Raw genomic sequence first — 72089 nt, forward strand, 5'->3', positions numbered from 1 at the left:
AGTATGATTCAATGTCATACAAAAAAAATTGTAGTTCTGGTTGGCTGCAAAATGTGCACATTGTTAGTTATTTTACACTGTAAGTTATCTTAGCATCTTTCTATGGTTATATGCAAAACTGAACAAAACGTGGACTTGTATCTTAACACATTTCTAGTTTGAAAAACGAAAAATATGTAAATTTTCCGTACCAAGTAATGTTACCAAACAGTTCGAGTATAAAACCCTGTGATCATCGAAAACCCCGACAGATCCAAAATCCTATGACATGTTGCAGACAAAAACCAGGGACAAAAATCCTATAGCAATCTGCCTACCAACTTCCAGAAAGCAAATGCAAAAACCAGGGAGCATCAATGGAAAAATCAAGCGCAAGGCATAAGGCCAAAGGTGTTGACAAAAATATCATGTCGTGGTTCCCCCTCCACCAAATTAACTAAAATTTTACCAAAACCACTAGGAAGCAACACCAGAAAACAATGAAGGAAAATTTCACAAAACCTGAAATTATCCTGAATAGGCCGTGTTAAACTTATACCTGTGGTCCCTTCCCAGATAAGAAAACCAATATGCTCAAGATTGTTATGAAACCAGAAAAACACACTAAGAGATGTTCCATAATCATAGATAGTAAGCGGCGATCTTGGTTGTGTTGACCACCTCCTATCAAGGAGGCCGCAAACATAACTCCAATACAATAAGTTGTACAGTGTGTTGATATGCAAAGAGAAAAGCCAAGGAAAACATTGCAGATATTCCTCACTAGTTGCCGCATCTTTCTAAATACCTAAACCTAGTTCTTCATCTCAACTACACAGTGAACTAAAACTGCAAAACTGATCTACATGCACATATCATAAGCATAACGAAAATATCACAGTAGACCTACACACAAACAAAACTGAAAACCACAACTAAATCCTAGAAAATGAATATATCGTCACCGACTCACAGTAACTTGTCCTATTACTTAAGAGCATTAAAATCAACACAAAAAATAACAGAAATCATCACATAAAATGAACCCACCAATTTAGAACAAACCCTAATATTCCCTCCGTCACATGAAACTTGTCGAAGATTTGGCTAATTTGGATAAATCTTGATAGAGTGATACTAAATAGTGTGTAGATACATCTAAATTTTGAAAAATTCAAGACAACTTTCGTGAGACGGAGGGAGTACAGCAAGTGTACAACAATCAAAAAACTACCTATATATCTAGCGAGATACTTCTAAACACAAATCAATATCAGCCCCTGCAGCAAAAAGCTTCAGAAAAACAAAATGAACACATCAGGACTAACTGCCTAGAGACCACAAACTCGAGCACTACAGCAACCTGCGGATACGGAAATCAACCAACAACACGTGATGCGGCTCCAAAAACAACTACAGAATATAGTGCGGACTCGATGAGTGCATAGTACCCACCCAAAATCAAATATTGCAAACAACATACGCATCAAAACATCTGCATACGAATCGTGGACATCAATTGATACGGCTCCAAAGCATCGACGAAATCTTGCGCATACTCGTTGAATACATACCACCCACCACAAATCGACAACAGACAAGACATAGGAAAAGGGAGGGGAGATAGAAGATACCCATCTTGCCGACGGCGCAAAAGCCGTCCACGCTCGCGAAACGCAGGCCTCTTCCCCGTTGGACAGAGCAGGACGTGAGCCGCAACTTTCCCCATCGGCGCTAGCGGCCGCTTCGGCGTCAATGCCCAAGCCGGCGACGGCCAATCATGACACGGCGTCCCCACAACAACTGCTCCATCTACCGCCGGTCGAGCAGGACGCGGCCACCTCACATCAGCCCTCCCCTCAGCCGACGGCCGAGCACGATGCGCCGTCGCCGCGGATTTCTCCGCCATGCTTTCGCGGCGGAGCAGGACACGAGAGAAAAATAAATGAGACGGAGCGGTCGGAAAGAATAGAAAATCTATACCTAATAATAAAGGGAGAAGTTTTTCCGTGGTTTGGTCCGTCGCTTTGCGCTTTCGTCCGTCTCACTTTACGTCTTCCTACCTCGACAGAGATGTCCGGATGGATGTACTCATAAGCCAAACGTGGCAATTGAGTCCAGCTCGAACCCGCTATACTTTACTGAAAAAACTTACCATCCTAGATTCAGGCCACTCGCGGCAGCAGAGTCCGGCTCGAAGTCGATCGTTATACTGGCCTCATATAAGTAACCGCGACGTGATCAATCAAACACCCGGCCGGCGGCAAGGAAGATGAGATAGAAGAGGCCGGACGAGGAGGGACTAGAGAAAGAAGAGGATGAGGAGGCGACGCTGCTGGCGGCTATTCATGGCAAAGACGAGGAGGGATTGGAGCCAGCGACGGGTGCCTCTCTCCAGGACAGGATCCCGTTCGGTCGCCGCGACGCCTTAGCCGCACCATGCCGCACATATACAATGGAGAAGGTATGCACAAAAGGGCAACCTCTGTCGACCAGGCCATAAGCCCTTCTGTCGACCAGGCCATAAGAATCAAGTAGGAAGGAAAGTGGACGTTCGATCGAACTCTCTGAACTGGGAGGTGAGATCTGCTCCAAGAGTCCAAGACTACTCCTACAACAACTTTGCTTGCCCATGGCGTGCGCGTATAAAGGAGACCTGATCGAATCCCTCGATCGAAACGAAACCTAGCTCAATTGCAATCGCAAGTTCACGTGGTCTCCTGCCTCGATGGCGGCAATGGCCGCTCTGCCCGTCCCGGGGACGGCGAACCAGGTCGCCGCCGCCCGACTAAGTTCCGCCCCGCGCGCAGTCTCCCCACGTGTCGCCGGGCCGGGCCGCTGTTACCGATGCAATCCCCTGCATGCGCGACTGACGCCCCTCGATAGACCAGACCTTTCTGCGTCCCTCCGGTCGTGTATGGCATGTTGAATCCCCGTTGATTGACGATGTATTGGCCATGCCCTGATTGGTGGTGTGGGGTGGGGGGACGATGGTCGTGGGATTGGTCGACGCCGATGGATATGTGCGCGTTCCGCTCTCCTAGGGGCGAGGAGGTTGGGAGTGCGCCGGCGGTGGTAGGTGAACAGGGGCGGCGGAGGCATACGAAGGGAGCAGCTGCAGACCAAGGTCGGGGCGCATGCACCTTTGCGTTCCGTGTTACAGGACGAACAGAGAATAAAAGAAATCAGTCTTGGTTGCATGGATTGCAACGATTTTAGGTATTGAGAATGAAGGTGTTGTGGAACCTTCTGAGTTGAGCGTTGACTATAGCAGGCTACCACACAAACGTACAGTTGCCAGGATGAATCAGTGAAACTTGCAGAACATGTTTCTTCGGGTCTCATTTTAAGGGAAGTGGTCACCGTGCTAGATGTCTCTCACATCGAAGAGGAAGCTGACCAACTGCTTATATATTGAAATCTGTAAAGCTTCTCTGTATTTATGCATGTAATGCCCTTATATCGGTGTACTGTGGACTTGGAATTCTCATGCATGCCTAATCAATCTTTAAAACGGCACACTCACGAGATGTTTTATCATGGGCTGCACCGCTGCAGTCATGGCAGGCTATGTCAAGAATCTCCAATTTGAAGAAGCATTTGGTTAATTTAGAGGGTCATTTGATCAGCGTTGTATTGCTACTAGCATACAAAATGTATATATTTTTCCTCCTCGAAATAGGCTTTCGCCCCGCTATATTAATATAGCAACGAACTGATACAAGGTAGCGACCACCGCTGGGGCAAACAGCACATCAAAGCCCAAGAGAAAACAAAAGAAGAAGAAAAAAGAAAGAAAGGATGACAAAGCCGGATCGACGAAAACGCTGATGATCCGCAACCGCTGCACCCTCCGGAAGATTCCCACCACGAGCCTAGCCCTCCGAAGCGCCGCATACCAAAGCAGCACCTTCAAGAAGGGATGCGACGATGACGACGCTGCTGCCCGGACAAGCCTAAGGTTTCCCCCGGTATGCGGAAGGGCTGTGAGAAGGGGAAACCCCGATGCCCCTCAAGAGGGAATGGTGGCGCCCGCGAGCGTCACCGCGTCGGTGTCGGCCATCGACAAGGATTTCTCCCGTCCCCCAAAGACCCACGGCCCCGGACACTCCGTCATGCTCCGCCAACCTCGCCACCCACCAACTCACGCTACCACGGTCACGCAACCACCACCGCCGTCTCACCGTGACCCACTGACGAAGACCGACGAAACCGGTAGGAAACACCCCGAGCCGAGGGGGGCCTGGACAGCAGCCACGCGGGAGGACGCCACCTCCACCGCCAGCTGCGGTGACAGACCGGATGCAAGACAGGAGCAAACCAGGCCCCTTCGGCCCGGCCGAGCCCGACGGGCTCGTGAAGCTCCCGTGGCCGCACCGCAGTCCACGCGCCGCCGTCGTAGCCACACTCAGCAGGAGAGTCTCCACCAGCCGCCGGGAGCAGGACCTAGGATGCCGAGATCTGGCCCGCCCAAGCCTAGATGGGGCCCGTGCAGGCCCGGATCCGGGTCGAACCGCGCCGCCCGCGCCGCTGCTGACCTCCATGCCGCCCCGCCGCCAAGAGGCTGCGCCGACGCCGCCACGTCACCCGGCGCCGCCGCCTCCCGGCAGGAGCGCAGCAGCCGCCGGAACCTTGCCCACCGAGGTGCACCGTCGCCAGCTCCGGGAGATCCCGCGTCTCCCGCCTCGCGCGCGGGTAGGAACGAGTCCGCCGCCGCCGGCACCGCTCGGGACTTTGCCCGGCGGCCTACGCCGACGGCGGCGAAGGGGAGGAGAGAGGGAAACTGGGCCTGGCGGCGCTAGGTCGTGGGGATCGCCCGTCTCCGCCCGCGGGAGAGCGGAGCGGACGAAGCGTCGCTTCGATCTACAAAATGTATATATGCATAGTGGTTTTAAGACATGGATAAGGGACAATAGATTCATACTCTAGATCTTAAAGTTAGGATATTCGTAGTTGACTTCATGAGCGCATCATTAAGAAGTGCAAAGAGTTGGGATATTCTGAACGATTTTCTTCTAATTTTTGTGGTTTCTTGATATTAATTGACCAAACTTTAATTATTGAATAATTTATTTTCATTGTCAAGAATAAAATTATATACTCTCTTTCTATAAATAGATATCTTAGATTAGTTAAAATTTAGATGTATGTAAACACTACTCCTATTTTAGTATACAGATACATCTAAATTTAGACAAGCCTAAGACATCTATTTATGAACAGGTGTAGTACATCATATGTACCGTTGGTAACTAATTACGTGACTCTCTTATGATGTAACAAATCATGTTTCTTTCTAACTACTTTTGCTTTTCTGTGGCAAAAACATATATATTTATTTTCGTGTAGCAAGTGTAGCATATAATGATTTGTTAGAGTGTATTTGTTTCTCCCGGTGCAACGCACGGGCACTTCTGCTAGTTTAAAAAAAGAGGGACTCAACGGGAAAGCATGCGGGGAGCGACACAGAGATGCTCCAAGATTCGTGACTAAATCGTACGTTTAAAAAAGTGACTGTTTGCTAATTGCAAAACAGCTAGCTGTTTAATAGGAAAAGTGTATGTTTATGTTTGACTAAATTCAAATAGGTTCTTTGAATAAATGCATTTTTTTCTGGAAACATGGACAATGTAGTTTCTCGCATCATCGCCATTGCCGGGGGGAAGCGCACGCTCCTTGCCATCGTCATGAAGATCTCTAAAGGAGGAAGTCGCTCAGCTAGCTGCTTTGTTCTTTCTTCGACTTCCCATTGTTTCTGCAGCCCATGACACCGAATGCTGTCTATTTGATCTGAGCATCCATCTTCTCTTTATGTCTTTTTATTTTATTTTCACAGAAGCTCACATGACTACACAAGTAACTTGATAAACCATACGTATGCATTAACCATGACCAGTATGTGAAAGAAAAGCTGAGCATCATTTGTACCTATTTCACGGAGCTAGGAAGTAATTTCTGGAAGCTTTTTTTAGGCAAAAGTGGAAATATCTGATATAATTCAGCTGGCAGCTGATGCGATCTTTCTTATGTTTGGTTTTACATATGATTTCCTGCTTTTTAAAATTATTCTGTATTTTTTTTGTATTGCCATGAAATTGCAGCTATTTAGATACTATTACACTGAATGTTTATTTGAAAGTGCACATGCACACATGATTTGTTTTCTTCTTTCTTGGGGAATTTTTTCTTTTGCACATTCATTGAAAGTACAATATATTGGTTAACTGAAGCTATAGATACGTCCATACATGGTTTCTGCTCCATACTTAATGAAGTAATCAAAGGATGCAAAATTATCTCTTGCTGGTCTAGGAACACTTTCTCCATTAATTATTATCTGTATGTGATTGATGAATTAATAGGTTATGAAAAGAGCAAAATTATCATCATATATTTGTTTTTGTTACTTTGCAGTTTCTTCCTGGGTATCCAAAATAATAAATTTCTCTGTTGTTCAAAATCTGAATTCTCCATCTGTCTTTTTCAGTGCACCCAGTCCTGCCATGTTTCACTTTGTTTCACTTTTGAGAGTAGAGAACTATGATATGCTATTTTCACGTTAAGAATAGCTTTTGGGTATTACCAGAAAAGCATGCTCCTAGGTGCACCCAGTCCTGCCATGTTTCACCCAGTATTTTTTCTACTTTGTGTAAGCAATTTGATTTCAGGGAATAGAGTACTGTCTATTTCTTCATTGGTTTTCATAGCACATCATTACCATGCACCATAACATTACTTGGCATGTGCAAGAAGTACTTATATCTTTCTGGGTGTTACATCGCGTTATCCCTACCTCACTGTTGCATTTGGAGCTAAAAATCTTAGTTTGATTTTCTGTGTTGGGATATAACTATAAGGAAATAGCCTTCTGCGTAGATGCTTATATAGCACACACTAATTCTGCACCTTTTCATAACATAATAATTCATCATATATCGCAGAGAGATACTACCTCGTTCCAAAAAAAAAGCCTTTTTAGAAAGCTAAACTAGCTTTCTAAAAAGGTTTATATTTCGGAACGGAGTAATACTAATTAATCATAATACACTAAGTAATATCTGTTTGATCACTTTGGGTGCAATTATTTTGATTCTCCATTCCTTTTCCCCTTCTTTTGCTTTTGATTTGCCTGCCATTGTCTTCTGTGGCGCTATAAGAATTTTTTTATGTTCGTAGGCATACCCATCCAGTACCCTCGATTAATTGATGTGATTTTTTATACTTCTAGCACTTTATCATGACTTATTGCATGTTTTGTTATTTTTAATTAGACTACTATTGCACCTCTTATTTACATGTCCTGAGCCATTTTTATCCATTGAGCTGTAGATTGACTTTAGTAGTGTAGTTGCCCAATGTTGAATAATCATGTCAGTTTGTTGCAAAAAAATAGATATGGTCATTATTTATCTTTTTTATTTCTAGAATTAGTTTACGAAGATTGATTCTATCTAATATTGATATAATGATGATATGCAATAAAGAACCAGAATCACTACTTTAGGTCATAAGAGTTTTAAACTTTGCCGCATTTGCATATGTCTACTTTTTAATTCATTAGCACCGCCTTTGTTTTAAAATATATTATTGGAAGCTTAGCGTGTAATATTTTATTAGCATGGTAAATGGTTGATTATTGGTCTCACACTAGCTGAAACTTCATGACAGTACATCAGCCCTGACAGATCAGCTGCAAGACGAAGCGAAGATTAGACCAGTAGTTAGTTTACAAGAATCAATTTTGCGGCTTTGAGCACTGAACGCATTTGTAGTTTGCTAGCTCCCTCTCTACCTGAAACTAATATAATCCTAGCTTGTGCTGTTCTGAACCTGGTCAGTAGGTTGAACTAGAGAAAGTACTCTAACTGATGCCTTAAGACACTAATCTTTGATTCGAATCCTAGGTTATTTTGTCCACAATTTCAAATTATTATCTAAATATAAGTTGTAAAATATGTTCCAGGCTTTCAATAGAGTATCTAGCTGTGCGATTCGGTTGGACGGTTTGCTTGCAACAGTCAGTTCAGTGTAATGTCCAGAACAGATTTTTTTGCTGCATGCAGTGATCTTCTGTGCAACTTTAGGCCTTTTTGAACATTCGAATTAAATTATGGGATAACCATGAAAAGTGTGGAGGATATTTTTCTAATGTAATAACTTATATTTTCGTGTAGAATACTGGTCCTCATGAAAAGATTAAGTGACCTGTCCTGTGTTGGGACAAAATTGCAGAATTTATTGTCCAGATTTTGTCGATGTTGGATAAGAAATAGTTGTTTCAGTGTAAATTATCTCTATGCTTAAAAAAGAATCATGGCAGGATGCCCTATCATACTAATGCAATATTTATGTTATTTATTCAATTTCTCCTTTTTTTATTAGGTACATGTAGATAAGCAAGAGCCATGCATGGGATGTTGATATTCTTATCAAGCATTCCAATAATTCTTGGTTTGATAGATACTTTGCATTGATCCCTACTTTTGATCGCTTTTATTTGCCACGTCTCCAGTGTATTTTTCTCATGATCAATCATTCTTAGTTCAAGCAGCTCCAGAGACACAAAACGGCCGACGTGATCAGACACGTTACATCATTTTGACCCACTAAGCGAGGAGTTACTTGTGCTACTGAGCAAGTTACATGATCAACAACTAGATACTGCATTGTGGTTGAGGGTTTTTAATTGTGAAAAACTTCTTGTGTGGCTCCTTCTAGACCCTCAATAGGAGGTTTGTGGGCTGCCACTGCTGCCTCCTCCTCGGCACTCTAGGAGGAGCATGAGGTGTCACCAAACTGCGATAGACGGCGAGCACAAGCCACCAGCAAACTACACCAGAGGGTATATTGTTTTCACAGTTTTATTTAGCTTTGCCACAAGTTAGAACTGGATATATAAAAGTATTATAAGGTAAAATTTAAGTGTACAAAAGCAGCCTTTACTTCCACATATATATTGTCAGCTCCCGTGTGTGTACAGTTATTAAATCATCGATATTATACACTAATCATATTTTCCATGGGATCCTTCCATTTGACCACGGTATGAATGCTTAAAATGTTGTCAGCTTTGGGTACATGGAGATAGAAGCTTGTGATATGAGCTTAATATAACCATTCGACTCAAGGATTTGGTCCCTAAAACTGGCAATTTCAACATGGTTGTCAGTAACCACCTCTGTTTGATTATGAATATGGTTCACTATGTTTAGAAATAACTTTTAGATTCCTGATTAAGTAAATCATGTAGGTGTGGGTATTACATATCAGTCTTATATATCTGTTTTCCTTAATTTTCTTTGAATGACATATACTGGATGGAGTATATTTGGAGTCCAAAGAAACATTGAGTAGTTGCCGTTGCGACTGCTACTCTGATTCGTTTACCATTCATGTGAGGAGTCACCATCTTAATCGGGGAAGGGTTGCTTTCATTGTTTTATTTTGTGGTAATGCTTTCTTAATTCATCTAAAAAATCTTTCTTAGTTCCTCAACGCACGCCAAGGTGTGCCCCTAAATCTTATAGACCCCACTAGCATAGTAAAAAGCATAAGGCGAAGATCTTACGCTTTTTACAATATTTTGGTTGCACACTGCCACTTAGCTGGATCACCTTCATGCTTCATTGCTTATTTATTTGGATAGTCGGTAAGAATCTGCCCGTATTTAGATGGTTTGCTCACTTCATTTTTTTATATTTGTCATTAAGCTTCATGGTTCATTTTGTGCCATTGACTGCTATTTACCCATTGGCTTTGACTAACGGTGCCTTGGCCTGCTTTTTATTGCTGATATGTCCATAGTCGATGACTCGGGTATGCCCAATGAAGAATTTTGTAATTAGTGCATGATCCAGGGAGCGTTGGTTGTCATTTACAGTGTTGCTCCTACTGTACGGAGGCAAAGGGATCAACATACACCAGTTTATCCACATCATTTATATGTAAGTTCCAATTGAAAATCATCTCTGATTTTATTTTTAGTTTGTCCGCATTATTCAGATGTAAGTTGACTCATATTTAGTTTTATTTTAATCAAAAATAGTGATGTTTTGCTCTGTACCTTGGTTTATTTGATTAGATTTAAATAGTTGATTGAAATAAACGCATATGTACCGAAATAAGCAGATGTACTTTGTATTTGGAAACATAGGCAAAGAAACTCTCATGCTCAACGATTCTGCAAGGCCTCGGACAGATGGCTGCAGAGCATCAACAGTGTGGCTACAAGGCGGACGAGGCATCGCTGGTTTGGTGAAGAAGAGCTGACTTGGAATTGGAGAAGAAGGCAGTGGTGATCTCATTTTTTTAATCTTCACCCAAGGTTACAAGTCATCTACCCTTCTTTTCCCCACCACAATCAACTGAAGTAGGGGGTGATGTAAAGTAACTTCTGATCGTGCTGTAGTTTGTTTGGCTCAGATACATGCATGAGAAGGAAGACTCCTGCTGTTAGGCTCCATCCATGACGGGGAGCCTCTGTTTCTTGATTGCTCATTGTTTAAGCTGGTCGATTTGTTTATCTCTGACTTCCCTTCTTTCCTTTTGTATTTATCTCTCGGGTAGATCTTGTAGTCAATAAAGACCGCATCTTTGGCCTCTGTTTGATGTGTGCCTGAGCCATGATCTTCTTGCAGATGCTATTCCATCCATCGGTTGCTAGCTGAAACCTTGAGGTGGGTTTTCTAGATTCAGATTTGTTGCCTGGCCTTGCACTATGGTTGTTATATTCTATGTGGGTTGGATGGTTCTCTGTATGACAGATGCTTCCTTGCATGAAGATTCTCGATTGTTTATTTCTGGCGCACGCCATCTATCTCGATCTGATGGTAGCTATCTTCCTTTGATCTGCTTGTGTACATGCTATTACATGCGTTTGACTCACCTATTTTGTATTGAGCAGATGTTACATGCTCAATTAGTGGTACATACTGTGTACTGATGCTTGCAATGGTTTTTTTTAATGTTGTGTAGTGATTTTTGTTACTTTAATTTTTTGTGGTTTGTAAGCCTCCCGATTCTAATTGAAATAACCTCATATCAATACTGTCGGTGTTAGTTTCCTCGCTGATAATGTGGTACCTATTCAGTCAGAATTTTCCTGGAAGAGTAAAACTGGATGACTACAATTTTAGTGTCCGGCATGTGTTTTGTATTGTTTACCAGAGCCTATGTTAGTTAACTCAAATTAGAATTATGCCTTTTAAATTATGTGACACATCTTCTTCCTCTACACTAAGATAATTCATGTATTATAAGCAGAATAATGCAAAATCTAATTTTACTGGAGTCCTTTCTCTGGTTTCATGACTTCATGGCTTTCGAAACATGTGGTCCAACACCAAGAATCATTCCTCTTAATGTTTAATTTTGTGAAATGTTAGCTGCAGTAGTTTTACCGATAATGGAAGGGTCTGAGTACTTCCATTGGCAAAAAATGTGAAGTGAATCTCAAGATAGCTTTGCTCTTTGTATCATTGTCAATTTCTTTATTTCCTTTGGAAATGACAAAATGGTGTTTGTTTTTGCAGCTTGCAGAAATTCTTAGTAAGGGAAGATTGGTTAATAAATGAATTTGCCAGTCCATATTTGAACGGCGCTTGATTGTTTCTACCAATTTTTTTACTGGAATTGATTGCTGTATACCAAAGTCTTCTGCTTATAACTTCACGGTATGTTCTGCAGGTTTGCTAAGTTATGGAAAGTTATTTTTTATCTATTGAATTTAGATCCGTGAGACTTTTGTTGAAGCTGATAAGGTTATAATTAAAATTTCCGACTAATGGATCATCATTTGTAATTCCTTTTTAGAATGTGTTTACTATCAAGTGGTATCATGTAAATGTATTCAGAACAAAAAGGACTAGCTTCTTTGCGGGAGCATGTTTCAATTCTTCGCTTAACATTTTCACTGAAACCTTGGTTTTGATAAGAAAATCTTTCTATTTATGGTTTTGGTAGTTAAGTTGAAGTTCAATAAAGAATATGACCTGAGTTGGACAGAAAGTGTTGAGCAGGTACGTAATCATCCTGATAGAAATAATAAACTCACCTCTACTTCAGTTGTTACTTTCATCCTTCCTGTTTACTGCATACTCTGTTTTTAGAAGCAACTCAAGCCCACTTTTTTCTTACGGTGTTTTATGGTGTTGTGGAGTAGTGTTTCATAAGATATTTAATGGTTCAAGATTGTTTATGTTTTAACTCTACACTGAGATATATGCTTTTTTTGGCAGCCGCTGAGATATATGATTTAATTTCACTTGGGGAGGAGAAGAGAACAGAAAGAGGCAGATCTATGGGAAAATTCCGAAATACATGTATCTGGTGAGCCTTCAAGTTCACATGCAATTTAGAACATCCTACTTTAAGAAACATACAGATTAAAAGTATAAAATTATAGCTCTTGACGAATGATTCACATTCACTTACCCTCACCAGCATGTTTGTGTGTTACTTTTATAGAAACACAAAGCTGTTGGTACTTTTTTTTCCCCAAAAAGAGGTTGGACCCATGGCCTCTGGATCAAAGTTGTTGGTCCTAATGTCTTATTGTTTTAGTTCCCCTAATTTGTGACACAACTTGTAGACTAGGGTCACCTATCACACATAATCAATTTGTATTATTAAAAAACTGAGAACTGTTATGCTCCTTTCATTTTTGTCATTATCGTAGCATGTTAATTAGGAACCAGAAGAAACACATGAATTTGCTCATAGCACATTCTCTATTTTCCGATCTGTTATGTAATTTCGAGTTTGTGCTTTAGCATGTTCATTAGGAACCTGAAGAAACACATGAATTTGCTTATAGCATATTCTCTCTTTTCTGATCTTTTATGTAATTTTGAGTTTGTGCTTTTGCAAATTTGATCTCATGTATGTGAGGAAAGTTTTCTGGGCCAGACCTCCATACCGCTATCACCACTACTTTCATCTTTCCTTTTCTTCGTCATGTTGCTTGCATACCTCTGCTTCAGAAACAAGCCAGGAGCCATCATTTTTACCAGCTGTCTATTTGTTTCATACTAGGAAAAATGCATTAGATAAATTTAATGGTTTCAAGGGTGGCACAGGTGCACAACTATTGTTTCAGGTTCGGCTTTCCGATCATTGATTTCCCATCTATTACCTTCCTCTTCAGTGATATACAATCCCATATATCCCTTATATATACATCTCCTTCTGGTTCTTGCCAATCTCTACTCGCTTTTAGATTCCGGGGCTTTAGGATAGCAGTAATATAAAAATGTACCAATTTCATTTACATATGGTTTTCTAACCAGCAGCAATTGGTAAGAATTGAACCCAAGGACAAGTACTCTGAGGTAATGTAGAGTTCTGTTTCTCAACGAAGGAGCTATATCCAAGTACCAGTACTGTTAAGTCTTAGGAATTGAATACAAGGTCACCATCTAAGATGATCTGGTTAGTACACTTTTGCATGTAGGGGAGGATCCTTGCGCAAGGCCGTTTCTCTTTACCCCGCAGTTCTTTATTTAATTTTTATGATGTAAGTTAGGCGCTATAACAGGGAATATCATTTCTTGATATTAGACCAATGGACACAACAGAAATATGTTGACTTCTTCTTTTAGTGTTTAGGCATTTGTGCATTTACATTCGGTTGAATTATGTGCTATGTTATGTGCTATGGAATATACATTAGCTGGTGTTATTCTTTGCCAAATCCAGTGCCTTGTGTTTGTGCAGTATGGATACCCAGGTCAAGCTTGCAGTCATGGTCAAGGTGATGGGCGCACTGGATCCAGGGGTCAGGCGACCCAGGTCAGAGTCAAGTTCCTTGACAACCGGATCCGCCTCATCGACGTGAATTTCACGGGATCGTGCGCCTTTAGATGGAATGTTGTGTGCCTTTCATTGAGTTGCCTTATAAATATAGTTATTACATGTGCAATTTCATCCTCATTGACATTGAGGACATCGTCGGTAATCTTAATCAACTTTTATGATTTTTATCGTCTTTATTTATACAAAGTCTGCATCAGGATGATTTTTACGGGATCGTGCGCCAAGGCGCACATCTAAATCTAGTATAACGTGAATTGGCAGTCGGTACGGGTGGACGGTACGGGCACAGCCCACCCATACTAAGCAACTCTGCTATAGGATTGGGGCATATCTATGGCGCTGCACTCGGTACGGGCGCGTGGTATGGTCGTAGTCCCCCGTACGGGCGATCTCTATTCTTTCTGTGAAAATTCCGAAAATTTGCAACTTTTTCGAAGCTGGTACAGGCAACCGGTACGGGTGGGTGCCCCCGTACGGATGATCGCCATTCTCTCGGTACTCTTCGAAACGAATTTTCATATTTCCATCTTCTGGTCGCGAAGTGGTACAGGCGCGTCCCACCATACCGGTGGTGGAACACGCAAAAATTGATATTTCTTTTGCATGTTTGCACATGCCTTTACACACCAACATTACCTCGAAAAATACTAAGGAAAACAACAGTATATAAAACTGAAGAATACCCATATGTTAGTATATCAAATCAAAAGGTATAGACACCTATTTCTTCTCCACTTTTCCAAAGGATCTCATGAACGCTCTTTAAATGTTAGTGTTATGATACACTGTGAGTTTTGTAAGGGTATGGTTTTGTTCAGTTTGAGCATGCATAAAATTGTTGAAAGTGCTTTCAATAGAAACATTACTATTGCTTGCTCCACTACCATTATTCTAGTCTTATTTTGAACTCCTGCAGGATTAGTATATTGTTTTTGAAAATTCGAGCCAAAGTTTTAACTCTTCCATATAGGGTTATAAGTATTTCGAGCTACGAAATCTACTTCCTCAACATTATATTTGGTGATGGAATTAACTTGGGTATTTCTAGTACCATTTAAAATATTTAAAAGCTTATCTACCTTCGAAGTAAGCTCTTCATTATTGCATTCGTTGAATCAGTTCACCTTTCTTGAGGAGGATCTATCTACATGCCATGGGGCATGGTTGATTTTCATGTCATCTCTAGAAGTCTTATAGCGACATCAACTTGCTTCCTCATGAATGTACCTCTGGATACAGTATCAAGCATAGACTTTGAAATTGGGTTAAGGGCATTATAAAATAAGTGGATAATTAACCAGTCCTCCATTCCATGGCTTGGACAGCTCATGACGGCTTCCTTCATCCTTTCCTATGCAAGCGCTATTGGCCCATGATCTTCTTGTCTAAAACCTGTAATATTAGATCGTACCTGCATAGTCTTTGCTGGAGGGAAAAACTTAGTCATGAAAATATTAGTACATTCCTCCTATGAATTAATAGTACCTTTAGGCAAAGCTAGCAACCAGTCTTTTGCTTTTCCACTTAATGAAAAAGGAAACAAGCGAAGTTTTACCGTATTGGGGTTGACATCTTTAATACGCATCATATCGCATATCTCAGTAAATGTATTCAAATGCATACCGAGCCTCTAAATTGATTCTATTAAACTAAACTTAAAAGTTTAGGCTTAATTACAAAGTTCTCTACTGTGACAATGGGCTCAGTAATAGGTGCACGAATAAAGTCATCATTAGGAACAACATATTCCCCAAGCTTCTTTTGTGCCATGGTCCCTATATTTTTGGTATTTTTGATTAAGACAAACAAAAGAACAAGTATCTATTTTTTTGGGTTTTCAAATAGATAACAAAAGTAAAATAATAACAATAATTAAAACAACAAAAACAAAACTAACTAACAAGGTCTCTAGTAACCTTACCGTAAGAGCGAAATTGCTTCCTCAGCAACGGCACCCGAAAAAGGGTTGATGTCTTTGATCTAGATTATGGATTGCAGTATTGTAAGTTTTTTTTCTCTAGAATACCTAGGTTTAATCAAACCTTGGAAAGCACTGCTAAAATGGTGTAAAGGAAACATCTACAATACTTGCTAGTTGATTTTATCTTACGTTTACCGGAACTTTCCAGTTTACATTGTTTGGTGTTATGTTCAATGGATTAAAATAGGCCAGGGTCAAGGATTATCCTACGGCTATGCATACATATAGAAATGAAGTACACATGTGTAGTAAATAAAATAGTGATAAGAGATTTGTGAGCAGCACATCCGTAAATACTACTGCCCTAAAACCTGAGGTGACAAGAGTCTTTTGATCCAACCATTGTCCCCACAACCGCGAGTAACACCAGTAATTAAGTACATACATACAAACCAAAACATTAATATACATGATTCAGTTGTTGATCCCAAGCGAATCACTTAACGTGCACCGTCATTTTCCCTTTTTTGTCACTAAGGTTTCGTGATAGCACGCCGTTCTCCCCTCATCCCACCTCTTCCTTTGATCTATCCGAGAGAAATGGGTACTTGTAGGTCCTTGAATCGAGGCAAAGATACAAGATTGCAAAGCTCATATTCAACTTCTAGACAAACTCATGAGAGTAGATGCATATAAACGCTGCGTTGATTCACCCCAGCCCGCAACCCGTGAGGACTACTCACACATGATATGAAGATCGAAGATATAAATCGTTGTTGAAAATACTTGGATTGAAATCACAATATATTTTTACAATGGTCGCCAATTCTCAAGGAGATCTCTATTACAATGATGATGGCTATGGAGGTGATTGGAGAGGAAAATTGATGAAAAATGGTGGTGGATCTCCTTCGGTGTGGTGTAGATGGATCTAGTGGATGGCGGCTCTGTGTGGCGACGAATGGCTCTCAACCAGTTCCCTTTACAAAACTTATAGGGTTTGACCTCGGGAATCTTTCGACGCCCAGTACGAGCGGACGGTACGGGCGGGGCTTGCCCGTACCGATGTCCGCTAAACTTCCTGGAACCGACTTTGACCCTCTCATTGATTTTGCTGCACTTGTGATGAGATTTTTTTCAGTAATTGCAGGTCCATTTGCCATTAAGACTTGATTTCATGCACACCATACAAAGAGAGAAATGATTGCACATCTTTGTAATAATTAGTCATTAGTGGCATACTTAGAGAGAAGTTTAGTCAATTTCTTGACTTAGCAAAGGGTTTAAACATGAGGAAAAATGGTGTATTTCACAGCCATCACTCCTCCTCCTCCTCCTCCTCCTTTTCTTCTCACCGACGACCTCCTCCTACTGTTGTATGGATGACCTTATACTCCTTCCCGATGGCCTCCTGCTCCTCCAATGGCCTCCTCCTCCTCCACCACCTCTGGCCTCCTCAACCGACCTCCTCCTCCTCCACCACCTCTGGCCTCCTCAACCGACCTCCTCCTCCTCCGGTGGCCTCCTCATCCTCCTCCGGAGGCCTCCTCCTCCTGCACCACCTACACCGGTGCGACAATGACAACACGGCAGCCCACGACCACTGTTTTCAAGGACAAGCCAGAGCTAGATCTAGATTTAGATCGGCCTTTTTTCCGATTTCGAGAAAACTTACTGCCGGCGCACTAGGCTAGTGCGACGGAAATAAATCGTGTTACCGCTAACGCACCAGGCTAGTTTTTTTTCGATATGGGAGCATCGCCCCAGCCTCTGCATCAATAGATGCACACGGCTATCTTTATTAAACCAGAAGTACGGTAAAAGTTTACAAAAAAATTCAAGATTACACTCATGGGAAAGCTAAGGTCGACACATGAATCAACCAAAGGAAAATGCAACACAAAGACAGCCTATCCATTTGCTAATCTATTAGTGTATCGCCATCCAGTAGCCCGGAAAAAGAAGTCCTGAGCAACCACTAGCATCCGGTTGCATCCAGTAACCATACCCTCCCGGTGTTCCAAAGGGAGAAGGAAAACCCATTGTTGAATCCAATGAGCAGTGCGTCGGATAACCTGCAAAAAATTAGTTCCATTTTGTTTATTAAAGATAATGTCATTCCTAGTCCTCCAAATGGACCAGCATAAAGCGGAAACACCCACACGGATTTTGTGTTTATCCTCCTTACGTACACCATTAAGCCATTTACCAAACATATTAGTAACATTAGCTGGTGGAGGGATATTGTAAGTGAGATACACCATACGCCAAATAATTTTTGCAAAGGGACAATGAAGAAACAAATGATTAACAGTTTCAGTGGAATCACAAAAACAACATTTTTGACACCCATTCCACTTCCTTTTAGCTAGATTATCCTTAGTAAGAAGCACTTTGTTACTAAGAAACCACATAAATATTTTAATTTTCAGCGGTATCTTTAATTTCCACAAATATTTACGAAGGAAAATAGTATGTCCATTCATCATATCAAGATACATAGACTTAACTGAAAATATACCAGAATCTGTGAGCTTCCAAAAAAACACATCAGGTTCAGTAGTTAAAGTAATTGTCATTAACCGTTGACATAAATCCAGCCATTGTAACCATTTGTTATCGTTTAAACCTCTTCTGAAAGAAATATTTAAAGGCGTATGTGCTAGAACCGTTGAGACAAGGGTATTTTTATGTTGAACAATGTTATATAAAGCTGGGTATTGTTGACATAACGGGGCATCCCCCATCCAAACGTCCTCCCAGAACCTAGTAGTCATCCCATTTCCCACTTTAAAAAAAACCCTGTCAAAAAAATCTTTCTTTACATGCATAAGTCCTTTCCAAAATTGTGAATCATTAGGTTTCGCTTCAACTTGTGAAAGTGTTTTATTCTTGAGATACTTATTATACAACAGCTGCTGCCACATACCCTCTTCCGAGAGCAATTTAAACAGCCATTTACCGAGTAAGCATTTGTTTTTAACCTCAAGTACCTCAATCCCTAGTCCCCCTTGATCCTTCGGTCTATACAAAATATTCCATCTAGATAAACGATATTTCTTTTTATTTTCTTCAGATTGCCAAAAGAAATTAGATCTATAGAAATCTAGCCTTTTCCTTACTCCCACTGGAATTTCTAGGAAGGATAACATAAACATCGGTAGACTTGTTAGGACCACTGGCATGTTCCCGCCGGCGTAAGCTGGTGCGCCGGGGATAAGCAAAATATGTGTCCACATCGGTAGGCCTTTTCCTAGTAGTGTTGCATGGTGAATTCGAATCTTACCGATGCTTTTGGCTGAGGAGCGTACCCACTTACAACCTAGCTGTTAGGTGTAGGGAATTGATCAGGTCGTGGAGTATCGATCAAGCCTTTTCTGATTGAAATGGGTACTTATTTCTCACTCTTTGCATTTTAAAGTAAGTGTTGCACTTTTCTTTAGATATGGATGTATTCGAAGGAGAAGAGGATGGGTTTCGAGGAAACTTTTTTTCTTCTATTAAAATACATCTAGATACATCTATATCCCGACAAAATGACGACACTTATTTTAAAATAGAGGTTGTACTTTTTGTTCCGCCGAGATGGTAGAGTCTTACTATAGCGGTTAATAGCATCCAAACCTATTAAGATTAAGAACCTTATTTCTTATTCTGCTCAGAAATGTTCTTGTCTTTATATTTTACATTCAGAAATTCAATTCAGCTCCCGGGTGCGTATGCTTCCTCTACCAAAAAATTATATTTCAAAGAGCCGAATTTTTTTTAAAAAAAATTCTACATGTACAACTTCATAATATATGTCTGTTCGTCAGGTTTCACGAAAAACCAATATTTTTTATAAATGATCTATGTAAAAAAAAAGAAAATTTATCTTGTAAAAAGCATTATTTCTAGCACTAAATTTTATCTTTTTTATACACATCACATGACAAGTCATTTTTTTATGAAACAACTTTGTCAGCGTGTAGCACGTGAAAATGTTCGTACGGGTTTTTCGTTTCAATTTTTTAAAATTCAAAATAGGTGTAAGATGAATTTTAAAAACACAACTCCCACATTCAGCTTCTAAGCACAGTGGGCTCTTCTATGCCGACATATATAGGTCCTAAATACGACACCAGCTCTCGTAGATTATCCTTGCGGTGCCGTTCCTCATGGAATGCGTGTACCAACTTTTAGTTCCTCGTAATAATTGAAGAACCGTGATTCATAGTACTCCCTCCGTTCCGGTTCACAGGGCTCACATGAATTTGCACCGCGACCAAGAACGCATTTGATTGGACACTAAAACTCTTCTTAGCTCTTATCTCACTCCAATCAGCTGTACTTCATAATTAATAGGGATACGCATGCACCCTAGCCCCACATAAAAACTAGTTCGGTTTTCACCCCCGCATGCATGCAATGGTTGTTTAAAAAGAAGAAAGAGAAGGTAGTGAGTAACTAGAGGGGGTTACTACTTCTAATTAAATGCATGCAAGCCTTAGTGGAAAGGTATTATGGGACAAATGTTTTTTCAGATTAGGCCCTGTGAACCGGGACGGAGGGAGTATGCCCTTGACCCGATACCGGCACTGCGCATAGGCTTGTGACATCAATATTTGCTTTACATGTTATTTATTGCATTGTATACTATATTTCGTTTGAAATTCTGTAGTGACTATTGATCTATTAAACTGATTTTCCTTAAACATGAGCTAAATTTATTTTTCCGAAAATCCTAGGTCCGCCGCTGTCGTGGGGACGCCTGAGCGTGTGGACCCGGGAGCACCTCGCGTGCAGCTCGTCGTTCATCACGATGTTGAAGCAGTGGCGGATGTCGAGCGACTCTAGGAGTGGGCAGCCATCGAGGATTGCTGCTAGGCCACCGTTGCTGATGCGTTTCGCGAAGAGCTGCAGCGAGCGCAGCTCAGGCATCGTTGTGGCAATCGCAGCCGCCTCCACATCCCCGGAAACTCGGCAGTCTTCGAATCGCCCGCTGCTCAGCCGGAGACGTTTCAGCAGCGGGCAGGCCTTGCCGGCGGCCGCGCACGTCTTGGAGAAGTCCATGAGGTAGTTTGAGACCTCTAGCTCCTCTAGGAGAGTGAATTTTGTTATCGTTAACGCTAGAGACGTGTCGCAGATGCTATTGCAAGAGATGAGACGGAGGCTCTTCAGTGAAAGCGCCCTGCAAAACAAGCACGTACCCGCTTGAGTCTGAATTGTTGCTGAGCAATAAGTTGATTATAATCTTGAGGGCATAAAGTATTACACATAAGAAAAATTGCTTATCACAGAATGTAAATAAATCTTCTTTTCTAATTGCAGCACGGATGGTCCGAATTTCCTGTCCAGGCTTGGTTCACAAAGACTCTCTTAGTCCTGAGTGCCAGTATTAGAATTCTAACCTAACTTAATATCTCTCCGCTTAAAGTGTGTAACCAAGTAGCCGCGTACATTCGAAATTGTCATTTTAATTTTGCCTGCACATTTTAACTTGGTGGTGTGCATCGAGAAATGACTTAGTCCCGTGCACGGAACTTCCCATGCACGAAACCACTATGTTTCGTTGCGTTTCAATAAGTCTACGATTTCTAAAACCTGATGAAACTTAATGATATTTGGTATAGCATCAATCGTAAAGCAAGAAACAATGTGAATCCGACAGTAACCACATGCACAGGACTTGTTATATTGTGATCCAAATTCATATACTAAAAGGAGGCTAACTTCTGACGAGCGGAGCGAGGCCCGTCGCTGGAGGCTTGGGCCGAAGCGGGGGGTGCGGGGGGCGGCAGCCCCCCGCGGTACGGATCGTTGCCACCGTCTATATATATTCCCTGTAAGCCGTCGATAGGGTTTTATCGCATCATTGTACACCCACGGCGTTTGTAAACACCACCGAAATAGTGAAGTTTTGCTGGCTGGCGCCCGTGGTTTTTTTCCCTTGTGTGTTGCAAGGGTTTTCCACGTTAAAATCTCGTGTCCCCTGCAGTGTTTTAATTTTCTTTCTTTTTTTTGTGCATCTCGATTATAACAAGTGGTATCAGAGCCCGTGTTCTTTGGATCTAGGGTTTACGAGATGTCGTCACTGAAGTTCGATCTACCGCAGCTGGACTACACCACAAGATTTGCTTTGTGGCAAGTGAAGATGAGGGAGATTCTCGCCCAATCTTCAGATCTGGATGAAGCGATCGATGCTTTCGGCGAGAAAGCGAAGGATACCTGGACCGATGCGGAGAAGCGAAAAGACCGTAAGGCTTTATCGTTGATTCAACTCCATCTGTCCAATAATATTCTGCAGGAAGTGCTGCAGGAGAAAACCACCGCCGAGTTATGGGTCAAACTAGAGGAGATCTGTTTGTCCAAGGATCTCACGGGCAGATTGCACGTGAAGATGAAGCTGTTCTCGCATAAGTTGCAAGAGGGAGGTTCGGTAATGAATCACCTATCTTCCTGGAAAGAGATTGTTTCTGATTTGCAGTCTATAGAAGTTAAGTATGAGGATGAGGATTTAGGTCTTCTTCTTTTATGCTCGCTGCCTAATTCTTTCAGTAATTTTCGTGACACCATATTATTGAGCCGCGACAAACTAACTCTCGCGGAAGTTTATGATGCTCTCCAACAAAAGGAGAAAATGAAATCTATGGTGCAGGCTGAAAGTTCGACCTCCAAGGCGGAGGCATTAGAGGTCCGTGGCAGGCCTGAGCAGCGAGATAACTACTACCACAACAACAGAGATAAGAGCAAGGGCGACAGAGGTCGCTCAAAGTCCAAAGGACGTGACAAGTTCTGCAGGTATTGTAAGAAATCTAACCACAATATTGATGATTGTTGGAAGCTGCAGAACAAGGAGAAAAGGAACGGAACTTACCAACCGAAAAATAATGATGGTAATGGTAAGGCTGCCGTTGTCACCGGTAGGGGTGAGGCTGCTGTTGTTGCTGGTAGTGATAGTTCTGATGGAGATTGCTTAGCTGTCTTGGCTGCATGTGTTTCACGTGATGATGAATGGATTCTTGACACTGCATGTTCGTTTCATATTTGCTGTAACAAAGATTGGTTCAGTTCTTATGAGTCTGTGCAGAGTGGAGATTTTGTGCGTGTGGGGAATGACAACCAGTGCAGCATTGTTGGCATTGGTTCTGTTCAGATCAAGACCCATGATGGAATGACACGCACGTTGACAGGAGTGAAAAACATACCCTCCATGGCAAGGAATTTGATCTCTTTGAGTACCCTTGGTTGTGACGGGTACAAGTACAAAGGTGGGAACAAACTTTTGAAGGTATCATCAGGTTCTCTCATTATTATGATTGGTGATATGAATTCTGCGAAATTATATGTCCTTAGAGGTTGCACTTTGCCTGGTATTGCTGCTGCTGTTAGTTCTGATGAAACTAGTAAGACTAACCCTTGGCATAAGCGTCTTGGACATATGAGTGAGCTTGGCATGGCAGAATTGGCAAAGAGAGAGCTAATTGATGGCTGCGATTTAGGTAATCTTGAGTTCTGTGAGCACTGCATCTTTGGTAAGCATAAAAGAGTAAAATTTAATGCTTCCGTTCATACCACCAAAGGCATTTTAGATTATGTACACGCTGATGTTTGGGGTCCGTCCCGTAGAACTTCTAATGGTGGTGCTAATTACATGCTTACTATTATTGATGATTACTCAAGAAAAGTGTGGCCATATTTCCTGAAACATAAATCTGATGTTTTTAATGCTTTTAAGAAGTGGAAAGTTATGGTAGAAACCCAAACAGAAAAGAAGGTTAAGATACTCCGTACTGACAATGGTATGGAATTTTGTTCAAATGAATTTGATGAGTTTTGCAGCAATGATGGGATGGTAAGACATCATACCATTCCGTACACCCCTCAACAGAATGGCGTGGCTGAACGCATGAACAGGACCATTATTTCGAGGGCTCGCTGCATGTTGTCTAATGCAAAGATGCATAGAGGTTTTTGGGCTGAAGCAGCCTCCACCGCATGTTATCTCATCAACAGGTCACCTTCTATTCCACTTGATAAGAAAACTCCAATTGAGGTATGGTCTGGTTCGCCTGCTGATTATTCAGATTTGAGAGTTTTTGGTTGCACTGCTTACGCTCATGTTGATAATAGAAAGTTGGAGCCAAGGGCTGTTAAGTGCATCTTCCTTGGTTATGGTTCAGGAGTTAAGGCATATAGATTATGGAATCCTGAAACTAAGAAAATTGTGTTGAGCAGGAATGTCGTTTTTAATGAGGCGGTTATGTTTAATGATAGTCCGTCTACTGATTTTTCTGATGCTATTGATTCTCCTGATGTTTCTGATGATGAGCAGCACAGAATTGGCGTGCAGGTGGAGCACGCAAAGGAGAATGAAAATGTGGTTCCTGAAACCAACAATGATGATAATGATGTTCCACCTTCACCACCTTTTGTTCAGCGACAAGGACGGTCTATTGCTGCTGACCGCCCTAAGAGAAATATTACACCTCCTACCCGATTAATTCAAGAATGTGATATTGTTGATTATGCTTTGAGTTGTGCTGAACATGTGGAGCATGATATTGAACCAGCTACATATACTGAAGCCATTGCTTCGGTTGATAAAGAGAAGTGGGTAGGTGCGATGCAAGAAGAGATGCAATCGCTTGAGAAGAATGGCACATGGGATGTTGTGCACTTGCCTAAACAAAAGAAGGTTGTCCGCTGCAAGTGGATATTTAAAAGAAAGGAAGGTTTGTCTCCTAATGAGCCTCCACGGTTTAAGGCAAGGTTAGTAGCAAAAGGTTTCAGTCAAATTCCAGGTGTTGATTATAATGATGTATTCTCCCCGGTTGTGAAGCATAGTTCTATTCGTGCTTTCTTTGGTATTGTTGCTATGCATGATCTTGAGCTTGAGCAGCTAGTTGTAAAGACTGCTTTTCTGCATGGTGAGTTGGAGGAGGAGATATACATGGACCAACCTGAAGGTTATGTTGTGCCTGGTAAGGAGGATCTTGTTTGCAATTTAAAGAGGTCCCTTTATGGTCTGAAACAGTCGTCACGACAGTGGTATAAAAGGTTTGATTCATTTATGCTTACACATGGTTTTGAGAGATCTCAGTATGATAGTTGTGTGTATATCAAGTTTGTTAATGGATCACCTATTTATTTGCTGCTATATGTTGATGATATGTTGATTGCTGCCAAGAGCATGAAAGAGATTACTATTTTAAAGAATCAATTAAGTAGTGAGTTTGAGATGAAGGATCTTGGTCCTGCTAAGAAAATACTAGGCATGGAAATTAGAAGGGATAGAAAGTCTAGTTTGTTGTTTCTTAGTCAGGAAAAGTACATTGAGAAAGTTCTTCATCGTTTTAATATGCATGATGCAAAGTCAGTTACTACTCCTATTGCTTCTCATTTCAAGTTGTCAGCTTTGCAATGTCCTAGCTCTGAAGATGATATTGAGTACATGTCTCGAGTTCCCTATTCTAGTGCTGTTGGTTCCTTGATGTATGCCATGGTTTGTTCACGTCCTGATCTGTCATATGCTATGAGTTTGGTCAGTCGATACATGGCTAATCCTGGTAAAGAACATTGGAAAGTTGTTCAGTGGATTTTCAGGTACCTTCGCGGCACATCAAAAGCTTGCTTGAGGTTTGGCAGGATTGGTGAGGGGCTCGCCGGATATGTGGATTCAGATTATGCTGGCGATTTGGATAAGAGAAGGTCCCTCACAGGTTATGTGTTTACTATTGGTGGATGTGCTGTTAGCTGGAAGGCTACTTTGCAGGATGCTGTTGCACAATCTACTACTGAGGCTGAGTATATGGCTATTGCTGAGGCAGGTAAAGAGGTTGTTTGGCTGAAAGGTTTATATGCTGAACTTTGTGGAGATAATTCTTGCATTAAGTTATTCAGTGACAGTCAAAGTGCTGTTTATCTTACTAAAGTTCAGATGTTCCATGAGAGGACAAAGCACATTGATATTAAGTACCACGCAATCAGAGATGTGGTTGCAAAAGGTAAAGTGAAGGTATGCAAGATAAGTACTCATGATAATCCTGCTGATATGATGACTAAGCCTGTTCCTGTGTCCAAGTTTGAGCTTTGCTCAAGCTTGGTTGGTATAACTGTTTAGCCCAATTGGCTATTGGCGCCAGCAAGTGTTTTCTTTGTTGATTCAGGTGATTGTTGAAGTGCATGCTACAAGAAATTTGTCTCAAGGTGGAGTTTGTTATATTGTGATCCAAATTCATATACTAAAGGGAGGCTAACTTCTGACGAGCGGAGCGAGGCCCGTCGCCGGAGGCTTGGGCCGAAGCGGGGGGTGCGGGGGGCGGCAGCCCCCCGCGGTACGGATCGTTGCCACCGTCTATATATATTCCCTGTAAGCCGCCGCTAGGGTTTTATCGCATCATTGTACACCCACGGCGTTTGTAAACACCACCGAAATAGTGAAGTTTTGCTGGCTGGCGCCCGTGGTTTTTTCCCTTGTGTGTTGCAAGGGTTTTCCACGTTAAAATCTCGTGTCCCCTGCAGTGTTTTACTTTTCGTTCTTCTTTTATTGTGCATCTCGATTATAACAGGACCTCCCATGCACGGGGCAATCTCCACTCTCGGTGTGCATCGATGTCAAATATGACATAACCAAACATCTTTTTTTATGGAAAAAAGGTAGGGAGATTCCTTAATTATGTAATGTGTATTGGGTACTTACATATACAAAGACTAAAAACAGAATGTGCTAAAATAGTTTCCAACCAATCGAAAAATTGGAAAGTATACTTTTTTCTAGACCAGTGACCCACTGAGACAAATTCAAGTACATCACGTATGCAATATTGGTGCCATTTATCAGAAGTGGGGGGCTTCATTATCAAAGAGTAATTTGTTCCTTCTGACCCAAATGCTTGTTCCATGAGGCGGAAAAAGGGGCATCTTCAACTTGGCTTTGATATCACTAAAAGCTTCATAAACCAATAGATTTGTATGATCTTGTAGGGCTAATATAATCTCAACCAAAGTTTTAAATATCAAGCTATAGCCTATTGGGAGATCGACCTGTCGCTGCGGCTATGTCATTTATAGGCTAAATGAGAAAAAAACAGATAATAGCTGGCTATATTTAGCCTCTAATTTAGCCACTAAACCTCATGCATTTTTAATTTCTCTTCTCTTTTATTTTTTATTTCTTGTTTTCTGAATTTGAATTTAATATAATTAGATAAAACTTGTGAGTTGAATAATTAAATACTTATTTGCCTTAAATAGTTGAATAAGTTGTATCACGAATCGAGTTTGAGCCATTGTTTTCCTCTTCTTTTGGTAAAATATGACTGAAATATTCCAAATTTTTGAAGAAAAAAAAAGCTAAATGGAATAGCCCGCTATAACCCGGCTATAGCCTTTTATAGCCTCCAAAAAAAATCGTAGCTAAATAAGATAACCGACTATCTTAAACTATGATCTCAATATCTTTGGGAAAAGAAGATAGGACTAGAAAAGATGCTGGAGGGATTCCTCGACATTGCAGTTGTGCAAGGTAGAGTTATAGGAAGGAATCTTTTACGGTACAACTTACTGGTCCCTTGGAGGAGTAATATATGAAGGATATTTTATGCAATTCACAAGGCAAGAAAATCATAACGCAGATTTGGATTGATTTGTTACGAGATTAAAATAAATTGAATCATACCACATCATAACTTGATATTCTGTTGCTACTTACCAAGCATACGCATATGACTCGATTGATCCCATGACCCCTTTTTTGTTTGTCCACAAGATTTCACGTAAATTATTGATACATTTTCTTCAAATTTTAAATACCGAAATCCAAAATGTTCCAAAACTACCGAAATTTCAAAAAAAATAGTGGGTACCAAATTTATCTCTTTACGTAATATTTTTGCTCCTAAGACTAAGAGCATACCAGCCACGGATCTAATCAGGCCATGCCGGAGTGCTGAACATAGGCTGATGTCGACGCCACATCGTTCACCAAAAGACGATCCATCCATGTCATTGGCACAACAGCTGGTCAACCTAATTTAACGTCGGACAAACGTCGGTTAACTTCGACTAATGCGGTGGCGGTTCCTCAGGCAGCCACAGGCAAGGCGTTTCGTCGCCTTACCCATGTGGTGACATTAATATGCGTCACCAACTCCTCGCGTGCATCCAACGTTTAAATAGGCTCCAGCACCCCCCTCCCCTCCTCACTCACATTCCCACAACCCACATCGCACAATTGCTGCCACTAAACCACTCAAATTAAGCAGTAGCGTAGCGACACCAATGATGTCTCAGAATGGTAATGGAAATGTCACGAACACAGCGGTGCTACGGCAGAGAGTGGCTCCGACCCACAATTTGACGGTCGATGAGGTGTATGAGCTCCACGACCACTGAGAGGGGGCGCTAACAGACATGGAGCGTTGCGCCATCTCGGGGATGCCAACAACGTAGAGAACTAATAGTCCGTCTTCCGCCATCAACGGGCTCCTGCCACGATGGTGCCAGGTGCCCCGAAGAACAAGAACGATGAGGGCGGCGAATGTTGATGGGGGTCCGGCCGCACCCTCGACGTTGTCATCGCCCATGTCAAGGGCGACAAAGAGCATCTACCTCCTTACCCTAGCCATTTCATGCACCAACGTGATGAGCTTTGAGCAGGTCAACGCCGCGCTCATTCTCTTCGGGGGCACTCTACTAGTCTGCGGCGCACCGCGCCCTTTGTCGTTGGCGGACGTTGGAGTCAGGTGTTGTTGTGTGCCGCTGTAGACCCCCATGACAACCCATTAGGGGCGTTGTTGTGTGCCTTCAAAGTATATAAGTTTTTTCTCTATGAATGTCAAGAGATCCTAATTCTTTGACGACTTACACGGATTGTTTATACATAAGAGAATAAAATAATAAGTTATTATAAGCAATGTTAAGAATGGAAAGTTTCCTTTATTAGGTGGATCTTTATGCCTGCTAAATCTGCTCCTTGGTGAAAAGATACTAATCTTAAAATCAACTAGTATTGATTAAAGTGAACGGTTAATATTTTCCGATCCCTACCGTAAAAAGCCTCTGTAGGAGGAGGGTCACAAGATTCTCTCTTTTAAGAGAATTCCTAGTACTTTTCTTTTTTTGAGGGAGAGAATTCCTAGTACTTAGTAGGTCATGAAGTAATAGCAACCTTATGTTTAAGCTTGCATGAAGCAGTGGTAAGCGCCTTCCCCGGCGCGCCTGGCGCTCTGCTTCACTTCACAGTGGCTCAGAGAGTGCGGGTTGCTACTAGTTAGAGCATTTCCAGCCTTCTTCCCGATGAGATCTCTAGGACGTTTTTTTTTATCCGGATGGACGAAAATGATCTAGTCGCGTCCCCCGTTCCTCATTTTCGTCTGGATTAGGTTTTCGTCCATCCGGAAAGCCCAGGTCATCCCCGGCCCCCCCGGGAGCGCTCGGAGACTCCGGACGAAACGAAAGCGCGGAAAACACCGAGAAAACTTCCCGCGCGGCTGGTGGCCCCTACTTGTCGGCGAGAAAGTCCGATCGTCGTCCTCATCGCATCGTCTTCCGCCCGCTGTAAAAGTCTGCAGCCGGTCAGTCTCCGTCGGACACGTAGCTTCCACGCGGCGAGTTAATGTCGTCGCCTCGGTTTCACGCGTGTCGCCCTCTATTTATCGCCGAACTACCGCGTCTGGCCGCATTCACCATGTCGTTTCTCTGTTCACCACCAATCTTCCCCAACCTCATCTAGCGAGAGCAAGCGGCGATTATCCATGGCGAACGACGGAGCGGCCAACAACGGCTTCGGCCGCCGCTCTCTCCACCAATGGGAGGGGCGGCTCCTGCACGTGGCGGGCTACCCCGCGCCGCCGGACTTCCGCGCACCGGGAGGATGGCAACTCAACGCGGGAGGCGTCCCGATCCCGCCGCCGATGGGTCGCGCCGCACTGGAGGTGGAGATCGACGCGGTGCTCGTCACTCTCAGTGACGAGCAGCGCGCGGAGGAGAGCTTCTGGCCAGACAACTACGAGGCGTGGACGCAGTTCTTCCGGCAAAGGTACGAACGCGAGCTCGCAGCGTACGACGGCCCCCCTCCTCCTCCTGCTAGGAACAACGCCGCCGGCCTCCGCCGGTGGTGGAGCGCGCCTGGATGCACCCTCGAGAATGTGCTCGCACACGTCGAGGGTGGGCACTCCCCCGTTATGGGGATGCCGCCGCCGGTGGCTGCTACCGTGTCGCGCCGGCACGGTAGTTCCTTGACGCCGAGGAGGATGGCGATGTCCAGGTCCGGCGGATCGGCTCCTCCGCCGTCGACACCGTGCTTCATCAAGAAGGAGCCGGCGTCGCCATCGCCGACCAAATGGCACAGCAGCGGCACCCTCATCATCCGCGGGCGGAAGAGGAAGCCGTCGAAGAAGGAGGCCGCCGCCGTGAACCAGCTCGCCGAGGAGGAGGCCAAGCCCGCCGAGGACGCCGCGGTGGCGGAGGCGATCGATAGGTCGCTCAACGACCTTGACCCCATCGACAACGCGCTCCCCATCGACCCCGCGATCGACTGGTCCAGGCGGGACTGGGAGCGGCAGGAGGCGGAGCAGCAGCGTCGGCTGCTGGACCTGGCTGCCGCGCGGCAACGCACCGTCCGCGCCGCCGCACCGGCCGCGGCAACGAATGCCGCGCCCAGGCCCGTGCCGCTGATCAAGTTCAAGGAGAGCAGCGACGACGACCTCTACCGGCTGACGCCACCACGCGCCTGCGACCCTGGCCAGAGTTCTAGCCGCTGGTACGAGGCGCCGTCATCCGAGGACGCCGGCAACTCAAGCGACGACAACGACGGCGGCGCCGACTACACGGCCTTCTACCGCCATTTCGGCATGTAGAAGGCCGCTATTAGTTTTAATTCATGTTTCCATTTGGCCGAATTCAAATATATGTACGAACTCGTCTATATAAGTAAATATTTTTAAATTTCGCTTATATTTGAATGAGTTTCGCCTAGTTTTGTCTGAATTCACCGTATTTTGTCAAAGTTTTCATCCACCTTGGACTCGCCGCTGGGAAAAATAGATGTCCCCAAGTTAAAAAAATACATCCATGCAGCATTGAATAGCGCCGGATTTCGGTCTGGGAGGTCCAGCGGCTGGAGATGCTGTAAGTTAAGTAATCTGATCGTAGGTAGGTCCTGTCTTGCAACTCCTTTTCTTTCTTTGGATCGCGGATCGACAAAACAAGAGAAGGGAATTAGTTAGAATCCTTACGATGTATCGCTGAGGAGGGAGATGACGTTGTCGTCGAGGTCGCCCTCGGCCCAGAAGGCCTGGCACTGCCCCGCGCCTGACGGACTCCCGCGCCATGCTGTTGATGCAGCCGGGGGAGATGGGGCGGCGGCCATGGAGGCGTAGGTCGACGCGGCGCCATAGCTGGGGCTCCTCCTGCGCTGCCCGCGCCCAGGGCCCGCACACCTGAGCCGCCCCCATGAGGATGTCCAAGCGGCCCAGCCTGAGGAGCACGGTGAGCAGCGCGTCCCGCGGCAGCTCCGCCCAGTCCCTCGTTACCTCCTCCGGCGCCGGCGGCCGTTCTTCTCGGTGGGACGAGGAAGAGGAGGAGGAGGAGGAGGAGGAGGCCATGGCTATCAGGCTATGGCGCACGACGCTGCGCTGCGCTGCGGTGCCAACACGGCGTGGAAACTCGAGATCAATCGCCGAGGCGCCGTGCCAGCGACATCAAGTGCTCTTGTAGCTGCAGTAGGTACGACGAAGTAAGACGTCCAAACCGCCTCTGAGTCACGTCTCACTACAAACAAGACAAACGGCCGGCCCACATCTGTTCACACATAATATGGCGGTGAGAGCGCGCACGCGAGGTATAAAGTATAATTTGTGACATCAGGTTTTCATTTAGTCATAAACTCATAATGCAGGTCAAAGCTCAGCTTTTCATACTGCTGCTGCTTCTTTGTCATAATTTATGATATCAGTTTTTCATGTAATCATAATTTGAGGCAGCCAAAGCCCTCGTCGTCTCGCACGCCATTGACCCTTAGAGCAAGATGAAGGCTCCTCATAGCCCGTGGCCTCAATCTGGCGTGGCGTCTTGTCTTGTCTGCTGGCTAGTCTTTGAAAGTAAATCTTTGTAAAAACTTAGAGCATCTTTAGCCGTCTTCCCGGATGCCCCATGATCCCTTTTTTCATCCGGATGAACGAAAAGAGCTCAGTCGAACCCCTGGAATCTCGTTTTCATTCGGATTTGGGCTTTCATCTGTTCGGCGAGCTCAGGTCACCCCCCCCCCCCCCCCACGGGGAGCGCTCGGGGAGTCCGGACGAAACGAAAGCGCGGGAAACGTCAAGAAAACTTGCCGCGCGGATGGTGGCGCTGACTTATCGGCGACAAAGGCCAATCGTCTTCCACGTGCTTCAAAAGCCTGCCGCCTGTCAGTCTTCGCCGGACGCGTAGCTTCCACGCGGCGAGTTAATGTTGTCGCCTCGGATTCACGTGCGGCTCCCTCTATTTATCGCGGAACCTACCGCGTCTGGCCGCATTTAGCACCGCCGTTTCCCTCCTCTCCCCAGGCCTATCTTCTCTCCCCAATCCGCCTCCAGCGAGCAATGGCGGGCCAAGGCGAAGGCGCGGTGAACAACGGCTTCGGCCAGTGTTCCCTACACCAGTGGGAGGCGGGACTCCTGCACATGGCGGGCTACCCGGCCGCCGCCGGACTTCCGCGTGCCCGGAGGATGGCGCCTGAGCGCGGGGGGCGTCCCGATCCCGCCGCTTCCGGTGGAAGGCGACGAGCTCGACGCTGCTATCGACGTTGTGCGGGTCACCCTCATCGAGGAGCAGCGCGCGGAGGAGCGGTACCTCCCGACAACTACGATGCATGGAACGAGTTCTTCCGTCTCCGGCACGAACGGGAACTCGCGGCATACGACGGTCCTCCCCCTCCTCCAGCGTGTAACAACGCCGCCGGCCACCGCCGCTGGTGGGGTGCGCCGGGCCGCACGCTCGCTAGTGTGCTCCCGCACATTGAGGCTGGCAACTCCCCCGTCCTAGGGGTGCCGCCGTCGGCGCCGGCACCGTTTCGGCACGCCATTTTTCAAGTTTAGTTTTTGTTTCCCTGTCGCCGAATTCAAATATATGTACGAATTTGGCCTATATATGTACGAACTCGCCTATATATGTTAAATATCTTTAAATATCGCTTATGTTTGAACGAATTTCGCCTTATTTTATCTGAATTTGTCGTTATTTGTTAAAACTTTTCATCCATCATGGACTCGCCGCTGGAAAAATGGATCTCCCCAGACTAAAAATTACATTCATCCGGCGCTAATAGCGCCGGATTTCGGCCTCGAGAGCCCCACCTGCTGGAGATGCTCTTATCAATTGTGTCCTACGCTGACTGTTTGTGCTTCATTCGTGCCATAATCCTAATAATAGTATCCACTATTTGACTAAATTTGTATGCACTTCTTTGTAGGTTTAATTGTCCATTTGTCTTCGGTATCTCTAAGTTATTAAGTAGAATAAAATACCCTTGCCCAGGAAATGCTCTTATCTATGGCCCTCCAATTAGCGCACATCCGTACCTTAGGTTGAATGAAATCTTTTGTAAACTTTGTTATATTATGGTCCAAATTTATATTAAAAGGAGACTAACTTCTAACGAGCGGAATGTGACTCGTTCCTAAGTAGGCTTGGGCAGAATAAATGGTTTATGTACACATTTTAATTGGTCCCTGAATTGGAACCTCCTTTTAGTGCGTCAATAAATGGCTCCCATGGCCCACATACACATTTTTAATTGTCATTGCATTCATATTCATGTTGTTCTCTACAACACACCTATCCGCGTAGCCATGGTCGATTGGAATGGTCCATGTTGGTTCTCGGACTAGTGATGACTCCAGCAACAAATGACACCTAGACCAACTGATATAGTCCGGTCTACGGTCTTCGCTCCATCATGTACATCAATGACAAGAACCACACTTAAGACCGAGATCATGGAGGCATGGAAGAGAAGAAGGAAGAAGAGGTGTCCGATGTCGCAAGAAGAGAAGACGCAAGAAGCACGACTGCTAGGCCGGATTATCCGCCCACACTAAGCACGACTGCTAGGCCAGATTAACCTCCCACACTATGCTCTTTGTATGCTTAAACTATCCTTCCTTAGTGGCTCCCTATATATATGCTTCCCCCTTCATTGGCTAGAGTAGAATGAACTAGAATTAGGCGCATGCGTCCACCATCCCTAGTGGATTAGGGAAACTCCCTCCTCTCTTAGACACGAATCTATGAGTTGTATCAAGGTCCTCTTTATGTGATTGATCTACTTGTGTGATTCTACTTCAGTCTCTCGCACTAGTGATTCTATCGATTGCATACCAATCTCTTGTTCGGGGATTCTACCTCGTTTCTTTTCTTTGAGTGATTCTATCGGAACAATGGTTCGGGGCGTTGAGAGCATCGTTTTCATCCCTCACCCCCTCCATTTCTAGATAAATTCGTGAGATCGGGCCACACAATTAAGGCTTAGCCAGCATCATCTACGAGTAAAGCTGGTATCTAGATGGGGAAGACTGGCCTATGGAGAGGGGGAGGAGCGATCCGTTGAACGACAACATCGATGACGAACTAGTATCTATCATTTCGGGAAGTGTGTACATATAGTGTGAAGTATATAAGACTGTCTTGGTTGTATATATACCAGGGTTTTTTTTCTCGGCCGGAATTTCCGAGATTTCGGCGAAAACCGGTTTTACCGGTTACCACCGAGAAAAAGAAATACCGGACGAAATTCTCTGGTATTTAAATAATTTGGTCAAATTTAAATTTTTTATATAAATTTTGAACAAAATAGTGAGTTGGTTTGACAAATCTCGGCCGGTATTTTACCGGTATTTCCGAAATTTCCGAAATACCGGAATACCGGTGGCCACCGATATTTTTTGCCTACCGAGAAAAAAAACCTTGATATATACACCTTTCTAGCTAATATGTATAATTTTTCACATGTTATTCTTTTACATATAAATCTGACAATATTTTGAATATATAGTGTAAATTATGAGTCAACTTGTAATTGTTTCACTTAACTAGCTTTGAAGTATCCTATATATTTCATATTAACATAGTCAAACCGATAAAGTAAATATATATACCTTGGTATGATTGTATATGAGACATGAGTATAACTGTATCCATGAGTGAAAAGTATTTTTTTCATATGGAAATATATGTCATAGTATCTAGTATTCTAGTGATATTAATTTGGCATGGTAGATGTTAACAGCTTTTTCTAAAAAAATGATAAAAACTTAAACCGTTTAACTTTTGAAAAAAAAAATTACGAAGCGGACGTACCATTACTAGCCAAATTCGAAGTTATATTCCACAAAAAAAAACCAAGTTATAATCAGCAGTTTTAGTCAGACTGGCAGCCAAACTGGATGTCGGCCGTTTTACTCCAGCAGAAGAAGACCCACCAGGCATTCCTAGACAAAGTCTTTGTACACCAGTGCACCGCCGTCCGCCGAATGGAAGCTGTCAGCGATGCCTACGTGGTACACCAAAGCCTGGCTTATCCAGCAACGTTATTACGTTAGTTACGATGCGAGCTTGCTCAACTGTCAGCCTTTGCTGGAGAGCTGCTCCAGTTGTCCGTCCTCCCAGATTTCCACCCCCCTCGGACCTCGGTCCCCTTCATCATTAGACGAATCGTTGAATCACGGGTCGAAAATCGGTGAGCTGACGCATTCTTCTTCCTCCTTCCCGTTCCTCGTGAATCTGCCCCTCTTTCTTTCCGCTAATTTTGTCCAGTGGTTCCCGTACGAGCTGTTGAGTTTGGTCGATGTCTGCAAGACAGTTTCTGTTCATAGATCTGTTGGGTAATTTGCTAGTATAAGATTCGGTGTAGTGCCTGCCCGTCGAAATTATATCTAGTTTCCTGCCCTTAGGTTTATTGAATTCTCGGATGGTTTGCAGCTGCCCATGATTTCTTCTTTTAAGAGGGTACCATTTGTTCATTGTGCACTAGGAAGTCTTCGTTTAGAAGAGAACCGTCAAGAAGACGGGCAAAGTTCCCTCAAAAAAAAAAAAGACGGGCAAAGTACAGGGTGCTAGCAAGGCTACAAAAAAAGAGAAGAAGAAAACTGTACAAGGCTAACATTTGTTACATCTGGAGGTCTAGCATGGAAGGGAAGCTGACGCAGTACGTGCCTCTGCGCCAGTGAGCATCCACAGTCTGGCTTCTTCGAGGATTGAAAGAACTAAGTCTCGCCCACTGGGGTTGATGTTTCTGAAGATAGCATCGTTACATGTCTTCCAGAGTCACCAAAGAAGTTCATTATTGTTTCTGTTATTTTGAAAAGAGGTTTATTTTCGGTTCTGTATGACGACGCCGTTATGGAGATCCTGTGCTCCGCTGAAGTGCAAGATATTCGGTTGGTCAGCTCTGCATTACAGACTCTGGACGTCTGATCGGAGGCACAGACACGGACTGCAAGACAGTCCCGACCCCTGCGCGGTCTGCCTGCAGGACGAAGACAATCTGGATCATGTGCTGATCAGATGTGCTTACGCGCGGCAAGTTTGGTTCCGAGGGTCTTGTGCTTCAGGAGCCGGGGTTAGACAGTACCCTGGAAGCATGGTGGACGGAGGCCACAGGGGGGTCGCAAGGCCGGACAGGAGGAGGTTCCATACGCTGGTCATCACCACGGCATGGCTGATCTGGAAACAGCAGAACGCCAGAGTTTTTGGCAACATCAGGGATCAGTGTGATGTATCCCAGTTGGTAGACAGGATCCATGACTGGGTACAAGCTTTGGATGAGTGTGAGAGCCGGAGGAGAGGAAATCCTAGTGCGAGAGTGAGGCCTAGGTGCTTACCTGTGGAGTTTTGGAGGGTTAAGCTGATTGTATGCAATCGGCTGTAATCTCTTGTAAACTTGTTTCTCTACCTTCTATAAAAATATGGCATGCATTTTGCGTGCTCTCGAAAAATAAAAGAGGTTTATTTGAACAATTAAGCAATCGAACCGCCGTTATTTATTTGAACTATGGTGTTTGTTTTATTGACCATTTATACAAAAGTAAACGCTAAAATGCATCTTTTTCAAGGTAAATGTGCTAGGAGTAATCACCCATCAGGCACCTTTATTTGAGCAGAATCACATTTGATACTCTTGCTTTTATAATACAGAAGTTTGATTTGGCATAGTACTGTTTATGACCGACACCAGCTACGGCTTTATTAATGTTGTATTGACAATGTTGTATTAAAACTGCTTATCACTTGACATGCTATGTGAAAACTGACGACCTTTCATTTTCTTATGCTGCAGTTGACCATGTACCGCCTATTTCTCCTGTAACAAAAAGAAGTTGCAAGGATGACATCACTTAGTGCCGACATTTTACATGACATACTGAAGCGTCTCGACGGAGCCGCGCTAGCAAGAGCAGGATGTGCCTGTGCTGATCTCCGGGACATATCAAGGGAAGAAGAGTTATGGGAAAACGCATGCCGATCTTTGTGGCCATCAACAGACCATGATGATGTTAGGAGCTTAATCATTTCTGTTGGTGGATTCAGGAAGTTCTATGCAGATTGCTTCACACTTATATTGAATAAAGATATTCCTGCGGTTCAGACCAATAAAACTAACCTATTTGCTGAAGAATGGGATGAGTCGGACTACTACTACTACTTCGATGACACAGATGAGCTTGAAAAGGTCTTTCCTTCAGACTTCGTGTCGCTAATCGACATACAGTATAAAGACCGTGCACTCTACTCGAATATCATATGGGGAATTCCTAGCTCGGATGGCTCAAATGGCTGGTTCAACAACTGCCCATTTCGGATAGATGTGTTTCATCACTCGCCTGAAAATAATGATAACAATGATGGAGAGGTATTCCTATCAACCATCAATGACTTACCATCGGTACCCTCGTTGGAGCAAGAAAGGAAAGATGGGAAACTTTGGAGGGATCTGAATGATGGTATAAAGTTAAGCTGGATCATGATCAACCCAAAGATGAAGCTTGCTGTTAACCTGTCAAGTTGGCACCCACTAGGTGGGCAGAGGCACTGGCCGACAGATACTGATTTTGTGCTACGCTACGGTTCTGTCCTTCCAGCGAAGGAGGTCCTTGCATTGACAGAATTGAACATGCAGATAGAAGATATGGAAGGTGTCCATCTCAACGGGCACCGCAGCCTCCTCGTCCTGAAGGAGGCATTGAGCTGCCACCGGAGCAGGAACTATAGCGAGGTGCTTGATTCATGCCATTTGTACTTGAGGGCACAGAGTCAGCTGAAAGAGGAGAAGATACGAAGCGAATGCCGGTTTGAGACGCTCTGCATCGTCACCGGCATCACGGTATTTGCTTCCCTTTGTGTCATGTGCTACAGAAAGTTTGACAGATTCTGACAGTGCAGTCTACTTTGCTGACATTTAGTCAGGGAGTCTCTGCATTTCGGAAGTGCTGCAGTTTCTTAAGCACTTGTAGACACATCGACCTTATATTACTTAGGGTATGCACCTGTGCCCCAGGTTTGTAAGACTTATCCTATGAAAGATAGGTGAATTTCATGCTAGTCGATTTGAATGGTACTGGCCTTCACTATAAACTGTTTGCGGCAAGGTTGATCTGATCATGATACATTCAAAATATGAATATGAGACTACTATTATTACAGCATAGACAGTGCAAAGTAAAGCTAGAGAGTGCTCTTATAGAACAGTCTGTGACCAATTCATTCAGATCATATTGTATTTACTACGCGCATCTGAAGTACTACTGTAAGTCTGCATGAGAGTCCAATTGGCGCGTTTAATAACAACGGAAAAATTATGTAAAATAATCAACAACATTTTTCCCGAGAAATCACCAAGACTTTGGGTTTCATTTCTTTTTCCTTTTTCTTTTTTGATATGGGTTTCATTTCATTGAAAAGAGAGAAGCTTGGTTGCAATTCTCAACTGTCTGCTCCTTTTATGTTGCATACACTAACTTTTTTCATTCTTTTTCTGTTTACTGATCTGTTTACATCATCAGTGTATATGCTCGTACATCATATGAGCATCATGCCATGGCCCATTGTTTTTAATTATTGATGGGCTGGATTTGTATGAAGGTAGCATGATGAAAAGTATCAGGATAACAGAACTTTGTATAAAACTTCTATTGTTTAGACGAGGGCAATCAATAGAATACTGATAAACAGAGAAGTATTTGCCAAATTAAAATAAAAACAAAATTCTGAACATCAAGTTCTGTCATATGGTGTACATATTAGTGCCAATATAGCATGACCTTTGAAAAAATCGCCAAGAATGCCCCTTTGAACCGACTTGAGCAGGGAAACGCATGCGTGGATGGAGAATAACCCGAACAAGCTCAGAGTAACTGATGTAGGGACGACCCATGGAGCTGTGTAACACAGATCATGTACAAATAAAATAAAAAATACCCTAGAAAACTTGGGTAAATCAGCAGATAAATCCTTTGCATCTGGAACATGACACGATTGCTGGACATAGGCTTCTGATGTGCCATGACACCAATGTGGCAATCATGGAAGATAAGACTAGGAATTTGTGCAACCTCTGTAGCCGGGAGAAGGCTATGTTTCAGAAAAGATCGGCTTTTCTTTTCTGCGCTTCTTGCTTCCACCTTGGCTGCTGGTAGAACTCCTCCTTGGTAATACCGAACACGGTATGGAATTCGCTGTCCGATAAATAAGTCTGCAAAATAAACATGGGATTAGCCTTTCCAACCCGCCCGATGAGCACACACACCTCTGTTCATACTCCAGGTGGTTCGATAGTGAGAAAGTAAACATAACAAATAGATGCAGACATAATGAATAATTATTTCTTACTAATTCTATTACTTTGACTGCAAAAATTACAACTGCTGTTCAAGGATCAATGATATACTACCGAACTTAACCATGTTTGCTTATTATATGTGAATCCTTCAATAGATCCTCAGTCGTACCCAGTTACCTTGTGTAAATATAAAATGAAAAGTCAAAGAAATTTTAATTAACATATATTTTGGGATGAAGAAACATCATCTAATAGAAGGTTTTTTCTTCAAGCAAATTCCTCCGTATTTTATATGATTGCAAGGAATTTAACCATTTCACGAGATAAAACAGATAATGATATCACCGACTCTGTTCTTAAGGAGGCAATGGAAATGACAAACCTCTCTGCGTTTGTAATCTATCCCACGAACAGGGTCGGTAGACTTTGATATCAGACGGTCATAACTAAAGATTGTTTCACCTCCATTTTCGTTAGCAGTTTCTTCCTGTGATACATCAGGCTCTTCTCGCTCCCCCTCGGATGGCACTTCATCTCCAGGAGCATCCTTATCCGCATCAAATTCTGTCCTCTCAGCATCTATACATCAACTAAACTTGTCAATATATGTACCAAGATAAGGAAAAAAACGTAAAAACAAATCTCAGCAGGAGTCATCTTCATTATTTATTCTTTCAACCATTCGAGTCATAACTAGAACCTCCATAATTTACAAAACAGCCACATGGAACACAGTTAACACGCTAGACTGTAACCCAAAGTATTGATGTTGTTTTTGACATCTTGCTGACGAAAACAAACAAGGCCCTATCAGTCAACTATGTCTGTATGAAAAATGATGCAGTGAGTCTAAAATATAGCACTACATGAAGACAATTTTGATGTAGACACATATCAAGTGTTAACACTATCCTTATAATTAAATGTGAGGGAAAAAAGGGAAATATAAGTCAACCAGTTTCATCTGCAGTTCGGATAACATACCAATGCGAGGACTTAGAGTAGATCCCTCAGCAGTTAAAACATTAGATAATGCTGCAACAGCAGCTGCTCTCTGAGAACCTTGACCTGGACGAGATTGTGGGCTTTTGGGTTTTGATGATGTATTGAGTGAAGATGATAATGCAGCCAATGCTGCCGCACGCTGAGTATGACCATCACCGGAGCTTTTAGGCCTATCATTAGACTAAAGAATATCATGGCATTAACTGACTTTTCAAATATGTAAATGGTAATAATTGGCTAAGAAATTCTCTACTTACCTGTTTGTCTTGGGAAGATGGATTAAACGCGGATGAAAGCGCAGCCAATGCTGATGCCCTTTGAGTTGGTCCACCATCACCTGAGCCCTTAGATCCACTCTGCAAGCAATTAAAGTTGTACGTTAGTAAATTGAGTCCATTGGTTTTACATTTCCAATTATATTTTGCATGATATTATAAAAAATAATTCTAAGATTTCTAATAGGAGCATTGTAACTTACCTCAGAACGCATTCCAAAAAGAAGTGAAAGTTTCTTCTGAAATGAATTCCCGTGAATCTGTATCAAGAGGAAAAAATATTATAAGGCATCCTATAACAAGTGTGAGCAGGTAAGTGGTACGACCAAATACCATAGAATAGGCGAGTATAAGAAATCATGCAGAAATAGCATTGCTGGAAGTTACTATGGGAATGTCAACTGGTAGGCAGTAAATTACGCAGGCGAGATAGAAGAAACAAAAACAGTTAAAAAGGAATAGGGTAGTTGTAGTACTTCAAGCATCCTCCTCTTGAGCTTTTTAGGGTTGAATTAAACTCACCGGTCTAGCGTTAAAATAAGGTTGGTTTAGGAAGTCGCAAATGTAATCCCCTGAACTTTGAATAACACAACTACCGGAGATAAATATTTCTGAATATCCATGTTTACGAGTCCTTCCGATTATTTTAGATTTTGATATCTCAAATAAAATCATGCGTACACTCCAAGTCCCGTACTAACTTCTGTTGAGCAAACAAAATTAGTCAAACGAAAATGGGAAAACCAACTGCAGTTATTTGTCAGGCTTCTTAAGTTCATGTGGATCAGTTCTAGGTTCAGAACGTCCTTCACTCATAGTGAGAGAGTCAGCAAGCAGAACAGCCATCACCCCATCCCTGAAGAAACTCTCACTCTCTCAGCTCGTGATGGTTTCCATATACAAAGGTAGTGTTTCCCCTTAAGTAAAACTCCCCTCACAAATGGATAATGAGAACAGAATTAGAAGTGCAAGAAAAAAAAAGTTAGATGGAAGTGTTCAGTAACCAATAGCGTACCACAGATCTTGTGCTATCCCAGGAGAAGTATGTCCTAAAGAAGCAAGGTTCATTCCCTTCACTGACTTTATATAGAGGCACATCAGGAGTAAGACCTTCAAAGGTCACTTCATGTTCTATGTATTTCTGGGAAAAAACAGTTATTGATATAAGTCGAACAATAATACTCCCTCCGTCCTAAAAAAAAGCTGCTCAACTTTTTCTAGATGCGGATGTCTCTATAACTAAAATATATCTATATACCTCTATATCTAGACAAAATTGAGTAGCTTTTTTAGGGACGGAGGGAGTACTAATATACATGAAAGCAGCAAGGTTAATGCTTCATGTCATACCTGGCCAGTTTCAAATGCCGTCTGTTTCTCTTTCGTGTCCACACACTGACCCATCCAAACAAAGACTTCGGCATGTGTGTCAAGTATCATCACATCTTCAGTCAACAAATCATCTTGTGAAAAATTGAAAACTTCAGTAACCTGTAGGTAAAGAGGCATTTTAGAAATTTGAAATCTCAGGCCCTGGAACATAAAATTTAAGGTTCAAGGAATAAGACAACAAACCTCCAGTCTTCCTGATAAGTGGTGATCATGTTATGACAGATGAAAACGAAATAATGAAGGATGATTAGGGTACTTGTAATAGATTTAGAGTAACAATAAGATGAAATTATGGAATTAAGTTTTGACTACAACTGACCATTTCTAAATGAGAAAGTATACAGATGAGGTTCTCTAACAACATCTTGTGTGGCATTTTTACTTGTGTAATTCTGCTTTCCACCAAGAGCAGACCAGAAAGCAGAGCTCTCAGTTCCCTCCTTGCAATGTTTGACAGAAGCGCCAGGCTGTGAATTTGGAAAACATCAGATAGTCACAGTTAGCAATAAGTAGCTGGGAATGAGAGAAACTAACTTTTTTTTTATTTAGTCATAACAAGGTCTGCTTTGGAAGTAGGGATCAACCCTGATTCCTGCAGCAGGCATTGAACTGTTTCTATGAAATTTATGCATTCCAAACAGGCCTTTTCTGTGGCAGCAATCATGCTCATATTGTTTCATATTCTCCAATATTTTATCCAGTGGAGGCTATATTTTATCTAGTGGAGGCCAGCGTTTTTGGAAAGTATAACACAATGCATACATCCAACAGGAATGTAAAAATCCATCTTAATTCAAATATCGCATTGCCTCTATGCATATTATGTAGATACAAGTTTCCCCCAACAACAGAAGGGACAGATTTTGTGTAGCCTTTCCAGTACATGGCTACTTCACTGTAACACAACAGAAGGGACAGATTTTGTGTAGCCTTTCCAGTGCATTTTTCACGCATAGTGGTTTCAAGTTACCATTAGCAAATTGCATGAGAAGGAACTTCAAATAAAATGTACAAAGATGTAACTGAGAGTGTTTTGTATAAACATTTGCTAAAACATATTTGGCCGGCTACAGTTAGAATATGGTTAAGTTTTAACATGAACTAACCTTAGATAACTCTTATTTTAATAACACATACTACCTCCATCCCAAGGTTTAAGGCTTTTTTTTAAAGTCAAACCAAGTAAAGTTTGACCAAACTTTTAAAAGAATCTGTCAACAAATATGATATTTTGTAGATACCATATAAAAATACATTTTATTATATATCTAATGATATTGATTTTGTATTTTACATGTTAATGATTTTTGATAAAAGCTTGGTCATACTTGACATAGTTTGACTTTCTAAAAAAAATATAAGCCTTAATCCTTGGGATGGAGGTAGTACTACATAGCCAGGTTAACTCCTATCTTGATGATCCTAAACTTATCAGATTCTATTAATATAAATGAAGGCTGATTTTGTTCCCTACAGGTTCATCTCTAATTTCAGTAAAAGTTTCCAGTAACAGATGTCAACTCATTTGCTCTAAGTTCTAGATAGATATTGCATCATAAGGACCAATGAGAAAATCTAAAAAAAAAAGAGAGATGATGTTCCCAAGAATCCATAAGTTCCAATTTCAACAAATTCACATCTTCTCACAGTTTGCCTTTGTTGAACAGAGAATTATGCACTAACTAGAGAAAGAAGGGGAATAACAACGTTGGTATTTTTTCTCATATACCTTCAAAAATTCAGCAACTTTTGCAGCCCACTGTTGCTGTTCATAAGAACTTGTGTTGCCAATCCATGTAAACATTGAATTTCCAGATTGCAGGACAAAACAATCGGTGGAGCTTAGGGATGTTGAAACCTAAAATGTGTTACTCACAAGTTAAAGATAGAAATAATTTGATTTCAAGAACCTTATAGTGTATAGCTTAGGTTCGTGGAAGCTGTACATAAAATAACTATGCTAGCCATTATTTAATTTTAATATTAGTAATTCCATCAAAAATGGCAACACGAATAAAGTGAAGGATGTGAACAACATTAAATTGTACTACTGAAAGAAAAATTAGCACTCAATATTTTGAAAGCAGCTACGCAATTAAAGCCATTCAATATGTTTATGCCAACCAAACTCTTCTACATATCTCAATACCTTAAACACGGTAACTCAAAATTTCAATGAAAATGTAGAATCAACTTTTCACTTGCCTCTCATGTGTGTCTACACTTCTCTTGGTTTACATTATTTCATCTTAACTGAACCATAATTACCATATTTTGCGTTTTCACTTTTAACCATTGTTATACACTATTATATTACACCAAGACAATCCATTAATGCAAAGTCGTAGCACTATATTTGCGCAAGAATCTCAGTAGCTAGCTGAATTCTCAGTTCTTATTATGTTATATTACCTCCGTTCTAAAATATAAGCCTTTTTTAAATGCTAAACTAGCTTTCTAAAAAGGATTACATTTCAGAATGGAGGTAGTACCATCTTGACAACATAACAATAACCATTGGATGCAGTTTCATGCTTCAAAAAATATTATCACTTTGAATTGACATAAGCACGGATAGGGGTAAACAATACCGCATCAACTTGAAGTGTTTTGTTGTTATGAATTGATGTTCCATGAATGTGAACAAGAGCAATGCCGGTGCCAGAATATGTTTCATCTTTCAAGCCATTCTCTTCTACAGATTTCTTGTATCCGGAGCTGATTCCACCCTGCATGATTTTCAAAAAACAATTAGCTGTTACTTTTCCTATTAATTTTGTAAAATCTCTTCCACACATATATATATAAATGCATAGTTTATTCATCACAGAATAGCAATTATCGGTCATCAGTTAATCATACAAAAATTGAGTACCATAGGAACGTACCTTAAGAATAACCATGGGCTGGAAAAGAGCAATAAATTGCGGAGGCTCTTTCCCTTGATAAATACGACCCTACAATACCAGCTACAAGACATTAAAATCCTTCCTGGATACTATTGTACAAATTTTCACAACAGAAATACGGTACCAGAACAGGTCTTCCTTTCATTGAATTCCATGTTGTATTAACTATTTGAAGAGCCATATGTTGATCTTCCTGTGCGAAATAAACAAAGAGAAAAATCAAAAATCCCAGCACAGTCGTAATGAAAAAAAGTTGGCACAAGAATAATATTTAATTGTGGCAGAAAATAATACATAAAAATGAAAAAAAAGGTCAAGAAGGTCAAGAAGGTGTCGATGAATACACACCATCAAGGCATCCAACAGATGGTGTGGTGATCACACGCAAAAAAACAAAATACATTACATATGGGAGAATGTCCAGAAAAAGTCAAGAAAGAAATTTTAAAAATAGTAAGGTGCGTTATATATAACAGTTGGAAACAATGAAAGGCTAATTACCGGTATGCTATCCTTCCCGATCCAGTAAGTTAGATAGAATTCTTCTCTCTTTTCACCAGAATGATATGTATACAGGATAATATAACAATCTCCACTATGGAATTTTCCAAGATCCTCCTTCGGAAGAGCAGTCTTAGCACTGCCATCAACAAACCAAACCTGTAGGTGCATAATGTTCTTATTGCACTTTCAAGTTTAGGGCTGTGATTATAAAAAAAATACGATGCAAGATAAGCAAAACCTCAAGTTTTCCGCCGCCTTCTAGCAAAGGAGGAACTTCCTCATTCACTGGCGTACTGTTCTTTGAGGCCCCCTTGACATCACCTTTTTTCTTCAGCAGTGCTAGAGGACAACAAAATATTATTAGCAACGGTCCAAAGGGGAATTTCGGCTTATCTCAAAGGACGAGAACAAATAATATACCTGCAACTTTTCCTCGGCCATCCTCCGCACTGGTATTTCCAGTTGCACTTACCGGCCACGACTCAAACTTGGACTTGAATGTATGGTTTTCATAACCTTGAATTACTTGGGTTACTCTTGTTGTCTTTGGTCTATTTTGTTTAACTATGAATTCCTACAAATCCAATTTTGGATAGAATGACGTATGTGAACAAGATAAAAGAAACTGCAAGCATATCCTTGTGGGGTTACCTCAACTGCCGTACTTGCAGCTTTCCTATCTTCCACTTGTGTTACTCGACCAACCCATACAAATAACTCAGACCCGCAGTCAAGTAAAAAGCATTTAGTGTTCTCAAGAATTGATTTTGTCAGGACAATATCTTCTAAGTTCAGTTTACCATTATTGATACTGCAAACATAGCAATTGACTGTGTCAAAAAGTTCTATGAATGAAATAAAGTTGAACAACTTGAAATTTGTACCATAAAACTAGAATACACTGGGGAAGACAGACCTAAAGATATAACTTTATGGATCAACTAGAAGTTTTGCTGCCTATTCAGTCCATGTTACACCACTAACAGGAACTGCACAAACCTATAGAAAGTATTGTCTAGGGCTAAGAAAAGGTATCTATACTTTTCCCTGAATACCCCTTACAACCACTAAACATCCTCCAAACGATTTAAACTGGGGCATAGGGTCGATATTTTTAACGCCTTGATCCCCTTATCTTGAAATAGATACGCCCAAGGCCATGGGCAGATATAATATACTGATACGGATGTTGTAACTTTAAGTAAAAATATTGTGGATTTTTAAACTTTCATTATCCTTAATTCAGCTAGAAAAGGCAGATATTGAATATGTTTTCGAGATTTTCAATTCTATTCACTACAAAAGGAATTTTGTTAAATTTTGATCTGATTAAAGAAAAATGATATAAATATATTGGAAATTTTCATTTTGACTGATCTATACTGAATTCAAAACAATCCCATGCAATCAAGCAGCCACCATGTGTATCAGTAGATGTAAATCTAAATAGAATCTAAGTATAACATTTAGTTGATTTTCGTCAGAAGTAACTATGCTCATCAGAAAGCTATCAAAGATGGTTGCTAGCACAAGTGGACCGAAAGGGTCTGCCATGCATCGTTCTCCAGGAGAAATAGTGGTTGTTTTTTTTACTTTATATCTTAGATCACTAGTTTCACTTCTTTTTTTCTCTTTTGCATTAGATCTAATTGTGAATAGTTCATACTGCAAGACAGGTCCGAAGTATCCAATCTTCTCAATCTACCGATCAGTACATCTCACAGACCCCACAATTCTATCTCTCCAATAAGTGCAGCAGCATTTTGTCAGTAGAAGTCTGTGAACTCATTATAACTTGAATCAGTTACTTCTCCGTACAAAATCATGAGTGTCTAATTATTAATTAGCTGGACCAGTTGCAATCCTTATTCAAATACCTGTAAAGCTTTGTCGGTGAAGTTTCAAGAACAACATCATCATCACTTACAACTTTCTTCCCTATTGGTGCGAAACCACCAAAAACGACCCAGAATTCACCTGAATCTGATTCTGCTTGAAATTTTCCATCATCTGTTGTAAGAAAAAACTATAAGTAAACTATGTGTACTCGCTGCAGGAAGTCATGGAGTATTCAGTTTTAACGTTGCTCCTCTCACCAACAATTGCAACATCACACACTCCTTCATGATACTTGTCCTTTAAATGTTGGATCACTTCTAGGGCTTTGGCTCTTTCTTGAATATTGGAATTAGCGCCATTGAATTGATATATTTTCTTTTCAGTGTCTAAGATAAAGACGTCATCATGGTTCAATGATGAACGAGCAAAGGGAACCTGAATAAACAAGACACATGCTTTGATATAACACTGAAGAATTAATTTAAAACTTTATATGTTTTTTCTCTAATCACAAGAAAGAAGGAGATGAAATGTAATGCACCTCTTTAACTCTGATAGCTCTCTTTCCTTTGACAATATAGAGCCGTGTTTGAAACTTGTCCTCTTCTGGTGTTTTAAACCCCGAGGCAAAGCCGCCCTCCAATGGTATAATGCATGGCTTGAAGTATGATATAAACTTATCAGACTCGTAGCCTTGGGGTTCCCTGTGCTGGACTGCACGACCCCCAAGCATGGTATCAAGTTCAACTGTCTTAATTGCTGCAGTGCCAGCTTCATCCTGCATGACAACATATCAAGTCAGGATGAGGACTGCAAGGGCTATGACGTGTCGGTATACAAAACATGTGGTGTTTCTGAGGATCTACTTGGCTAGAATCTTTCCCAATCCAGAAGTGGATGTCAAATTGGTAAGCACCACCCCTGTTACAAGTTGTCTAGCAAAAAAGATGAACACAGCAGTAAAATGTCATATTTATTCAGGAAGAAATAGAAAGTTACTAGAAAGACTCCTCTGGATGATGAGTGGACTAAACAATCACCTGCAGGATTATATATGAATCTCCGCAGTAGAATTTACCATAATCTGGTTTTGGTAAAGGAACTGGGTTAAAATTCTCAATCCGCCATATTTCTGTCCCACTGTGCCGTTGTTAAGGGAGACGCAACATAAAGAGACAACAGAAGTATTGCACAAACAGGTTTTCAGAAAAAGCAAACCAACAGAGCATGCCAAAGAAAATGTAAGTAAGGATACGGTTTTTGTCCTGCTCCCTGGAATGCAGGTTCAAGCACCTGTTTTGCGCTTGACATTTAGAAGCAACCTTAGAAACGGGTTAATGGAGCAGAAGAGACTGGCAGGCGGATCCACCACAGAACACCTGGAGCTTATGTACTGAGAAAGGAAACAGAGAAGCAGTTAGCCCATCAAAAGCTGCAGTTAATCTGGAGTCCTGGACATGGATTTGAATACACCTCGCAAACAATGGGGGATTGAAGCAACAGTAAAATCAGCTTAAGTGGTTAGCAAATGGGCCATATGAATTATTAACACATGAAAGAGAACGCCAGCCAAGGGAAATGATCAATTGCATAGAAATTCAGGCATAACAATGTCATGTGGCTGGAATTGCATAATTTTTTGCTCCAGCCAGAATCATACAAGTTTGGTCAGAACATGTAATCTAGAGTCTAGCCTTGTATATGCAGCACCAAGGACAATGTGTCTACCACATATACATAAGAAAAAGATGGCAACCGCTGAGATCAGAAGGCCGCGGGATCATCAATATCTCGTGGCCGTGACTGCCTATCATCACCAGATTCCCACGAAGCCCAATTTGGATCAGGTAAATTATTAGTTATCTGCGTCATCTTGACGCTTTCTTCTATTATTACTACGAATGGCACGCATCTGGGTCCGTTTTGTTCGAGGAACAAAGCTATCTATTCACTCCATTAAAACACCTAGAAGATGATGGAGAGCCAGTGCTCAATGCAGCCACTGATCCGATAAGTCAAGCGGATCAACGACAAATTGACAGCCTACCTCAGTGATCCCTGACAAACATGGCGATAAAATAAAGATTTAGAGGTTGGCCGATCGCTCACATTTAACACCCCATTACCGACGATCGGTTGCCACGACTCGATCAAACAAAGGCCAAACTTCACAATCGCATTCCCACAAACACAAATTCCGCCACACCACGATCGGGTCGCACGCCTTACCCACACTACTCAGATCAAATCAAATGCATTGAAACCTTAAGAGCAGAGAATAAAAGAAACATTGGAAGACCCATCGGCGGGACGCTGGAGAGATACCTTGGAAGGGATCCCGGTGGGACGGCGGTGGCGAAGGATCGATGGGCGGACGAGGCGTGGAGGTGGCAAGGAAATGCGGAGGTGATGCTGGCTGGGCTAATAAAGGAAGCGGGGCGCTATTATTGCTCCCTTCCTCCTCACTCTGTCGTGGGTCGGGGTGGAATGGAATGGAGCGAAACGGAGATGGAAGAAATACGTGGCGGCGTTCCGGGATTGCCTTTTTTAAGAAAACGCTCCCTATTTATAGCGAGCGTGCGGCAGAGGCTCGTCCGTCCTGAGGAGATCCGGAAGTCAGAAACCGGCATATAGATCGAGCATCACGGACGGGATGGTTCATAGGATTTTTTCTTTCAAACAGGGTCATCACAACCTGCATCAATCGATCGCACGGAAAACAACAGAGTTTATTATAAGTTACTGATTATTACATCTCACGGAATCACACAAAGTATCAACATGAATAAGCCATCGAAAAATTATTAAAATGCGTGGCGAAAATATCATGTAGTAATGCGTCTTTCAGACCGCCAACCACACTGGCTATATAAACCATGTGCGATCGTCATCAAGCAGTTGCACCGGTAACCATGTCCTGGCGCTCCTCCGTTGGCTGAAGATATGATGAGAACATCACATCTGTTGATATAACTATTGTACCTACAGCCATACAAATACAAGGACAATCACTCGAGGTCGTGCCAAAAAATTTAACAATCAGATACTTTCGTTTCTTAGAACTATTTCTTACATACTCCCTTCGGTCTTTTTTAATTGACTCGAATTTAGTATAAAGTTGTACTAAATCCGAGTCAAATTAAATAGACTGGAAGGAGTACATGAGAATATGATGTTGTCTAAATGATGCACCATCTCTACAGATTAGTGAACCCTAACCCTCCGCCCCAACCCTAACCCTCCGCCCCCAACCCTCCGCCGCCGCCGCCGCCGGTAGCGCCGCCGGGGCAAAGTCCCTTGGGGCGTGGCGGCGGCGGGGGCCCTTCCTCGTCGCCGCGTGGAGATCGGCGGCCGGATCCCCACCTCCTTGATGCTTGGCGGAGCAGACGCGCGTGGGATGGGCGACGGCGACGGCGGCCCTCCTCCCGTCGGCTGTCCCCTGGCGGACCGGTCGGCGCGGGTGGGATGGGCGGCGCTGCGGTCTCCCTCTTCTCGTCGGCTTCCCGCAGCACTCCGGCAGGGGTTGGTGGTGGGCGGCGGCCAGACCCTCGGTCTGCGCCATGCCATCCACCCCCGCCTCTCGTTGGTGCGTGGAGGTGATCTCGGGCATCTTCCGCGACACGAGGGCGCCCGGGGCAGCAGCCTTGGGTTTGACAAAGGAGGTGGCCTCTTCTTCGCCGGAGAGGGTCATCCTGCGGTTGGTGGTGGTGGATTTTTGATCTATCATCGCCATCCGGCGGTGAGATGGAGGTGCATGGAAGCCGGCGATGGTGTCGCCGGCGGAGGGTTGGGTTGGCCAGCCCGGGATGGTCGCCGACGTGGGGGTCCGGCCTGAATAAAGGCGGCGGTCCTAGGGCCTCTCTTGCGTGAAGAGGAGGACCTACCGGAGGCCTGGACTCGTGATCTGGCCGGAGGGTTGAGTTCCGGAAGGCTCCACCGGCGAATGTAACAGTGCTTTGCCTGGAGCTTGCTGGATCGGAGGTATTCGGTCGTGCGCACCCATGCGTTTATTCCGACCGTTTGGTTCTGGAGGGAGCGGCGCGAAGCTCTTTTTCTGTATTGACATCAAGTGACTATGGATCCATGATGAAAGTCGGAAGAAGAGAATTTCATGAAGGCCGGAGGGGAGGACTAGCTAAGGGAGGTTCAAGTCTCCGCGCTGTTGAGGAGCTTGCTTGGTGTCCGGGCATCACAGCAGCGGTATGAAAGTGGGGGCGACAACATATGTGAAGCGCAGAGTCCTACCTTTCAGGGTGAAAACCCAAGGTCTGGCCTTAACTGGTTGTGCCTGGCAGTGACGTTGGTGGAGGCATTGTTTTGAGAGTGGGGACTATCTTCAGTGTGAAAACCTAAGATCTTTGATCGGGCGACGACGGTGTTGGAGCACTGTTCCCTTCTTGGAGGCGTCGTTTTTTGGAGAGTCTGCAATTCAAGTGTTGTCATGGTGGTGGATGTATTGCTGTTGTTAGGTCCATGATACTGTAGCGGGACTTTTGTTTCTTAGTTTTCTTTTCTTTTTTTTGGCTGTGTGCATCCGTAGTGCCATTAGGGTGGTGCGTTGTTGCAGAAGCTGGGTGTAATTGGTATCTCTCAATATTAATATATTCCCTTTATAGAAAAATAATGATGTTGTCTAAATTAGATGTGTTTGTTACTCTTAGGAATGATGGATCTAGCATGGATGAGAAGGACAAGCATTAGAGTCTGATCACACATGCAGAAGATGGCAGCAAACATGTGAGGATTCAAGAGGACGCTTGAAGTGGAGATTTCAGAATTTTGAAGCCACCACAATGATGATTGAAGACATGGATGAAATACACAAGATTACACTTCATAATTTTGTCCCTAGCATAATATGGTGTTGCGTCACCTTTAGTTTTGGGCCAGGTCCATGTCATTTTCGCAGGAATTAAATCAGCAACTTTTTACAATCCGTATTGGAGGAGGAAATGTCTTCTAGGGTTTGGTTCGGCCACCATACGTATAGTTGGCCGAAATCCCATATTTTTCTCCTTTAAATACCCCCATAGTCGTTACGTTTAGACTCGGATTTTGATTAGACTAAAAGTTAGCCATTTTGTAACTTCGTGTACTTCTTTTGAGGCCAACGCCCCGGAATCCCACTTTATTCGATAAAATTTTCATCTATATCCCCAATATTTTGATTGCATCATTAGTTCTAACTTGTTCGCGATTTCAGGTACGAATTAAGACCCTCGTTCGTTAGGATGCACCCGCAAGATCAGTAACTCCCGGAGTTTTCCCTTTCTGAAGAAGTATAAGAGATATGTGTTGCATCATCTCTAAGATAGGACATGATGCCCATATAAATACTTATCATTCACAAAATGAAGTTTCATCAATATTATATTCCTTATGAATTGTTTATGTCCACTACACCTTTATGAGACACCAGGCAAGTGAAACCATGAACCCCGGTCCACTTTTTATTATAAGAAACACCTTTCCAATACTATTATCCTCCTTTACATTTTTGCAATTATTAATTTCGAAAATACAAAAAAATACTTTACAATGAGAAAATCCAAACAAAACGCAAAAATACCTTTACTTTATTGTTTTTACCTTCTTGCCTAGTTATACATTGTTTTTTTGTTGTTTATTTATAAATTTATTTCAGTTTACTAATATGAAACATTTTGCTTGACAACCACACGGTGGAGTTGGGAACACAAGGAAAATACTTTGTTTTGTATGTTGCTTCAAGAGGAACAAGGAAAGGTTCTCAGTTCGATATAAACCCTCGAGTCACCCTTGTGGAAAAAATATGCTTGATATAACATTCTGCACTTGGATTCCGAACGAGTTGGAAGAGCATCTCACAGTGGTTGCTGGTTAAATTCCCACGACAACTACTAGAACATTTTCTGACGCCGTTGTCGGGGAACTACATGTACTACATTACAACTGCATTATCGGTAAGATAGGATCACAACTACATCATAACTGGTAGCTAGGGTTTTAGGGGGTTGAAAATTATGTAGAATATTGTGTTCCCAACGTGGTTACCATCCGTCTCTTACGTTAATCTAGTTATGCAACATATTGTGTTTGCGTGAAGGTGTTTGTCATTTAAATATTGTCGTGCTTTTGTGAGCCTAACTTACTTGGTTAGGTAAGTGGATGTACAATCCAGCCACCCAGGTTTAAGTCTCCAGCGACACGAATTTAGGTTCTTATTATTTAAAAATAAAATTATTGTAGAGGCTTCCCCTATCGTATTCTTTTCAAAAAGAAAACAATAGTTCCCCATAAAAATTAACACATCAGGATGTCATGACGTAAAGAATATGGATTATGGAAGTCACGGAATGAAGATGAAGCGATGTAATACAAACTAACCTAGCTGCGATCGTTAGAGTGCAAAGTGTGATATTTGTCCAACCTAGTTGAATTCATGATTAGGTGGGAAATTAACTTTAGAATATTACCAACGCATGGACTCTAGCGGTGGAGCACCCAGTGTAGAGCAACGTAGGGCACCACCTTACCTTAATTTTTGGCAAAATATTTTAGATGAACTGTTTTTTCTAAATAATTTAAGTGGTCATTTGTTAAAAATAGACTTCGATAAATAATTCATGCCTTTTTTGTAAACACTGCACAAAACCGATTTGGAACCCAAAAGTAAGACTATGTCTAGTCTGGTAGGAAACTAGCTCTTTATGTTTGCAAAATCTAATTCTGAATCTAACAAAACCTGATTCTAAACAATGTTCTAGGGGGTATTTAAGGAGAACTTGGGGGTATTTTTGTCAGCCTCGGGAGTGTGTTTGAAACCAACTATAGATATGTGATGGATTATCTTTTATGTTTCCACTTTGGCTTTGTCTATTTTATTAATCTAAAATTATAACTTTATTATTTAAATCAATGCTTGTAGAAAAGGACATTGCAATCCTAAGTATGAATGAAATGACAAGAACGTGGGAGAAATGAAAACATGGGGAAGACCTCAGTTCACTATTGGTTATTTTTGCAGGGTGAACATCTTATATGTCGCTATAGACTGTACTACTACTACCTTGTTTTTGCGAGAATTACCACCGATTTTGATCATCTCTTTAATGAGCTATCTCTAGAGTTGATTCAGAACTTGTCTTGTCTTAACTCAAGGCGGGAAGTTTGTAATTAAATGTAAAAAGATTTGCTTGTTTTATCGAGATTTAACATGGATCTTTATTATGAGCATTAGAACTCCCTAAAACCCTTGATCTATTCATTACTCGTATAGAGATAATTGAATACTTTGGAGCTTGTGCTATATGAAATGTACATGGCTTATCATCTTATTCAGCTAGCACTATAGGAAAACGGTTAGACGTTGACGGCTATTTGTCAGCCGTCGGCACAAGACCTCGAGGCCTACAACATTGCTTTTATTCATGGCGATGGCAGTAGTTGAAAGGAAACTTCTCAACGATAAAGTTCATCAAGACTGATATGTGCAACAAGATGTTTTTTGTAAGTTTTTAGAGTTCGCCATATCTTAGATTTTTGAGTAAATTTCAGTTTTTACCCTCTAGTTTGATAATTTTGACACTAATTACCCCCATTGAGCAATTTTTCATCCTAATTACCCTATTTAGTAAAGGTTGTGCCAATTTTACCCCTATAATTATTTGTAGCGATTCGATAGGTGGTTTCAGCCTTGACAATCCTAAATAAAGTGTCCCGTGCTGTTGTGTGCTACAATAGAGAATAAATCACGCATCTTGTTTGTGGTTTGTAGTCGGGGTATGCGAGCACCGAAAATTTCACGGCCAACTACGTCGCTAGATCGGGCCTATGTCAACTGACGTTAATGGTGACCTCAGCCTCACCAGAGATGACGAGCTCCTTAGAATGCATGCCGAGCTGTGGAGCAATGCTCGCCTGCACCAAGTCAATGGTGTTTCGGTGCACCGTCAAGCCAAGCCCATGGCCAGCGGAGTCCCCCATGTCAAACTTCAGCGTCCTCTGATCGTCACGACCACATATTTTGAGCTGCTCAACTTTTTAAAGCTAGTTATTTATGCCTCTGTGAGACCGAGAGTAGTCTACGATGACACGTCACTTGTGGAAATACCTATTGAATCGCTAAAAAATAGAGAGGGTAAAATTTGGCATAAGTTTTACTAAATGGGGTAATGAAGATTAAAATTTGCTAAATAGGGTAATTATCGTCAAAATTGTCAAATTAGAGGGTAAAATCTGAAATTTACTCTAGATTTTTTTCCCCCATCCTTCGCTAGCCCCTGGCTGAATTTTCAGCAGCATGCACGTTTCTTCTCTGGCGCCGACGACGACATCGAGCAGTACATGGCCCGCGCGAGCGGGCAGCTCACCTCGCAGAGATTCTCGATCGTTTTCCCATGGCAAACAGAAGATCTGCTCACAGTCACAGGTGGCCGGACCCCTACGGCCCTCCCCTACATGGCCTTAATTAAACAGGGCAGAGAGCCCGGCCCCCACTCATCGATTCTTGTACTGATAAACAGAGACGTACGGATCGAGCCCCGCAACCACAATCCAGAGCGGCGTAGCGTACCCGTCGTCTCCTTTCTAGCGTCCAGCATCCGCCCACGAAGCCAATGACCCATACACCAGCTCCATCTGCTTTCAGTCGGGGAGATGCACCGATCCGCCAATAGCCGCCGACGCCGAGCCATGTGCCCACGATCCAAGTCATGCATGGACCAGCTGAATAAGGGGCCAGCCCAACGCAAGGCGAGGTAAGTGACACGTATGACCTCTATGTATATGTGCTGCGTGTGCGTTCGTTCATCTGCTCCATGCATGCACTTCGCCATGCACCTGGTTAGAGCATGTCTAACAGTCCCCTTATAACCCGTCCACCCCGTAAAATTCCGGCGAGATACGGGGCAGACGCGGTTTGGGCCGTCTAGCAGGCCCCGTATTCGGGCCGCCCCGTTTCGGCGGAATACGGGGCCCAGGAAATCGGCCCCGTCGCCCCGTACTTATAGTGGGCGCAGGTGCGAGTGAGGGGTTAACCCCTCACTCGCAACCCTAGCTCCGCCGTGCGCCGCCGCCTCCTCCTCCTGCTCCGGCGAGCAATTAGTCGCTCCCCCGCGCCGCATTCCACCCGCCGCCACCTGCATGGACTCCCGCCGCCGTAGTAGAGCCTCGCCGGCGAGCGGATCGAAGCGATCCCGCTCGCCGGACACCGTGGAGGAAGCGTGGCGGCGGCAATGCAAGAAATCCGCCGCCGGCAGCCGTCGCGCGGCCTGCAAGTACGACGGCGCCGCGTACGTCCCGGACAAGCTCATCGACTTCGCGCGGGCGGCGCCGGTACAACGAGGATCCGCCGATGAAGCCGATGAGCGGGCCCAAGTTCGACGAGTGGCGCGCCGATCGGGAGCGCCGCCGGCCGGGGCGAAGGAAGCTTGGAGCAACGGGAGCACCACAGCAAGAGGAGCTCCGCTCGCCGGCGATGACGAGGAGGCCCCCGACTTGTTGAAGGAGCTACGGCAGTTCCTCAAGGACGACGCCAAGAGGAAGAGGGCGGAGGAGGAAGAGGTGGCGGCGGCCATCGCCGCCGCGAAGGAGGCGGAGTTGCGGGAGGCGGAGGCGGAGGCGGACTCGTACCTAGTCGACCTCCCCGAATAGGATCGTGCATTCTGGATGTAGAATCGTTGATCCGTATGTAAGATCAATGAAATCGAACTTCCCGGGGTTTTTATTTTTGAAAATACGGGGCGAAATACGGGTTCTGCTAGACGGAATGGCTCTTCCGTTGGCAACTTTTCGATACGGGGTGAAAAAGCAGCGAGATACGGGGCAGAAATATAATGGGCCCGCTAGACATGCTCTTAGTCATCAAAACAGGGGGAAATCAGCTAGAGCGATGCAGGGTTCGATTGCAACTTGCAACCAACCTGGTATAGTGGCACTAATGGTAAATGTCATGTGCATGCATGCTTCCAGTTCTGAAAGCAAGTGTATGTACGTGTGCCTTTTCTTTACCGGAGTGTCTACATTTCAGTCCAGTGACTTGTCTCACAAAATATCAATATTGATGTAATAACATGTCCACACACTGCAAAAAAAAAAACGGAGTACATCAGTAATACGCATATATGTATTCTTAACATTGGATTGATAGTTCTTGCCGAAACAAATTTAAGATATATATATTCTTGACCTGGTCTATTATTCCGTCGAGATTGTTCATCCTACCGGACAGAGACATCACGTGGCTTATCGAATCAATGTGTGTCACTTTCTCCATTCCAAATTACAAGATGTTTTAAATAACTTAATGTAGACTACATACGGACTGAAATGAAACAGACACACTAAAATATATCTGCGAGCAATTCCAATAGTATAGCCAACTGCTGGCTATACCAAGATACCATATCATTTGTAGTCATCTTATAGCTAACATGTATAACAGTTGGCTACAATAATGAAGCACTTTACTAACATATGGTCCACATTTCACTCTCACAAAGTCTTAGAAAGACGCTGCAAGAGTCTGGCTATTGCATAAGAAATTTCACCTCCCTTCTCTCTCCTCTTCTCTCTCCTCCAACTCATCTAAAATATACTAGCACAATACCCGCGCTTTGCCGCGAAAGAGAAAAAATTAACTTCAGAAACAGGAAACAAAAATTTGTTGACTTCAAACATAGAAAACAATGCATTGACATAAGCATGGTTATCGTGCCTTGTGTTCTTGCTTATATAGTCTTATAAGTGAAAGGAACGCGTCGTGAATTGCACAGTTGCCAGACCTTCTATTCTTGCTTATATATTGTCTTGTCAATGTACCGGAAGATTGCCAAGTCAGCTTACACATATTGAGTGAATGCGAATACACTTGACTGATTATGTAACAAGTTGATCAGAACTTCCAATTCCTACTACTCGCTTGTGCTAATGTATTGCTTAAACTAACACTGTATAAGCAATTTCTAACTTTGTTACTCCGTTAGTCCATTGCCCTTATATACTTGGATATTTATTCATGCTCTGCAAAAATAATCTATCAGACTGTCGGCGGGATCTTTGAGTTTGATCTTGTGAGCTTGTAGAGAAGTGAGAAGGAAAGAAGATCCCGACTCGGGTCTGGTCGGGAGAAACAGAACAAACTCAAGCAGTGAGTCCAGCCCGGCGCCACGCGAGGCTGTTGTTGTGTCGCCGCTGCCCCCTCCTCGGCATCCGTTCCCCTCACACGGCACCCCTCCGGTTCCGATGATGACGTGTTTGTGATCTGCCGGCCAGGCATCGCTGCACCGGCGCAGAGTCCATGGGCCGAAGACCGTCGCCTGGTCAAGCGATGTAGTACGCAGTCGTCTAGGATGAAGGGAAAACGGTGGAGGGGGCGCGGTGTCGAAGTCACCACTGGTCGACGCAGACGGTGTGCGCTCGATGTCGCCGTTGACCAGGAGCGTGCAGGTGCGCCGTGTGCGTGCCTTGGGTGGGCTCGACCAGGAGCACGAGCATGTGTGCGTTTGCTGGGCTGTTTTTTTTTTTTTTTTGACCTGTTTTCCTGGGCTGTTGCATGAAACGCTATCAAAGCTAGGGACCTGAACGTGAAATTCACCTTAACCTGAACGGAACTTCAATTACTCCAGCTGAGTCACCAACTATTCATCAGACTTGCAGAAACTTGGGATGTTGATCAGGTGCATCAATTAAGGTTAAGCTGTCAGTTATAGGCAATTGTAAAGTAGTACTGGATGCAGCAGATAAATCATTCATCTTGGTGCAAACGACTTCAGTAGCTGCTCCCAAAAATTGCCAAGGCCATCTCTGTTCAATCATGTATACAGATCACGGAAGCTGCTGATCCGTGTCCCTAACATCAGCGGAGAGGTCCCTCGCTGCTGATCATGCAAGTTGCTGGTGGCCGACCGGCGACAGGACCATGGTACAAACCTTGCTGGTATGATCGATGGGCAGCGCGAGCTCATCGCTGTCTGTGTGCCACCGCCGCCACCTGAGGGAGCCATTAGGTTGGCGACTGCCTGCCAAGGGTGTCAGTCCATAGCTTCTGGATGGCCCTGCCAGACGCCATCGCTGAAGGTAGCTGTGGTTTCGCGACTAACCGCTAGATTGAGCCGTTGTACGGCAAGGAGCGGGGGCTTCCGGGAGGGCTTGGAGCCGAAGTGTGGCGTTGCGCCATGTACTCGACGCCCTGCTCTGCTCCGTCTTGACCCGCGAATCAGGTGGCCTCGTCGACTTCGTTCTTCTTCCTCACGACATCGTCGACTTTGCATGTGTCCTTCATGGTTCTTTCTTGATTTGTCGTCGAATTGCCAGCCTACGTCTTTGATACCCTGGATCGATTTCATGCTAGGATAGCAATAAGAGGCTGACTCGGTTGCGATGGAGTATTTTGGGTCCGTCTCTTGTACGCTACAGGGAGGCGATGGGCTGGGCCAGGCTGCATCGCGAGTTGGCGAAACAACTTTTCACGGACGAAACAAATATAAATCCAAACGATCCTACCGATCCGTATAGGAACAACGTAGGTCTTTCTAAGCGAGGACGTACCGCGGTCTCATTGACGTTTAATAGTAAAGATTATTCAAGTCTTATAGTCAGTTGACTGAACTCTATTGTACTTGCTCTTAGGAAAGCTAAAACATCTTGTAATATAGATAAGACCGGTAGTTAAATTGCGTAGGTTTGCCGTTTGCCCAACGTGATTGATCGACGGGCCGATTACGTCATCAAACTTTTATTCGGGGGAGTGGATGTGTGAGTTATGCACGCATGCATGGTCCTGCTGGACAACGGGAATCTCTTGCCAGCGATAGCTGCTCTCACCTTCACGCCTGCACCCAGCGACGTTTCATCCACAACTCCACATGCGCAGAGTGTTCATCAGAGCATCTCCAGTTGTTGGCGTTTCCCACGACCAAATCCGACGCTAAATAGCGTTGGATTGGACGAAAGTTTCGATCGGGGAGCGCCAAAGTTTTAGCTAGCCATCTCCCCGGTAGGTACCTGGTGTTCGGCGGTTTTTAGAAAAAAAAACGTCCCTGACTGCCAAATTTCTAGCATAATTCGGCGAATTTGACTAGTTTTGCCAATATTTTAGCTTATTTTTACAAATAAACGTTAACAGTTCAACAAAACAAGAGATGTTTTCAAACAAATCAAATGGAAACTAGTTGGTGTTGCCTCGAAGTGTCCATATGTGCTCCACCAGATCATCCTGCAGGTGTTGATGCATTGTGGAGTCTCGAATCTCCTGAGGCATAGCGATGAACGCATCCCACGATGCCGGCACCTGGTGGTTAGGCTGTGCAAGAGGACCCTCTCTGTCATATGGTGCATCTTGTTCGCTTAGAGGAACCGGATACTTCCGCTCATTCTCGATAATCATGTTGTGTAAGCAGACACAACAGTTCATCACCTCCCACATCTGATCTTTGGACCAAGTCAAAGCAGAGAAACGGACTATAGCAAATCTCTGCTGGAGGACACCAAATGCACGCTCGACGTCCTTTCGGCAACCTTCTTGTTCCTTGACAAACTCCAGCTCTTTCGGGAGGACGGCGCCTGAGATAGTCCTCACAAATGTTGTCCACTTTGAATAGATACCGTCTGTAAGATAGTATCCCTTGTTGTACTGCCGGCCATTGATCACAAAGTTAACCGGGGGAGCATGACCCTCAACAAGCTTGGAGAAGATCGGCGAGCACTGCAAGACGTTGATGTCGTTGTTGGATCCCGGCATACCAAAGAAGGAGTGCCAAATCCAGAGATCATGGGTAGCCACTGCCTCAAGTATCACGGTGCAGCCTTTTTTGTGACCCTTGTACATTCCCTGCCAGGCAAACAGACAGTTCTTCCATTTCCAATGCATGCAATCAATGCTTCCAAGCATCCCTGTAAATCCTCGAGCTTCATTGACAGCAAAAATCTTAGCAGTGTCTTCGACAGTGGGTGATCTCAAGTAGATGTCCCCGAACACTGCTATCACCACTCTGCAGAACCGGTAGAAACAATCAAGGGCGGTGGGCTCCGCCATCCGAAGATTGTCATCGGCAGAATCACCAGGAGCTCCATATGCCAGCATCCGCATAGCCACCGTGCACTTTTGGAGGACGGAAAACCCTGCCATGCCGGTGCAATCCAACTTGCATCTGAAATAGGAGTCGTACTCTCGAAGGGCATACACAATTTTCAGGAAGAGCTTCCAAATCATCCTAAAACGACGCCTGAAAATAGCCTCATCGTACAGTGGATCGTCGGCAAAGTAGTCGGCGTAGAGCATGCAGTAGCCCTCCATTCACTGCCTGGGCTTGCACTTTCGGCGACCTGGTGCCGACCCACCACGACGACCAATGGCCGACTCGGCGTACAAGCCGGACTGGCAAGCTAGGATCAGCATGTGCTCCTCGTCTTGGGCGGTGGCTACCATTTCTTCTTCAAAAAGCTCGGCGAACATCTGCTCCTCCTCCTCCTCGGAGTCCATGTCCGGCCAGGCAATTGGACGAACAGCTGCCGGGCGTGTCGATGAGGAGCGACACGAGGGAGCTGCCCGATGGTGGAAAATAGGCAGAGGGCACGACGGGCAGCTGAATATAGGCTATTGGGTGGAGGAACAACGGAGTTCACGCAACTGGCCGACGGATTGGCGAGGGGTGGTGCCGACGGCGACAGAGCAACGGGAGGGGAGGAGGGATTTGCGTCGATAAAGTGGTGGGGTTCGTGTGTTCTCTCGCCGACAGAGCGAGCCCGTTCCCACTTTTCTCTCGTCCGGAGTCCTCGAGCGCACCCGGGAGCCGGGGATAGCATGGGCTCTCCAGATGAATTAAAGGCCAAATCCGGGAAAAACGAGGAGTCGGGGCACGCCTGGGTCTAATAACGCCGTTCGGATGTAAAAACGGCTGCCGGGGACCTCGTCGGGGAGACGGCTGGAGATGCTCTCAGCCCAAAGAGAAAGGAAAAGAAGACACGTCCGGCCGAGACATGTCGGATTAGTTGCTGATTATCCATTTTTATAAAGGAAAATGCTTGGTTTCCTCCGGAGGCTGGAACACGCGCGTGCCTCCGGCTTCTACTAGCGCGCGTGTCCCGTTGGTGGCGTAGGAAATGAGTGAAGGACAGCCTGGTGGACAGCTGGTGGACCCTACCACATACGTTATCTCTTCCTCATCCCATCGATTTGCATCTCCGCCAAAGAGAGTCGTAGCGCAACCGTCGTAGTCTCGCATGAGAAACCGCCGTCGATGCCCTGTGCTTGGCTACTGCTGCGCGCCCCCTGCCCATGGCACCCGCCGCGCTACCCGTTGGATCCCGCCGAGTGCCGGCGTTGGTCTCGGCCGGCGACGCGGCTGCAGCCACTCCTCTACTCGACACCCTATTCCACCTCGACGGGAGTGCCGACACCCGCCTCCACCTCGACGGGTGCCGCCCAGCGACCTCGTTGGATGCCTCCCCTCCACCTCCTGCTCGCCGGCCATGCAAGTCACCTCTTACATCCACCTCGGCGCTGCTGCTAGGGCCAGGTGGTGGTGTTGCAAGGGACTTCCTCACCGGCTACGTTCGTACCTCGACGGTGGCCGACGGTGCTTTGAGGGGTGAGTGGCGGTGCTGCCATAGTAATGACGTGGTGCTTCTATGGCACGACGGCGCTGCTGCCATTGTTCTAGCGTGGTGATTCCATGGGCGACCGACACTGCTCCGATGGGCGGCCGGACCTGCTCCCTTGGGTGGGCGGCGGCTGCCTCCATGGGCGGCTGACCCTGCTGCCATGGGCTGCCGGAGCTGCTTCAATGGGCGGGCGGCGCTGCTCCACGCTTGGCCGGCTCTGCTGCCATGGGCGATCGAAGCTGCAAGCTTTTCCGGCGGTACTGCAAAGGGCCGCCGCACGAGCTGCAAAGGGCCTCTATCCGAGCTGCAAAGGGCCGCGACGGGAGCTGCGAAGGGCCGCCGCACGAGCTTCAAGGGGTGTTGTCGGGAGCTGCAAAGGGCTCCCGTTCGAGCTGCAAAGGGCCGTGATGGGAGCTGTGAAGGGCCGCCACACGAACTTCAAGGGGTGCCGCCGGTAGCTGCAAAGGGCTTCCGTTCTAGCTGCAAGCGGCGTCTCTGGGAGCCTCTGGGAGCTGCAAAGGCCCCCCGCCCGAGCTACGAGGCCGGTGACTACTGCAAGGGGAGCTGCCACGGGCGACTTCTTCGACGCCGGCGATTGTTGCAAGGGGCGCCGACACCGGCGACAGCTGAGGAGGTCAGGCTCAGGGCGAGACCGCGGCGGGAGATACCAGCCGAGGATTTTTCTCTTGTTTTTTTTGTTCGGGGACCAGAAAGCTACACATGGGTGATGGAACACGTGGCAACTTCTGGAGTTGGAGGTTGCGGGGGAATAATCCTCGGGAGGATTTGCAGCACGATCCTTTTATAAAATCAAGAGTCGCCGCTGAAGAGGTTCCTTGGTTACCACTGCGTACACATGCTCGAACTCGTATCAAAGTGGTCAGCCCTCCCGAGAAGTTGAAGTTATACCAACAATGATACATGCCGTTCAAACCATGGGCTGGTTATCCAACAATATTGTCATGTGATTGTTGCTCACATTTGTAGATATTAATCTTTCCAAAGCTATTTTGTATCAATCAACGAATCAGCTAGTGCCATGTTTTTTTTCTGAAGAGAACATGTTTTGGTTTTGTTTTCATTAGTCTTTACTAGTTTGATTTGTTAGATGTATATATCTGTCTATTGTAGTTTCCCCATATGTTAGGGGGCTTTCTGCATATATGCACCTATACATGTACTATATATTGTAGTCTTTGGCCCCTGGTAATATAACAATCATATTGCCCTAACATGGTATCAGAGCCCCAGGTCTCGAGTTCAAATCCTGGCTTTCACATAGTCTTCGTAATTAAGCCTAAAAATTGTTTTTGCCCCCCTCTTTAGCCACCGTTGATGCCCTGTTTCGGTGTGCTCTTCTTTTTTCACGTGTTGACTTTCTCTTCTCCCGTCACACGCGAGTGGGGATGTTGTGAAATGTATATGTGGATTGCCTAGCCCTTTCCATCTGTTGAGTGTGTTTTTCTCGGATACAGTGATGAGCATAAGGGCTATCGCTGTTGGGACCCCGTTGGTCGTCGGATGCGCATCTCTCGTGATGTCACGTTTGATGAGACGCGTCCCTTCTATCCTCGTCCCACCTCGGGTACTTACCCGGTGGATAATATCTCTTTTCTTCTTTTTCCGGAGACACCCCCTGCTCTCCCGTCTCCTCCCCCTCCTAGTCCTGATGCGCCCCCTTCGGCGCCATCCTCTCCTCCGTCTAGTCCACCTAGTACTCCTCGTTCTCCGGCTTCGGATCCTTCTGATGATGTCCCTTCTTCCTCTTCTTATGATGAGTTGTCCTCCGCTGATGACTTTCCCCCTTCACGGCCTGTCCGTCAGCGTCATGCTCCAGCTCGTTACTCTCCTAGTCAGTATGGTCTCTCTATCGTTTCCGAGCCGGATTCTTATCGGGATGCCGAGCGTCATCCTGAATGGCAGCTTGCCATGGCTGAGGAGATCGCTGCAGTTGAGCGCACTGGCACTTGGAATCTTGTTTCTCCCCCTTCTGGTGTTCGTCCTATCACGTGTAAGTGGGTCTACAAAATTAAGACTCGTTCTGATGGATCTCTTGAGCGCTATAAAGCGCGTCTTGTGGCTCGTGGTTTTCAACAGGAGCACGGTCGTGACTATGATGAGACTTTTGCCCCTGTGGCTCATATGACTACTGTGCGTACCCTTCTTGTTGTTGCTTCTGTTCGCCACTGGTCTGTCTCCCAGCTTGATGTTCAGAATGCTTTTCTTAATGGCGAGTTGAGTGAGGAGGTTTACAAGCAGCCTCCTCCTGGGTATTCTGTTCCCGATGGGATGGTTTGTCGTCTTCGACGTTCTCTCTATGGTCTCAAACAGGCCCCTCGTGCCTGGTTTGAGCGCTTCGCCTCTATGGTGACTGCTGCTGGTTTCTCTCCTAGTCTTCATGATCCAGCACTTTTCGTTCAGACTTCTCCTCGTGGACGTACTCTTCTTCTTCTCTATGTTGATGATATGATCATTACTGGTGATGATCCTGAGTATATTGCCTTCGTCAAGGCTCGTCTTCGTGATCAGTTTCTTATGACTGATCTTGGTCTTCTTTGCTATTTTCTTGACATTGAGGTTTCCTCCACTTCTGATGGCTTTTCTATCTCTCAGGAAAAGTACATTCATCAGTAAGCAACTTAATTTTGCAATAGACACTCCTCCATGGTATGTGAAATGTTGGAAGGCACCCGAGGATTCGGTTAGCCATGGCTTGTGAAAGCAAAAGTTGGAAGGAGTGTCATCCTTAAATAAACTAAAGTACATGTGTAAACAAAAGAGAAGAGGGATGATCTACCTTGCTGGTAAAGATAATGTTCTTCATGGGAGCCGCTCTTTGGAAGTCTGTTTGGCAAGGGAGTTAGAGTACCCACTACCATTTGTTGACAACAACAAACACCTCTCAAACTTTACTTTTATGCCCTCTATATGATTTCAAAACTTAAAAAGCTCTAGCACATGATTTAATCCCTGCTCCCCTCTGCGAAGGGCCTATCTTTTACTTTATGTTGAGTCAGTAAACCTATTTCCCTCTATCTTAAGTAAGCAATTGAGTTGTTGTGATCCAACCATTTATATTGTGATCTATTTAATCATGCCTTTTATTCTTCCTTGTTTAGTACAAGTTTTATTCGAATGAATATGACTTTGAAGGTTATCAATGATTATGAGGAGATTATTATGTTTGAGCATCTAAGATCTGCCATATAAGCTTTAATATAAGGGCTCTGCTCGAAAGACAAGTACAATTTATTAACTGTTCTTTGACCAAGAACGAAGTTTGCCATCACCAATTATGATTTCCTATGCACCTTTATCTGTGATTTCTCTCTATTTGTTTCAAGTTGAATTATATGAGGAAGTTGTTCACTAGAATGTCTTGTGTGAATTAAATGTGATGCTTCTTGTCCGTATTTTATTTATCGACTCTTCACTCCATAAACATGTGGTCTTGTTTACTGAGTTTAGTTTCGCTTGGGGACAAGCGAAGTCTAAGCTTGGGGGGAGTTGATACGTCCATTTTGCATCACTATTTTATATCATAATTTACTGTTATTCATTGATATATTTCATATTTAGAGATGATACTTATGTTATTTCACCTATTTTGCATGTTTCATGATTATTGGAGAATCACTCACCGGAGTCAGGATTCTGATGGAAAAAAGCACCGTCAGGATACAATATTTCTGAAGATCAACAATTGACGGAAAATACACCGAAAGTCTTATTTCTCCAAAAGAAGGAGCCAGCCAAAAGGAGGGGCCAAGGAGGGCCGCCATGGGCCCCCCATAGGCCGGCGCGGGCTCCACCCTGGCCGCGCCGCCTTGTGGGGAGGGGGCCCACAACCCCCTCGGCCGTCTCTCTTTCGCGTACTTCATCTACCCGAAAACCTAAGGTGCGGGGCATCATCGCGAATAGACACAGCCGCCTCTGCGGGGCAGAAAACACCAGAGAGAAAAGAGCTCTCCGGCAGGCTGAAATCCGCCGGGGAAATTCCCTCCCGAAGGGGGAAATCGTTGCCATCGTCACCGTCATCGAGCTGGACTTCATTGGGATCATCATCATCATCTCCACCACCGTCACCATCATCTCCACCGCTGCACCTCGTCTCCACTGTAACATCTAGGGTTGAATCTTGATTATTTCATAGGGGAAACTCTCCCGGTGTTGATTACTCCTTGTTATTGATGCTATTGAGTGAAACCATTGAACCAAGGTTTATGTTCAGATTATTATTCATCATCATATCACCTCTGATCATGTTCCATATGATGTCTTGTGAGTAGTTCGTTTAGTTCTTGAGGACATGGGTGAAGTCTAAATGTTAGTAGTGAACTATGTTGAGTAATATTTAATGGTTTGATATTTAAGTTGTGGTGTTATTCTTCTAGTGGTGTCATGTGAACGTCGACTACATGATACTTCACCTTTATGGGCCTAGGGGAATGCATCTTGTATTTGTTTGCTAATTGTGGGGTTGCCGGAGTGACAGCAACCTGAACCCCCGTTGGTATATCGATGCAGGAGGGATAGCAGGATCTCAGAGTTTAAGGCTGTGGTTAGATTTATCTTAATTACTTTCTTGTATTTGCGGATTCTTGCAAGGGGTTTAATCACAAGTATGTATTAGTCCTAGGAAGGGCGGTGCATTAGCATAGGTTCACCCACACAACACTTATCAAAATAATGAAGATTAATCAACTATATGAAGCGAAAGCACTAGACTAAATTCCCGTGTGTCCTCAAGAACGTTTGGTCATCATAAGTAAACAAACCGGCTTGTCCTTTGTGCTAAAAAGGATTGGGACACTCGCTGCAATTATTACTCTCGCATTTTACTTACTTGTATTTTATTTATCTGCTATATCAAAACCCCCTGAATACTTGTCAGTGAGCATTTACAGTGAATCCTTCATCGAAACTGCTTATCAACACCTTCTGCTCCTCGTTGGGTTCGACACTCTTATTTATCAAAAGTACTACGATACACCCCCTATACTTGTGGGTCATCACCTACTGATGGTGATCCTCTTCCTGATCCCACCCGTTATCGCCATCTTGTTGGGAGTCTTGTTTATCTTGCTGTCACTCGCACTGATATTTCTTATCATGTTCATATTCTGAGTCAGTTTGTCTCAGGTCCTACCACTGTTCACTATAGTCATCTCCTCCGTGTTCTTCGTTATCTTCGTGGCACGATCACTCGTCGCCTTTTCTTTCCCCGTTCTAGCTCTCTCCAGCTCCAGTGTTATTCGGATGCTACGTGGGTGAGTGATCCTACGGATCGTCGTCCGCTTTCTTCTTACTGTGTGTTTCTTGGTGGTTTGCTTGTTGCTTGGAAGACGAAGAAACAGGTCGCAGTTTTCCGTTCGAGTGTTGAGGCTGAGTTGCGGGCTATGGCTTTGTTGATTGCTGAGGTGACTTGGTTACGGTGGTTGCTTGCAGATTTTGGGGTCTCTATTACGATACCCACTCCACTTTTGTCTGATAGTACAAGTGCTATCAGTATTGCACATGATCCGGTCAAGCATGAGCTGACCAAGCATATCGGTGTTGATGCTTTTTACACACGTGCACAGGCCCATGATGATATTATTGCGGTTCCTTATGTGCCTTCCGATTTGCAGTTGGCGGATTTCTTTACGAAGGCACAGACTCGAGCGCAGCATGATTTCTTACTCTCCAAACTCAGTGTTGTGGATCCACCATGAGTTTGAGGGTGATGTTAGATGTATATATCTGTCTATTGTAGTTTCCCCATATGTTAGGAGACTTTCTGCATATGTGCACCTATACATGTACTATATATTGTGGCCTTTGGCCCCCTGGTAATATAACAAGCATATTGCCCTAACATGATTATCAACGTCAGGTGAGTTATTCACAATAAGAAGGATTTCCACGAAATGGACTTTTTAATTTGAGAGTATCATGTCAATTAAAATATTACTTGGCAGGGATTTACTTCAAACTTTTTTTTAGGATCGAAAGGAGTAATTTCTTTTGGCTTGTGATTGATGCATATCTCCAACCTTACAAATTTCAAAAAAAAATTATCTCTTACATTTTTCTCTCTATTTCTTCAACCTTAAGTCACCCACCCTAGTACGGTGGAATAGTATCCAGTCCAACCAGCTATTTCCGTCTCGTCCTCACCGAACAACAACAATCCATGTGTGCTCTGACCATTTCTCTAACCCGTCATACCTTGGCTTTGCTATCTGCTCTAGTGTCAGTAAAATGGACACGGATTAACGGACTTTTTGATCCAACATACTAGAATCCATCATATGCAGGGGTCACATGTTAGTGACTCAAAGTCACTGATACGTCTCCGACGTATCGATAATTTCTTATGTTCCATGCCACATTATTGATGATATCTACATGTTTTATGCATACTTTATGTCATATTTATGCATTTTCCGGCACTAACCAATTAACGAGATGCCGAAGAGCGATTCTTTGTCTGCTGTTTTTGGTTTCAGAAATCCTAGTAAGGAAATATTCTCGGAATTGGACGAAATCAACGCCCAGGGGCCTATTTTCACACGAAGCTTCCAGAAGACCGAAGGGAAGACGAAGTGGGGCCACGGGGCGCCGCCACACTAGGGCGGCGCGGCCCAAGGGGGGCCCGCGCGGCCCTAGCGTGTGGGGCCCCCGTGACGCCTCCTGACCTGCCCTTCCGCCTACATATAGTCTTCGTCGCGAAACCCCCAGTACCGAGAGCCACGATACGGAAAACCTTCCAGAGACGCCGCCGCCGCCAATCCCATCTCGGGGGATTCAGGAGATCGCCTCCGGCACCCTGCCGGAGAGGGGAATCATCTCCCGGAGGACTCTTCACCGCCATGGTCGCCTCCGGAGTGATGAGTGAGTAGTTCACCCCTGGACTATGGGTCCATAGCAGTAGCTAGATGGTTGTCTTCTCCTAATTATGCTTCATTGTCGGATCTTGTGAGCTGCCTAACATGATCAAGATCATCTATCTGCAATGCTATATGTTGTGTTTGTTGGGATCCGATGGATAGAGAATACTATGTTATGTTGATTATCAATCTATCATGTGTTGTTTATGATCTTGCATGCTCTCTGTTGCTAGTAGAGGCTCTGGCCAAGTTAATACTTGTAACTCCAAGAGGGAGTATTTATGCTCGATAGTGGGTTCATGTCTCCATTAAATCTGGGGGAGTGACAGCAACCCCTAAGGTTGTGGATGTGCTGTTGCCACTAGGGATAAAACATCGATGCTATGTCCGAGGATGTAGTTATTGATTATATTACGCACCATACTTAATGCAATTGTCTGTTGTTTACAACTTAATACTGGAAGGGGTTCGGATGATAACCTGAAGGTGGACTTTTTAGGCATAGATGCATGCTGGATAGCGGTCTATCTACTTTGTCGTAATGCCCAATTAAATCTCACTATACTCATCATATCATGTATGTGCATTGCCATGCCCTCTCTATTTGTCAATTGCCCAACTGTAATTTGTTCACCCAACATACTATTTATCTTATGGGAGAGACACCTCTAGTGAACTGTGGACCCCGGTCCTATTCTTTTACATCGATACAATCTACTGCAATACTTGTTCTACTGTTCTCTGCAAACAATCATCATCCACACTATACATCTAATCCTTTGTTACAGCAAGCCGGTGAGATTGACAACCTCACTGTTTCGTTGGGGCAAAGTACTTTGGTTGTGTTGTGCAGGTTCCACATTGGCGCCGGAATCCCTGGTGTTGCGCCGCACTACATCTCGCCGCCATCAACCTTCAATGTGCTTCATGACTCCTACTGGTTCGATAAACCTTGGTTTCTAACTGAGGGAAACTTACTGCTGTACGCATCACACCTTCTACTTGGGGTTCCCAACGGTCGCGTGCTGTACGCGTGTCAAGCTAAATTTCTGGCGCCGTTGCCGGGGAGATCAAGACACGCTGCAAGGGGAGTCTCCACATTCCAATCTCTTTACTTTGTTTTTGTCTTGCTTTATTTTATTTACTACTTTGTTTGCTGCATTATATCAAAACACAAAAAAATTAGTTGCTAGTTTTACTTTATTTACTGTCTTGTTTGCAATCTCCATATCAAAAACACACAAAAATTAGTTACTTGCATTTACCTTATTTTTTATATTATCATGACTAGTCCTGTAGTTGTTACTCTATCACCAGAGGAATCGATTTTCACTTTTAAACAAGGTGGTGAAGAGAATTTTAAAGAAGCTTGGTCTAGAATTTTTGATTCTTATAGTAAAACTGAACCTAAAATGACCCTAAGTTTGCTTCTTAGTAACTTTTATTTTGGGCTTATTCTTCGCTATAGATATGCTTTAGATGCTGTAGTGGGAGGAGATTTCCTTCATTGTGATGGGGATCAAGCTTTTAATGCAATAAGGAAACTGATTACATCATCTAGTTCCGATAATAGTTTTGATCCATCTCTTGCTAGCATTCATAATAGATTAAACACTCTCGAAACAAATATATCCTGTTTAAAAGAAGGGTACAACCAAATTCGCGAATACTATTGTCAGGTCCCTGGCTGACCAAAGGGCTAAGAAGAGTGCACCTGTTGAAGTGGTGGTTATTAGTCCTTAAGATTAGTATTTAATTCCTTGTTAATTAGCTGATGCTTTATTAGAATTGTAATGGCAAACTTAAGCTTGAGCCTGCCCTATCTATATAAGGGGTAGGTGGGGTGGCTGGGAGGATCAAGCATAATACAATATCACTACTTTATCTGTTGTCTCCTTCCTTCCCCAGTCGACGGTCTGAGCCCGGGGTGCTCCTTCTTCTCTCCCTCTTCCTTTTTCTGCAGATCGTCAGTGTCCTCCATCAGGGACCTGACAAAGTGGTATCAGAGCCACCGATCTCTCCGACCACCGCACCGGCGGCGCTACCCTCCCTACCCTCCCTCTCCACAGCCGCCACGGAACTCCATCGTACCCAGATAGAAACCCCAAGAAACCCCAAACCACCCACTGCGCCGCCACCACCATGTCTCACAGATCGCGAACCAGCTCCAGAAACAGCCAAGGGGGACCGATCATCCGCTCC

At 43.9% G+C, this 72089-nt stretch overlaps 2 protein-coding genes, 1 long non-coding RNA gene and 1 pseudogene across 9 annotated transcripts; 2 read left to right on the forward strand and 2 right to left on the reverse strand.

Moving 5' to 3' along the window:
* The first annotated feature begins 10171 nt into the window (after positions 1 to 10171).
* On the forward strand, positions 10172 to 13657 carry LOC127332181 (uncharacterized). 7 transcript variants are annotated; one of them, XR_011743546.1, is made up of 4 exons: positions 10172 to 10303; positions 10402 to 10488; positions 10617 to 10655; positions 10743 to 13657. It is a non-coding gene; the product is annotated as an uncharacterized lncRNA (long non-coding RNA). The 7 variants fall into 7 exon arrangements; XR_011743547.1 differs by having other exon boundaries at positions 11511 to 13657; XR_011743544.1 differs by having other exon boundaries at positions 10402 to 12306; positions 12445 to 13657.
* Positions 13658 to 20298: 6641 nt separating this feature from the next.
* On the reverse strand, positions 20299 to 31460 carry LOC127332179 (putative F-box/LRR-repeat protein 23; annotated as a pseudogene).
* Positions 31461 to 35208: 3748 nt separating this feature from the next.
* On the forward strand, positions 35209 to 38376 carry LOC127332178 (probable F-box protein At2g36090). Its single transcript, XM_051358447.2, has 2 exons — positions 35209 to 35411; positions 37011 to 38376. The coding sequence occupies exon 2, from the start codon at positions 37059 to 37061 to the stop codon at positions 38103 to 38105; it is 1047 nt and encodes a 348-aa protein (XP_051214407.1). The 5' UTR covers positions 35209 to 35411; positions 37011 to 37058; the 3' UTR covers positions 38106 to 38376.
* Positions 38377 to 38895: 519 nt separating this feature from the next.
* Positions 38896 to 49977, reverse strand: LOC127332177 (villin-2). The gene is made up of 24 exons (XM_051358446.2): positions 49759 to 49977; positions 48689 to 48826; positions 48474 to 48573; positions 48300 to 48368; positions 47975 to 48211; positions 47691 to 47868; positions 47472 to 47604; positions 46246 to 46405; positions 46015 to 46168; positions 45833 to 45933; positions 45592 to 45750; positions 45215 to 45283; positions 45070 to 45138; positions 44773 to 44910; positions 43911 to 44039; positions 42501 to 42648; positions 42365 to 42375; positions 42140 to 42280; positions 41805 to 41930; positions 40993 to 41049; positions 40772 to 40870; positions 40494 to 40695; positions 39892 to 40088; positions 38896 to 39422 (listed from the first exon to the last, which is right to left on the reverse strand). Exons 2-24 carry the CDS (start codon positions 48742 to 48744, stop codon positions 39309 to 39311), a joined length of 2847 nt encoding a protein of 948 aa, XP_051214406.1. The 5' UTR covers positions 48745 to 48826; positions 49759 to 49977; the 3' UTR covers positions 38896 to 39308.
* Between the last annotated feature and the right edge of the window lie 22112 nt (positions 49978 to 72089).

The sequence above is a fragment of the Lolium perenne genome, chromosome 4 (genome assembly GCF_019359855.2).
Source record: "Lolium perenne isolate Kyuss_39 chromosome 4, Kyuss_2.0, whole genome shotgun sequence".
Classification (NCBI taxonomy): domain Eukaryota; kingdom Viridiplantae; phylum Streptophyta; class Magnoliopsida; order Poales; family Poaceae; genus Lolium; species Lolium perenne.

Bases quoted from the DNA above. Each gene is read 5' to 3' on its own strand.
- LOC127332177 (XM_051358446.2), bottom strand. From the start codon at position 48,744: ATGTCAAGCGCAAAACAGGTGCTTGAACCTGCATTCCAGGGAGCAGGA. The intron at 46,169-46,245 runs GTAACCCCACAA...TTGGATTTGTAG, and splicing joins CTGCAAGTACGGCAGTTGAG to GAATTCATAGTTAAACAAAA. The intron at 44,911-45,069 runs GTACGTTCCTAT...AAAATCATGCAG, and splicing joins AGCCCATGGTTATTCTTAAG to GGTGGAATCAGCTCCGGATA.
- LOC127332178 (XM_051358447.2), top strand. From the start codon at position 37,059: ATGACATCACTTAGTGCCGACATTTTACATGACATACTGAAGCGTCTC.